Source organism: Juglans regia, chromosome 8, assembly GCF_001411555.2.
Source record: "Juglans regia cultivar Chandler chromosome 8, Walnut 2.0, whole genome shotgun sequence".
NCBI classification, from domain to species: domain Eukaryota; kingdom Viridiplantae; phylum Streptophyta; class Magnoliopsida; order Fagales; family Juglandaceae; genus Juglans; species Juglans regia.
Window position 1 is genome coordinate 17,695,195 of NC_049908.1, and position 72,089 is coordinate 17,767,283.

Consider the following 72,089-nt stretch of genomic DNA (forward strand, 5'->3'; position numbering starts at 1 on the left):
TATATTTGTGTAAATCATTTCATGGTTTTGATTGCTTTGTGTGTTATCTCTTGGTTGTTTGTTTTAATATGTTAATGTGATCTTGAGTAACTCTAAGGAAGGAATTATATGTTTCGAATTTGTGATGAAAATACCATGAAATATGCCTATGAGTTTCGGTTTTCACTTGTTTGAGGTTGATGGTTTATGCAACATGAAGTTTCGGTTTGATCATGCTTTGGAGGTTTTGGACTTAGTCAAAAACCTATGATTTCATGTCTTAGTTTACAATGTTTTGATTTCTATAATATATGCTTGAGGTTTGGAACATGTTTAAGTGATGAATCTTCATGTTTTGTACCTATGAGTTTCGGCCTAAGCAAGTTCTTATGGTTCCATATATATGTTTTGATATCTCTTATGGTTTATGTTATCATGTTATGAAATGAACATGTTATGTTTGGCTATTTCATGCATGGCATTTCACATTGTCAAGAATAAGTAAGTATGTCATAAATCTCATGTCATATGCATTTGGGAAAAAGTGTTTTCAAAGAAGTGTTTTCACAAGTGTTTTTCAAGAAAATGTTTTCAAAGAAAAAGTTTAAAAGTTTTATCACGACTCCAAGTGCTAGGGCGGGAGAATGTCCTAATGGAGCTCCTATGTCCACTCTGGAGTGTTTAAGAATGGAGTGGTAACCCCTAGGTCGACAAAGTACCGTCAACGAGTCTCGAATGGATTCTTCTCAAAGGATGTCGGAGCAAGGAAGCGTCTAACGCTAGTGGGTGCATAAGGCATGTAACCCGACAAAGCAAGGTCGAGTTAATATAAATCTCTGTTTATGACGTATTCATCATGGTGTACGGACCATTGATGGTACAGTAACTAGCAGGAACACACGATGCTAAATGGAACCGTGTTGTATCCACCATCTGAATAAGAATATGAGCATAAGTGCTAAGGATCACTCGATGCAAGTCTTGTGATATGTTTTGATAAGGCAAGTTCTGAATAAGTTCACATGAATAAGAAAAAGTTAAAAAGTTTATATGAAAAGCTCAAGTCTCTGTTACAAGTCTTTTGATAATAGTCAAGTGCATAAGTCAAGTTCTGGTCAAAGGCATAAGTCCAGTACATGTTCATGCATGAATTTCATGATATAACTTTTGTATGCTTGTGTTAAATGTGGTATGTTGTGTGATTACTTGCTGAGATTTCTTGAAATCTCATTGTGATAGTTTCCACTACCATTCCCCAACCTGAATGGTAGAAGTTGTAACAGGTTTAGTAAACGATGACCATGACCAATAGGAAGAGAACTGCATCTCCTCCTCCGGAGAGGATCGTGCCTAAGATGGCTGGGAATCGGCTCGAGCCCTCCATCCTGGAGCGACTCGAGGTTATTGACTGGGAGATTACTGGTATACTTGAATTCATTGCGGAGTTCAAGCAGCGTAACAACCGGGACAAGGATAAAGCTTTGGAAAAGTGTGTGAAGCCGAATCTTTATGAAGAGTACGAGAGTTTAAGTATTTTGAAAATAAAAAATAAAAATAAAAATAAAAAGAAGAAGAAGAAGGTAAACAATACTTATGGCCAACTTTTGTGGATCTATGTTATTTTTTGAGGAGATCTCATGTTTTGAGAGTTTTAAACTATGCTTTATGATTTTGGGATATTATGCCTTTATGGCTCATGTTTACATTTGGACAATGTTTTGGGTTATAATATTAGTATGGTGCCATGTGCTTTGCAATTGCTTATCGTGTTATTTAGATTTTATCCGACTTTTACTATTTTTTGCATATTGCTAGTGTACTTAGGTGCATAGCATATTATTTGTCATGTACGAGGGGTGTGTAGCCTTGTGTTACATGTCCCGGCATCTCAATTACGGTCCAATCCCAAGCGGGGGCTGGGGGCGCCACAATTACTACGCATATATGAGATTTGCTTAGAGGGTGCTTCATCACCATGCATATATACTTGAGATTTTCTCGGAGGGTGGTACTTTTCCATGACTAAAAATACATGTGCTTATATGCCATGAGAGAATTTCTCGCCATGCATAAATATATGTGTTCATAGCTTTATTTACGTGAAACAGTGCGTGCATATTCATTTTCATTGTCTCTCATTGATATAAGTATTGTCATGGATTTTAAACCTACTAGGATTTCTTAGAAGTTTCACTGTGATGGGTTTCGTTCACCGAAGTCATAGACTTTGATGCAGATTTAGCCTAGGAAGGTTTCATCCGAGGAGTAGTTACAAAGGCATGTCCCCGATTAGCAGTTATTTGTATTATAAAATGTTTATTTTAGTTAGGTGATAGACTATGTATGGTTCGTTATGTTTTGATATAAGGATGAACTAATAACAGTGTACAATATTATTTGGGAAGAAGTGATAATGACGTATGTATATTACTATTGAATGAGGATTTTCTTGGTACTTACATCTGGTACATTTTGGATTAGTCTCTGACTAATCCCTTGACATATACCGCTTCAATTTGTTACACTAAGCATGTGCTCAATTGCTTGAACGCATGCTTCCCCCCGTGTTAAGGATTGGGATGCTGCCAACTGGCTAGCATCCCTGGCACCACGAACCCTCACTACGTACGTTACCGAGGGCCTATGGTGTTGCACCAATCTATTTCATCGTAGGTTGGATCTTATGCTCGAGAGCCAAGGTCCCACGTGATCTAAAAACTTTATCAGTGGTCGAATCACCTACTCGGGAGCCGAGTTCCCCTGCATTTTCATCATGTGTAGGGTTTTTTTATATGCCACTGTCATGTAAGCATGTAAGAAAGCATATGTTTTTGTGGGTAATATTGCATGACTTTTTAACAATAAATGTCCCCAAAAAATCTTGATAAAATGGAATGAGAGCATTTGAGGTCGGATAATGATACATTTCCTACTATTCTACTATCTGTTTCCAACGACCTATATGGCGTGCTAATTTGTCCGTTTATATATAAAAATTGAGTAATGATATATGTACAACTCTTTATACAATTATATTTTAAAATGAGATTATTTTTGTAGAATGATATTACTTTCATAAATTATTTTATTAGAATACCCCTCATTTAAAATATGTTGATGGAAAGGGTTGTAAAAAAGGTTTATGTGTCAATCATCTATTACTATATTTAAAATGGGAGTCTAGCAATTCTAACGTGGCTTCTAATACGATGAATTGGACTAAAAAATACACATTCAATTTAAAAAACACCATTGTCTTTTATTTAATCAAGAATTGTCTCAACCAAACAATAGTTTGGGAAAAAAACATTCTCGATCTCCCAAAATCGAAGCTTGTTTCAGAAAAATCGCAAAAAACTGTTAGTTTCAACATAACTATTTCCTTGAAAAAATCTCAGAGAAAACACAAGAACCTCTATCTCTCATCCCCTTTCATACTAACTCTTTTTTTTGGTCTCTTGGAATTTTGACATTTGATTGTGTTGTGAAAATGAAACTAAAATAAGCAAGCACTACTTTGTCTGTCTCCCCTCTCATACTCACTCTTTGGGCAATCACCATTTTTTGATAACTTCAATCTTATTTTGACTTGGTGCCAATCAGTAAAAAAAATGAGGAGAAAACACAATATCGGATTTTAAATAAACAGGTACGGGACCCATATCCACAATCCAAATGATTTTTTTTTTGGGCAGTTTTTTTCATGCATTTTTTTAGTCGTTTTAATAATTAAAAAAAATTTACAATATTATTAAAAAATACTTACTTAATTATCAAGTGAAAAAAGAAAAAAAAAAGTGTCGGGATGTTTGTTGGGACTGCATTTTCCTTCAAACAATTATGCTTATATACAAAACGGGCGTTTTGGTGATCGTTTTACCAAAACGACGCGGTTTTGATAAAACTGATGATCGTTTTATCAGTTCAGTCTCCCCCCCAAGTCCCAACTAGCGCGCTCGCTCTCTCTCTCTCTCCCCGAAACCCTCTGCGATATCGAGCCTCCGCCACCGTTTCTCTCCCGCCGGACGTTTGGATCATCACCTTGACAGACACAGCCGACGGGCCTCTCGGTAAGTTTCTCTCTCTCCATCTTATCTCTTCTCGGCACAAAATCACGTAGATGTGTGCATCGTTAAGTCTTTTGTTCATGTTTTTCCTTATTTTGGTCTGTTATGCATATTTCAAGGAAGAATTTTATCAATTTCTTGGTATTTCAGGGTTGTGGTTAATAGGCTGTGATTCGTGAAATGGGTTTTGCATTTCTTCATCTTGTCGTAGTTGGATTTGCAAACACAAACCATTAGATGTTTTGTTTTTGGTAGTTGTAACACACCCCAGATGTTTGATAAAAATACTCAAAGACCTACTCACTTCGAGGAGAGCACCTCCGGTAGGAAAAGAGATAAGATAAAAAAGAGAAATAAAGTTTTTCATTCAGATTTTGCATGCCCTTACAAAAGTCTCATTTGTCTATTTATAGAGACCCAATCATTAACTAACTAGTGGGCCAAAGGCCAGTAAAATTAAGATAAAAGGAAATAACATAAGCATAATAGGCCTAATAAAGTAAGAGCTGGGCCATAGCTCCACCCTGCTCACCCATGCATTAACACTCAAAACCATGGGCCAAGTCCAGCAACTACCCAAGCCAACTATAGCTTCAGGCCCTACTGTCATTGTAATTACAAGTGTGACAGTAGTTTTTTTTTTATCACCAATTGTTAAAAACCCAACCATTAATCCAAAAGCCTTAGAACTGTTGGATACTAATTTGGTTTAGCACTCTGGATCATAACAGTTGTCTGGCATCACTGTTACGAATAAAGGGATTTTTCTTTGTAAAAATAAATGAATGTGATATGTGACCATTCGAGGAGTCACTGACCTCCAGCAATACTTAGGAATTTTTGGATCTAAACTGATAACTTCATTGAACACTTGCAGAATATAAATAGACCCTTACAGGATACCACTAATTGACATGATTACAATAGCCCAAAGGGCTTGCTCACGTTCTACCAGAATGTAACCCACCTAAACTAACTGGCCCACTAACTAAGACTCAATCAACACACTTAATGGAAAACAAATAAAGCAAAGTACTTAAATAACACCAACTAAATACAAATGGACATTTAAGACGTAACCCTAAGACAAACACTCGAATAAATTGGACTCTAGGGGTGGCAATATGTGATACGGCCTGTTAACCCAACACAAACACGATACGAAATTAACGGGTTTGGGTTTGATGTTAACGGGTTCGGGTCAAAACTGGTTGACCCCGTTAAGACACGATTCACTAACAAGTCACTAATGGGTCAACCCGCTTAACCCGTTAGTAACCCGTTTAAATCCATTAATTTTTTACTTAAAATTACATTTATATCCTTTTTAATCTAAAAGCAAAAATACCCTAACCCTATTTCGTATTTCCTAACTCTCTCTCAGTTCTCAGTTGAATCAGTTCTCATGGGTCATGATCACCTCCCACACTTCCTCTAGATTGTAATTTTGGTGTTTTTATTGTTTGGATTGTAATTTTGGACTTATGTAGTTTGTTTTATATTTTTGGGAGATATTGTGATTTTAACTTTTATGTGAAATTATGTTAATCAGGTCAAATGGATTATTTGGGTCAATTCAACTCATTTACATAAACGGGTTGAAACAGATCGAAACAAGTCGTGTCGTGTTGATATATTTTTAATTAATTCATAACGGGTCAAAACGTGTCGTATCGTGCCAACCCATTATTTTAATGAGTCGTGTTAGGGTTTGGAAATCTGGCCCGTTAAGCTTAACAGGTCATGTTCGGATTGACCCATATCGTATAATATACACGACTTGACATGACCCCGTTAACACGATTTGCCACCCCTAGGACTCCCTTCAGATTAGGACTTCAACTGTCACACATAACAATCACTTAGTAATGAATTAAACCTGTGGAAGAAGTCAAATAGTTCATGGGTAAGAGAGATTTTGATATGTGTTTTGTTGGGATTTCTTCCAAGTTGCTTCTTGAAAGAGTCGATTTCTAATAATTTTTGTAGTAAAGACGGAGGTACTTGGTAAGTCAACCTTTTTAGCGAACAATATAAACTAAGTTGCAAATTTGTTCAAAATGATATTTGTTAATAACCTCAAGGGGTTGGCCCAAGTGGTGAAGGTCTTGGTCTTGGGGAATCACTCCCTTCAAGGTCCAAGGTTCAACACTTCATGGGTGCAAACAATCATTTGGGGCCATACCTCCTGGTGAACAGCCAACGATTTAACCAGTTCCGTGAAGGGAAACTTCCGAGGGTGCAGTGCACGGGACCAGAGTTTACTCTGCAGAGATGGGTCCGAAGTGCCCTGCTTTGGAGAGGTTCCTCAACATAAAAAAAAACAATGATATTTGTTAATATTCAAAATGGTGACTCTGCACTCTCTGCCTTGATTTCGGATTCTTAAGCCTTTTCACTACTGCTATGCTAATTTGCCTATTTGATGCATACCTTTTCCAATAGCCCATGAAAAACAGACTTGCGTTCGCTGTATATTGATGTGCGAATCAAATGCGTAAAGCCTGTTAAGCGGTTGACCAGACAATTCTGCTGATAGTTTTGTTAGTACTGCTAAGGAGCACAATTTTCAAATACTCGAGCAGTGGCACATCAACCTTATCAAGATAATATACACTTGAACCGCAGCAGATAACAACTCTGCTTTTTCTATATATAACAGTCATGCATACTGGTTTTACCATATTAAGAAAAGACAAACTCTTTCCTCTCATTTTGAAATGATCCTAAACTTTCCTGAGAAAAGTTCAAATGAACTTTGTTTATGAGTATCCAAGTTCTGAGCAAGTTGTTGATCATTTTAAGTGGTCCTGCTGATTATAACCAAATTTAAAATTTACCTTTCTGCTTAGAGTTTGAAAACCCGGATTCATCCGGGTACTGGCTCGGGTCATAACCCGGGTGGGTATCCGGCCTGTATTAAACACCTGGGTCTAGGTCCAAGTATATCCAGGTACCTGGACCCGGATGAACAGTGTTAAAAGCGACAGTTTGTTATTTTTTCAGTTCGACAAGAAAAAAAAAAAAGGAAAGGGATTCTTTTAGAGATAAAAAACAGTTTCTTAATATCATTCTCACTCTTGCATCTTTTTTTTTTTCCTCTCCTTCAATACCACACTCTTTCGTAAACATAACTCTATCTTTTCTCCTCCAAAAGAGAGGACACCTTCCTACAATATTTGTTGATGAGTTAGCATATCGATGTAAGCTTCATGGACCATGGTCCGTTCAATTGTGTAGGAAACGACCATATTACAAGAAAAAGAAAAAAAACTAGATGAAGGAACGAAATTCTTTGGGTTGTTACCAATGGCCGAGTTTCCTAACAAGTAACGGGCCATCTCCAAGGCTCGTATTGTTTTTCTTCAAATGGCATAATGAACAACTCGCAACTTTTCGTTCTCTCTCTTCGGTCTACTCAGTATGTTGCAGTTGGGTTACAAATAATTATATTACTTTTCTTTCTCATCTCTTCTTCTAAGTGATTTATCTTTCCTTTCCAAATCAACACACATAAATATAACCACTCTCTCTCCCTGATGCCAATTCTAGTATTTCCTTTTTTTTTTTTTTTTTTGTTGATTTTGCTGGGTTATAGTCTGCTAACGTGTGTCGTGGGCTGCATTTGCAATAACCAACCTTTCTTAATTTGTTGGGCATGGTCTGCGAATGTCGATCAGGTACAACTCTAATACGTGTTGAGCTGTTTGTCTTGGAGTTTCATATTTTGATAATCATCATATATTTGAAGTGCATACAAACTCATTTTATTTCTATTTTCCTTTTTGGGTAATGTTTTCAAACATTTTGAGCTGTTATAACTTACTATTATGCATTTACATAGATCTTCTTTGTGTTAATTTAAAGTCGTTTGAGATTGTTGAGAAGGTTCCTTGGTTGCTTGGTTTTGTTTTTTCATTTTTTTTACAAGTTTCTGTGAAGAAGGTTAATGAGAACAATGTTCAACTAATGTGCAATATATTACAAATTAGTTATGGATTTTGAGCAGTTGAATAGCATGCTCTAGATTGGTTAATCGTATTGGATGTATGGTCTATTTTGTTATGCAGCTCGGGAGGTCGAGCAATTTTTGTTGTTGGGTTGATCTAGAAATCTCCAAATATGGTATGAGAACAAAACATTGTACCTCATTCCAGCTCCAATGGCGTCGCTCATGACTATCCGGCGGGCCCGAGGCCGAATAGAACCCTCTTTCTTCAAGGTACGCCTGAGAAACCCTTCTCATTCTCGCAACAACAACAATCAAACCATAAGCACCTCAGCGATCCCAGATGACTATCAGAGGCCCTCCCCACCACTGCAACAGCAGCAGCAGAAAGCACCATTTAGGGGATTTCAGAACCAGGGACAGCCTGATCAGTGGGTCCCACAAAACCAGGGGTGGAATTCACAGGCGCAGAGCAAGAACTATCAGGATCATGGATACCCTAATCAGGGACACAACTTTCCCAACAGTGGCTACCCTGATCAAGCTCGGGGTTATTCTCAGCATGGAAACCGTAATCAGTGGACTCCTCAATATCAAAACCCTAATCAAGTAAACACTCAGACCCCAAGTTTTCAGCAACCCAGGGCCCCAAAACAGTGGCACAATATAAACCAAGGGTATCCAACGGTCCAAAATCCTAATCAGTGGAGCCAACAGGTCCAGAGCCCTAACCGAGACCAGGTTGTTGAGGACCAAACACCGGTTTCTTCTCCCCCTCCACCTTCGATTGAAGACCTTATTCAGTTTTGCGAAACAGGGAAGGTTAAGGAAGCTATTGAACTGCTAGAACAAGGGGTTAAAGCTGATTGGAACTGCTTCCGTAGGCTGTTTCACCATTGTGCCGAATCAAATTCTTATGAGAATGCAAAAAAGGTTCATGATTTATTGTTACAGTCGACTTGTCGGGGTGATCTTCCGTTGAACAATAAGGTGATTGAAATGTATGGGAAGTGTGGAGGCATGACCGATGCGCGGAGAGTGTTTGATCATATGCCAGATCGGGATATGCAGTCTTGGCATTTGATGATTAATGGGTATGCGGATAATGCTTTGGGTGATGAGGGGTTGCATTTGTTTGAGCAGATGAGGCAGCTTGGTTTGAAACCCACTGGGGAGACTTTTCTTGCAGTCTTTTCGGCTTGTGCCAGTGCGGATGCTGTGGAGGAAGCATTTATACATTTTAAGTCAATGAAGGATGAGTGTGGAATCAATCCAGGGTTTGAGCATTATATGGGGCTTCTAGGTGTACTTGGGATGTGTGGGCATCTTAATGAAGCAGAGGAGCTGATAGAGAGACTCCCATTTGAGCCAATGGCAGAGGTTTGGGAGACTTTGAGGAATTATGCTCGGATTCATGGAGATGTTGATCTTGAAGACCGGACTGAGGAGTTGATGGTTGCTCTTGATTCGTCAAAAGCTGTTGCTAATAAGATCCCTACCCCTCCACCCAAAAGGCGCACTGCAATCAGCATGCTTGATGGGAAGAATAGAATCAGTGAATATCGAAACCCAACTCTCTACAAGGATGATGAAAAGCTGAAGGCCTCCATTGGGATGAAAGAAGCAGGTTATGTGCCGGATACGAGATATGTTCTTCATGACATCGATCAAGAGGCCAAGGAGCAGGCCTTGCTCTATCATAGTGAGCGTTTGGCAATTGCATATGGTCTGATCAGTACTCCAGCAAGGACGCCTCTTAGGATCATCAAGAACCTCCGTATCTGCGGTGACTGCCATAATGCCATCAAGATCATGTCCAAGATCGTTGGGAGGGAACTAATTGTTAGGGACAATAAACGGTTTCATCATTTCAAAGATGGCAAATGTTCCTGTGGGGATTACTGGTGATGTCCGTGAAACATTGAACTTTTAGGACAGACGTCCTCCGAGATTTTGTTGTGCAGAGTGCTAAAATTGCCAAGCTGTGTAGTGTGGACAGTTGGTTTAGTCGGTTTTTTTCTTTCAGATGCCTCATAATCTGTTGGTTGTACAATTGCTTGCAACTACATGAATCGTTGGAGTTTTGTTTTTGCTGTAAACAAACACATCGTGATTGATTTTCTTAAGCTGCCAAGTGCAAATGCCAGATTGAGATGCCAAACTTGACATCCAGCATAAATAATGCCTATTAATATAAGGGGTAGTAATTCTTTTTAAATACGATGATATTTTGGAAAGCAAATGGGAAAATAATGGCGGTATGTGGCTCATGGTGGTAACATCTTTCACTCGAAAGATTAAAGCTGGGAAAGCTGCAGCGGCAATAGCTTGCCAGCTATGACCAATCCCAACAATAAAAAATAGAACCAACCAAAACTAAGCAGCACCTTCTTAAAGAATACATTTCAAATAAAAACTAAAAACACCACAGGGTCAATTGATAAACTACATATATATATATATATATATATATAAATATATTCTAATCAAGCATATTATAAATATATAAAAAGTATATAAGTTCAAGGTGAATCATTTCCACTATCAATATACAAAAGCACCTAGGAATATTATCTATAGGTAGGCTTTCAAAAACATGATTGGTAGATGTCCATTGCACCACTAAGTATGCACATCGATTTTGAGATCGATGAATTTTAGTAAATTTCCAGTCTTGATGATGTCGAAAGTTAAGAAGAATGTCCCCAATGATGGTTGAGATGTTTCAAAAAGGAGTGGAATCTGGATTCTCTATAGATGTGAATATAGATTGAGCATCCCCTTCTATAATTACTAGATTCTGATTAGAAGCCATGTTGGATGCTAGTTGTGCTGCCAATGCTTCTGCCACTAGAGGGATAATTGTTTGTACCTTATTTGTTATTATCCCCAAAATATCTCCCCTGTGATTTCTTTGTATTACTGAGACAATTGAATACTGGTCTTGTACTGCTGCATCAAATGAGAAGCTTAGATAATTTAGAGGAGGAGGTTTCCATTCTTCTTCTTTGCTGTGTTGACTCTGTTTTTCTTTTCATGCATCTTTATAATCTTAATAGATGTGTTTCAACTGGATATTTGTTTCTTCCAGTGACAAAGAGGTGTGATTGTGGACTATGTCATTTTTTTTTCTCCAAATATAATCTAGCATTATAACCGCAAATAGCTGTAAATGATGATTTTCTTCTAATCTGAGTCCCAACTCTTTTTCTGGGTAGATGATCATTCTGATCTAGTCTGCAATAGAGTTAATAGGCAAGCTTGCAAGATTTAGGGGCCAACTGCTCTGTTGCCACAAAATTCTGATGACAGGACAATCTATAAAAAGATGCATTAGAGTCTCTTTTTCTTGATTGCAAAGTGGACATTCTTCTGATTCTTGATGGAAAATGAAATCACCAATTCGTGATTTAGTAGGAAGAATATTCCAAAGTAGTTTCCAGATCAGTAATTTATGGCGATCATGGATTTTTAGACTCCACATTGGCTTGAAGAGTGATATTAAGTTGTCATGTTGATCCGAAACATGACTACTCAATGTTGCTTGGTAAGCTGTCTTAACAGAGTATTTTCCATTGTGGTTTAGTGTCCAAACAACTTTGTCTTGTTCAACTGATCTTGCTAAGAGGGGTATTTTTTGTATTTCCAAGATACTTGCTTGATCAAAGAGAGTTTGCATTTTTGGAACATCCCAACTCCTAAGATTATTGATAATAAGATCTGAAATAGTAATAAATGGGTAATCTAGGGTCATACCTTGTATTTGTTGTGGTTTGAAGTTATTCAGTGAAGAAACCAATGGATCTGACCAGATGTTTACTGATTCTCCACTTTGGATTTGAAAACAACGACCTTTATTGAGCAAATCCTTTGTTTTGAGTATTCCCTTCCACATGCATGAATCGGTTGTCTTCTGTTCTGTCTCCTAAAAAGTAGTGTTCTTTAGGTATTTGGCAGTTAGAATTGAGTGTCACAAACCATTTCTCGACTCAACGAATTCCATCATTTTCTACTAACATTGCTTAATTTATCTTTTCCATTAATCTGATACCCAGGCCACCTTCTTTTTTCGGTAAGCAGATAGACTTACAAGATTTTAATGGCATATTATGAATTTTGTCTTTTGAGAATCCCCACCGTAACGGCCCGTCTCCAAGGGTCCGGAGAGTTAACTCATATAACCTGATAATCAACTCTAACAAGGCTAGAGTACTTCCAAATTCAAGAATATATATTTTCCCAAACCTCAAATCAAACGTAAATACTTCAATTAAATAAACCATATAAACTCATCTATCCAATTTTCAATCCAGCAATTCCAATAAAATCAACTCTTCATCATGTCTCAAATAACAAACTAGAAATAATGAAACATTAACATAAGTCTCCATATACCGTCTAAATCCATTGAAGCAAACTTAAGAAATATAAATAACTTCCAACATCAACACTAATACCACGAGATACCCAACAACCATTCACTGCTAATCTTCTCCATAAACTCTAATACTGATCCTCAGCTGAACCATCAATGTCATCTGAAATATTATGGAGATAAGGGGATGAGTTATCAACAATTCACTAAGCAGAGAGCATACACTAGCATGTAAACATGAGCATTTATAACATTTGATAAGCAGAACAAAACATTTACTTTCAGAATGCAGAAACAAAACTTTGTACAAAAGCATTAGAGCGAAATTTCTAGAAAAATAAACTTATTCCAAAAAGAAAATTCATCGGCATTTCCAAACTGAAACATTATAATTAAATCATCTCTTAGCATCACATCGGGACAATACCATGTTTAACCCCCGTGGTAGGGTTATAAACCACCATTATACCCGTGGTTGGGCCATATTCCATGTTTCACCCCGTGGTAGGGTTATAAACCACCATTATACCCGTGGCTGGGCCATATTCTATGTTTCACCCCCGTGGTAGGGTTATAAACCACCATTATACCCGTGGCTGGGCCATATTCCATGTTTCACCTCCGTGGTAGGGTTATAAACCATCATTATACCCGTGGCTGGGCCTTAACAGAAACAGAACAGATTTCATCGAAAATCTGATTACAATCATATACAGAATCAGAACTTCATGCCAAGGTTTTCGGATGACACATCATATCAAAACAAAACACTGAAAAGTTTCAGATTATTTCACATGTTCGAGATAAACATAAACAAAATATTCTCATTTATTCATAACAAAACTTTTAGAATTCCTTATTCGCTCTTTTACATAGTTTAGAAACAAAGTGTACAAAACTAGCTCATGTCTACACCAGTCATGACAGAAAACACTTTCTCTTATATTAAATTTATGCATATGCAGAATAAACATCTGAGGTTGTTTTCAGATCATTTCTTTTCAAAAACAAACACGTTTATTTTCAAAATCAACCTCATTTTATTTCTTTTATGCAAAACTAGTATATGAACCCCGCTTACCTGGACTTCTTAGCTTTTTAGAATTTTCCTCAAAAATTTCGAGTTGACTATAAATCGCCATCTATAAAAATAATCACACAATTTCCATAAGTTTTCAATCAATCACGGATTTTTATATTTAAGCCTAAGCTTCTAAAATAATCTATCTTAATTTCTCAAAACTTAAAACCCTCATAATCCCAAAATACATCACTACTTCCTAAAAAAATCACCAATATCCACCATGACCAACGTCAAACTCAAAACACCAATATTTAAATCCGAAACAGCCAACAAATTTCATAGCATAAACCAATCACACAAGCAACTCCATCATCCAATCCAATCGACCCCCTTACTCCTCGAACTCAGTCCGGCACAACCAACTAATTCACAGTAAATATGAGTTAGCACGAAAATACATTTAAATCTCAAAAGTTCTTCGAGAAAAATACTTACGATGCTATAATATAATTTTTGAAAGATCACGAAAGTGCTAGAAACGGCAACGCAGTAACAAAACAGTGTGAAATGCACTGTGGCCGTGGGTCTCAGAAACCCACTTTTGAACGGTTGTAAACGAAGACCCGAGATTGATAGGGTAGGGCCTAGGGATGTCGGTGAAGCTAGTGGTGGTGGTGGTTGGCCCTGGATGGCGGCGTGGGCAGCGGTTTAAGGCCAAAAATGCTCAAATCGGAGATGGAGATAGATGGGGCTTCACCGGTGACAGATCGGAGCCAAGGATGGGTGCACTAGGTTGCTAGGTTGCTAGGAGGTCGAGGATGAAGTGGTGAAAAGATGGTGGCCGATGGTGGCGCGACGGCGGCGCACGAGCACAAGGAACGCCGCGGCATAGTGTTGCGCGTGGGGGCAAACGGCGACGCGAGAGGAGCTGAGATTGGAGGGAGGTGGTCGTCGGAGGGTGGGGAAGGCCGTGGACTGGGCGGTGTCGCCGGACGGAGGCGCATGGCGGCGGGTTGGGGGAGAGAAGGATCGGATGGAGTGAGAGAGAGGGGCTGGATCGCGCGCGGGAGAGAGCATTTCCGGAAAAGGAAAAGAAAAAAAAAAGAAAGAAGAAAAAAGAGAAAAGAGAAAAAAAAAAGTGGAAAAAGAAAAATGAAGGAAAATAAATGAGGTCTAAATCTCACAACTTGGGTCACAAAATTCCTACGAAAATTATTTCAACACAACAGTTTTAAATAAAATAAATTTAAACACAGTGACTAAGTAAAATAAAATAATTAAATCCAACAATACAATAATTTTAAAACCCACAAACTAATTTAAATTAAGAGAAATTTAAATGCATAACAATTATTAATATTAAGGAAACATGTCAAATTTAATTTTCACAAATTAAAAATCATAAAAAAAAACCCAATAAAATCTGAAAATTTAAAACAAGATAATCAAATTTTAAATTAATAACAAATAATCATTCGATTAAAAAAATACACTAAAAAAAAATACAGCTTACTACATATTTGATTAACATGGTTCTGCCAGCCTGGGCCAATAGCTTTGATTTCCAATCTTCCAATTTTTTCCCCACTTTGATCAGTATGTCACTGTAATTTTCTATTTTCCTTCTGTTGAAGGAAGTTGGTAAGCCCAGATATTTCATTCTTACTAATGCTGTTTTATAAAGTAGCCAATGGGAAATAGAAGTTTTTGTTGTTTGGCTTGTATTCCTTGTAATAAACATTGAAGATTTGCTCAAATTTATCCTCTGTCCAAACCAACTTTAATATTTTTCAAGACATTTTGAAATGCGTTGTGCATTTTTTTCTATTGCCTTTGAAAAGATTATTGTATCATCAGCAAATGGTAAATGTGACACTGTTAGACTATTTCTACTGATTTGTACCCCTTCCAATTTCTGTTGAGCTTCAGCCTTTAATAAAATTCTAAATAGTGCTTCAGTGACCAATATAAATAGAAAAGGTGAAATTGGATCACCTTGCCTGATATCTCTTTGAGACTTGAAGAAACCTCTTGGTGAGCCATTGATGAGGATGGAAAATGACACTATTGCTATGCACTCCTTTATCAAGTTTATCCATTTTTTATTGAAATCCAAATTCTTCATCACTACGAAGAGAAATTCCCATTCCACTTGGTCGAAAGTCTTTTCCTTGTCTAGTTTAATTGCCATCAAACCTTTGTTCCCAGTTTTCCTTTTGAGATGATGAAATAATTCATGAGCTATGATTGTATTTTTCTTGATGTTTCTACTTGGAACAATGTCTGTTTGGAGAGGAGAGATAATTTTAGGGAGCAGACATTTGAGACGATTGGCCATGATTTTGGTTATAATCTTGTAGCTGACATTTGTGAGGCTAATGGGTCGATATTGGCTTGGAGTATTTGGACTAGACGTCTTTGGGATAAGAGCAATGTTGGTACGATTGATCTATAGAAGATGACCACTGGTAAAGAAATTATGCACAGCTAGTATGACTTATTTCTTAACAATATTCTAGTAGTGCTTATTAAAAATGGTCGTTATTCCATTGGGCCCAACTTCAAAAATTTCCTTTTCTTCTGGTATAACAGTTAGAGATTCATTCTCTATATCCGAGATTTGCTTATCGAAGAGATTATCCAGTAATTTCGGAATGATCGGATTTGAAGAGGAATATAAAGATCTGAAATTATTAATAAAAGCATATTCTATCTCAAGAGGGTCCATGGACCAAATACCTGGTCCCAGTTTGATTGACTCAATAACATTCTTTTTTCTTCGGATAGTTGTTGTCAAGTGATAAAATTTGGTGTTGAGATCCGTTGAAATTAGCCAAGTGAGTCTGGATTTTTGCTTCCATAAGATTTCTTCATATTCTCTTTGCTTGTGAAGTCTATTTTGCATAAATCTTTCTTTTTCTTGGTTAGAAGGAGTCATGAGATTTACTTGTACCTCAAGAAGCTCACTTTCAATCTGATGTATATTATAATTGATTTGCCCAAAGTGACCTTTGTTCCAAAGTTTGAGTGCTTCTTTGGTGGACTTGATTTTCTTACATATGATGTAAGACGGGTTATCCAAATGAGACTTACTCCATGCTTCATTTATTATTTGGTGGCTCAATGGCTTGCGAGTCCAGAATTCTTCAAATTTGAAAGAGGGGGCTGAGCGAATACTAGCCATGGTATGCAATAAGATTGGACGATGTTCCGATGCTGATGAAGCTAAATGCTGTAGTGTTGCATCTGAAAAGAGAAGTCTCAATTCTTGATTTACGATGGTACGATCTAATCTTTCTCTTATAAGTGCATTACCCTGTCTGTTATTAGTCCATGTAAACTTTGGGCCCATATAACCAATGTCAATTAGTCCATTTTTGTCCATGAGTGCTTTCAAACCCTTGTTCGGGTTATAGGAAACAGGCCTCCCACCATATTTTTCAGACTGATTAATGAGATCATTGAAGTCTCCCATACAAACTCAAGACCCCAGAAAAGCTTGATATAAAGAATCTAAGTGGCTCCAGAAATTAGCTTTGTTGTTCCAATGGGCTGGTGCATATACATAAGTAAGTAATCATGGTTGATGTGAAGGATCAGAGTAGACTAAAACTGAAATTACATTACTATTAATATGTACATGTTCTATTTCTACACCCGGACCCACAAAAATAGAAGACCCCCTTTTTTACATACAGCAGGTCTCTAAACAAAAAGATGGAAACCTAAACTATTTACAATATAAATTGTGTGATCATCCGACACCATTGTTTCTGACAAAAAGATAAAATCCGGATTATATTTCCTAATATTAACCCTTAAGTTTCTGATTGTTTTAGGGCGGGCTAGTCCCCTGCAATTCCAAGCCATTGTCTTCACTTGGCTTGTGGAGACATTTTAAGCTTGCCTCGTTAGCTGATTTGGATTTTCCTTGGGAATGAGATAGAGGTTGGTTGTAGGGATTGAGTTTGGCTTTCCCTTTTAATTTTCTCTCCTTGTCCGAAGATCCTGAGTGCATTTCCAATAAAGCTAGGGCCATTGAAGAATCATCTGCTTGACACTCAATAGGATCTTTTTTCTCAACTTTAAAGAGACGTTGAGATTTCCTTTTGGGAGATTCAGGAAGTTCAACAGTCTGATGCCTTTTAGAGGAAAGAATTACTGGAGGAGGATGATCTTGTGTTATGATAGCAGTGGTAATCTCTCTGGGACTAATTTCATTATCAATGAATTTCTTAGAATCTTTCGTTCCCATTCCCATCTGCAGAGAGCTCATTTCACATTGGGACTTTAATTCTTCCACATACTGAATATCCATTGGAGTTTGAGATTGTTCCTCAATAATATCAAAAGCCAGATTCGGAACTAAATTCATAGAAGAATTTCCTTGGTCTTGAATTGTTGAAGAAGCCGGACTCGAAACATAATTCATAGCAGAATTACCTTGGCCTTGAGTTGCTGATGGGTTGCATGGCTTAATGATTAAAGAGATGTAGCTAGCAGTAGGCATCATGGGCTGACTTAGCCTTTGTGCTATTTTAGATGAAGATAAAACCGCTGCATTTGAGTTGTCGCAGATAACATCTTGAGGGCCCATGAATAAGGGCCTTGTTTCAATATGAGATTGTTCAGCCAAAGGAGCCTTTTGAAGACCAAGCCTGATTCCATGCCCAGGCCCATCAAATTTTTGCTGGGACTTATAACTCTTCATTGCTAAAGATATCTTTTTCCATTGACTTTTCCATGGTGTTTGTTGTGTTGCCAACTCAACAGGTGAATTAAAGCTTGAATTAATATCTTCCACTACCAGTGCCTCTTTTGCCGAAGACAAGATGGATATTTTGCTGAGTTCTGAATTAAAGATGCAAGGTTCTGCAGGTGGCTCAATAGTGAAAACATTTACTTTTGTTGGTGAGAAAATTAATGGCCTTTGATCACTGTAGCAGAACAGTGTTTGAGAGGCTATTGGCGGCGTTCTCTTCGGGTGTTCATCATGTTTATGGAAACTTGATGGAGATGGAAGAAATTGCCTCAATTTTGGTTTTTTTGCTACGATTTTCTCCAGGTAACCACTAGTAAATGTATTATGTCCACCCAATGTGATTTCATAATTTTTTTTTTCCATAAATTGCTTGCTTTCCTTTTTCATAGCTATTTGTGGATGATTTCGTAGAATTAAACTTGTCGAGGTTTTTTGTTGCTTCATGTTGCCCATTTTCTGTTTGATTAAAGCCTGAATATTGTCTAGAACATTACTAAATTCAGCTCTAATCCAAGGGCTATAAGAAAGCCTTGTTGGTGGTGAACTTAGAAATCCACATGAAATTTGGGAATGACCAAGTCTTCCACATGCATAGCAGATGTCAGATAATTTTTCATACTTGAAAGTAACCCATACTTCATGGTTTCCAAGTCTTGGCATCATGAACCCTTGCAGAAAAGGTTTTGTAATGTCTAATTCCATAGAAAGGGTTGACTTCCACTTTAATCAGTGCTTTCCTGATTTCAATAGCATTGTCGAGAGTAATATGGTCTAGAGGTAAACCATGGATTTGCACATTAAAAGTAGCATAATTTAAATTGATTTCATGGAGTGTTGCACCCAGTGGCTAAGGTTTCAGAATAAGCAAATGCCTTTTAAAATTCCAAGGGGCTTGATTAAGGACTCTAATCTTATCTTGAATGGATCTAAAGTTGAAGATAAATTTGTTTATATCCATATCTTCAATGATAAAATTTTTGATGAAGTTCCATGAGGCCTTAATACTAGAATAGATTGCATATTTGTTCAGAGGTCCTATCTGCAATTGACCTTCCTATCAGGATTTTATCTGAGTTGGCTTTTGCTGTTTTTGGAGCAAGTTGAAGATTCAGATCACTCCATGACAGTGCTTTCGTTTGTGAAATTAATGATTCTATGTCCATCAGAAAAAGAAGATGATAGTGTAGATGGTTGAAGAAGTAGATGGTTAGAAGACTGAATGAACATGGATGATAGTTTATACGATTAGAGATTGCTTCTGTGTAGAAGGGAAATAAAAAGCTAAGTTAAGCAACAATAAGTGCAAAAGAATTTTCCACCTCCTAGATAGAGAAGCTCTGACTTCTCTATAGCCAGCATCGACATCCTTAATTGATAAACTATATATAAACATGATAACATTTTAGAAGCCTCACTTTTGGTTTTAGAGAAATGTTTATATATTTAGTTTTTAGAATTGGTGCCTCAAAGACATTTTAGACATAAGAGTTATGTCGATCGTAAGCTGGTATCTAAACACACTACTTTTTTGCCCCATAGACCTCGGCTTTCACATTGGACAACGGTTATAATAAAAATACATGCAAATACAACGTGAAGTGCTTTCACAGCAGCAATGTGCTTGGTTTTGCCATTAGTGAATTTGCAAATAGATTTTTTATATTCCATAAATGATATTTAGTTGGTGGACCCATCAATATCGGTGATGCCATAATCTACTTTGGAAGTTACTCCAGGTCATGTAAAACGCAGCCAATAGCAGCTCGAAGAAAGTTTCTGCAGCACTGAGTTCTGGTACATTCAAAATCCACAAACACGTGGAATTGTTGGGAGTAGCTTATTCCACATATTATGTTTGGGGGGTGGGATGAGAATTTTGAATTTTGTTTGAAATTTTAAAATATTATGTTTTATATTATTATTATTTTGGAATTTGAAAAAGTTGAATTTAGATTTGAAAAAGTTGAATTGTTTATTATATTTTGTAAGGAGATTTGAAAAATGTGTAATGATGATATGAGATAAGAATTTTGTGTTTTGTCTCACCCCCGAAACCTGTCGTATGGCGATAAGGGAACAGAACTAAGACTTTCAGAAGGAAACTAAAGTAAATTTTCAAAAAATTAGGGAAGATATAGGAAGACTTTAAGTTCTAAGTACTCATCTAGAGAATTCGTTAACTAGTGTGCACGCGTCATCTTTACTTTTGGCATCCCCTTCTTCATCTGACGCTTCTTTCCTCTGAATAGACTATGCATTAAGCTTTGCCTGGGGTTCCTCCATCATCCTTTTTCTCTCCGCCTTCATTTTCTGCAAGGCCTCTTGAGCCACTACAATGGATGGCATTTTTTGGGACGGACCCAAAAGATGCCATTTTGGTTCCAAAAACTTTTTGGAGATGAAGAATTTTTGTCTCTAAAAACTACTATTAGGGACAAAATGTGACCAACCGTTCGAAGGCATTCAAACAAATTTTTTATTGGGGACGAAAATGTTTCTTCCCAAAATACTGTTCGAATTGAATAATTAAGTTCAAACTAATGGATAACTGTTCGAACGAGTTGATAATTTAATTCGAATGACATGAATTTGTTTGCTCCTGTTTGAATGAATAAAGTGTTCTCAGGTGCAAACAGGAGCAAACAAAGTGTTCTCAGCCATTGCATGCCCAAAACCACGTCACAGCCTCCCAAGGGTAACAAGAAAAAATCAATAACAAACTAGTTTCCTTACACCTTGAGATTCACCTTCTCCATCACTCCTTTACTTCTCATTCTATCTCCATTAGCCACTCTAACTTCAATATGCTACTCCTTACCAGTTTCTAGCCCTGCCTTCTTAGCTATCATAGGATTCAGGAAATTGTGGGTACTTCCTTTATTGACCAGGATCACAAATGAACAAAAGGGTCTGCCCAGTTAATCTCATAGTCCTCGGACTTAAGGATGCAGCAATTGCATGTAAAGAAATTTCTAGAGTCTCACCTCCTCCACTACTACAATTTTCAGTCCCTTCTACTTCTTCAAAAATTTCCTCCTCATCATACTCACTATTAAAAACTAGATCCATTCCCTCCATGACAAAAATTCTAGCTTTTTTACAATGATGATTAGGATTCCATTTCTCATTGCAATAGTAACATAAACCATTCTCTCTTCTCTCCTTCATTTCTATAGGACTGACTCTCTAAATAGAAAGTGAATTCTTGAAATTATTACCTCGTTATCCTGGGACAACATCTTTTTTGTTGACATTAGCAGATGAGTTAGAACCTCCTGCTGACAACGGAACAAATGGAATATGACCCCCTTACTCTGCTACTGCCACAAAGACTTGTGACATATTATTCTTGCATTTTTGCCAACCCAAATGATGAATTCAAACTGTTGGGAAGCAACATATGAATAGGAAGTTTGATTTCAACTTTTGAGCCCACTGAGGAAACAACTCAGTTTATAACTCTCAAATAAACCTCTTAACCTGTTTGATAAAACCTCGAAAAAAACTAGAATAAACGAAGTTTTTCGAAAAAACCTGCTAGTGGAGAAAGATCTCCTAAGGATAAGAGACATAAGGCGAAAGAGAGAGCCAAAAAAAGATCTTTTATCATCCTAAGATCTTTTTTTTTTTTTTTTTGAACTTTTATCATCACTCCTTCTATATGTGATCCTTTAGAAGTGTTTGATAATAATTTTACTGCTAAAATGTGGGCTAATTGATATTAAATATGATATTTTGTTTTATTTTTATAACAGGAGGCTCATGTGTTTGTAAATCATTGGAAGTGTAGTAAATTCTAATAATAAATCTAATGAATTTCCATCATTTCATAAAAAACATAAAGATTGGGTCATGGACTCCTCATATATCTGAACTTCTTGTTGCCCTCTTTCAAAGGATTAAAAATTTTTTCTAACTCCTAAAAAATAATTCTATTTGAAAGCTTTTACATCTTACATCAGCAACGTGACATAATTTGATTTGTAAGATAAATTTTAAGAAAGTTAAACTGAAAAAATCCGAAAAAAAAATGTTAGAAAACAAAAGGGAGACGTGTTTGCTTAATAATTTGATATCTTTGTATTCAACTTTTTTACAAATAAATAGATGCACACGAGTCTAAGTTTAGAAAGTTATACATAAGGTAAGTAGACTAATTTGATTGAGTCCTAAAATTAAGGTAATCCCTGATTTTGTGCAGGCTAAATATTTTCTGTCAATACTCCCCCTTAAGTTGGCGCATGGAGATCTGTAATGCCCAACTTGCATGAGAAGTGATAAAAAAGTTCTTGTCCTAAGGCTTTAATGAAGATATCAGCGACTTGCTCATGTGAAGAAGTATGAACGGCTTTGAGGAGGCCCGAGCGAATTTTATTGCGAATAATATGGAAATCAATCTCAATGTGTTTGGTACGCTCATGAAACACAGGATTGTATGCAATATAGAGTGCAGATTGATTATCGCAATGAAGAGTGAAAGGCTTAGGATGAGAGATGCCAAGATCAGTGAGAAGCTGCTTCAACCATGTGAGTTCGCAGGTGGTAGCAGCCATAGCTCGATATTTGGCTTCGGCAGAAGATTGAGCAACGATAGTCTGTTTCTTGGTACACCATGAGATCAGACTAATGTCTAATTGAATGAAGTAGCTAATGGTAGAGTGGAGTGTGGTGGGGCAGCTTGCCCAATCAGAATCAATATAAGTTGTAACTTGAAGACTGCTAGAGGAGGAGAAGAAAATGCCTTGGCCGAGACTCCCTTTGAGGTAACGAAGAACACGAGTAGTGGCAGTCATGTGAGGGACACGAGGAGTGTGCATGAACTGACTGAGAATGTTGACTGCATAGACAATGTCAGGTCAAGTGATGGTCAGGTAGATGAGGCGACCAACTAGGCAACGATAAAGACAAGGATCAGGGAGGAGAGTGTCATCTTAATTGTTGAGCTTCAAATGTTGTTCCATAGGAAAAGAGGCGGTTCGAGCATCAAGTTGGCCACTGTCAGAAAGTATGTCGAGAGCATATTTGCGCTGATTGAGAAAGATGTCTTTGTGAGAGTGAGCAACTTCGAGTCCAAGAAAATATTCTAGAGAGCCAAGATCTTTTGTTTTAAAACGGGTAGAGAGAATTCGCTTGAAAACTTCGATCTGAGAAATATAATTGATAGCAACCAAGATGTCATCAACATAAACAAGAACAAGAGTGGTGTTGGTGTGGGTAACAAGAGTGAATAATGAATGATAAAACTTATCTTATGACCTAATCTTAGGATCGGGTCGTTACAACTAACTACTGTGCTTCTTGATGCAGGTTTTCATCAATCTTGGGTAAATTCATCAATCTTATGGCCTAAGATTATATTGTTCATTTTAATAAGATTATTATCATTTTATTATTGGTATTTTATTATGACCCGATATTTTTTCAATAGCCACTAGAGTTTTGTTTTGAATTTAAACCATATTTCTTCCTATCTCGACCTATAAGTCTCATCCCTATCTCTTGATTTTATAATCCTAACCTCATACTCATAATTATTCCCTCATTGATAAATCCAAATCTTAATGGAAGACCAACTCTCAGCCTTACTATAAATCCTCTATTCCTCCTCACAATATTCCCGTCAACAAACCCACGATACTCCACGGCCAGAAGCTCCAATGGAATCAAATTTTTTCCCCACACTTCAAACCAGAGTTACATAGTAAAAACAGAGAAAACCACCTCTCGGAAAACATTGAGATCGCCAACCATCACTGCCCAGAACACGCTGGCGCCACCTCAAGGAAGACGGAACCACCCTCAGCCACAAAACACGCCGACAAGCACAACCCTGTCGCACCCACCCCATCCCGGTAAGCCACAACAGTCTGCCATTCTCTCTCTCTCTCTCTCTCTCATTTTCGGTAAACATATCTTCTCTCTCTCTAAACTCTCTCTCCCTCTCTCAACGTCGCACCACCATAGAGAAGCCTCCAATTGTGCCGCCTTCACTCCTAGCCACCCAGAGCCGCCATCCAGCCAATTTCCGTCGCATGCCCCCTCTCGGTGAGCCCTTTGTTTCTCTCACGCGGCCATGGTCCTTTGTCCCGAGTGTTTTGGCTTCTTAAAGGAACATTGATTCACAACGAGCCCTTGGGCCCTATGTATGCTGGGCTTATTAGATAAACTTGTGTTTTAAAAAGCAAATTGGGTTTAGTTTTAACTTGTTTGGTGTTTAAATTTGGTGGGCTAATTTCCTTGTGGGTTGAGCTTGGGGTTAATTAGACATATACCATTGTGATAGATTTGTATTTTAAATGGCTTGATTTTATTATGTTTCAATAATTGTTTTAGTGATTTTATTGGGCTTAATATTTCAAAGTTGAGTTTATTTTAATTAAATAAATATATTAGTCATAAGCTCATTTTTTATAAGAAAATGCTTAAAGAATTTGAAATGTATTTTAAAGTATACTATTGAGCCTATTCTTTTAGTTAATATCCCCCTTTGTCTATTTAGCCAAATTTTTAATAAAATTTTTAAGTTATATTTTAAATAGAAATTAAGAAATATGTTAAGAATATTTAAATGATATTAATATTTATTAGATTTCTTATAAGATTGAATAATTATGTTAAGAAAGAAAACCTATTTAAAAAATTGAAGTTTTTATGACTTATTTAAAATAGCCCAAGTATTCTACTAAATTATAATATGTTTAAAATATCAGGACTTATTATGGTGTTAAACAAAAGGTTTATTTGACTATCTTCTAGATTATGGATTTAATTAAATAGGATATTAGTACATGTTGTTCATAAACAGATTTAGTAATAGTTAATACTACGTATAGGTGACGGGCTACGAAGTGAGATTCAAGAAGAAGCGCAATGAGGTAAGTAATTTAATCACAAATTAGGATCGTCACAGTTCAACTTTTATATAAGTATTATTCAAACCAGTTCATTAAAAACCATTATTTATGCACCACTCATGCCATATGCAAACATGTCATCCAGCATAGCATACGATCATGTCATTCCGCATCATGTTCAAATTCAGAAATTATAATTATGTATGTATTTATATCATGCATCTCATGTGTATAAGACACGTAAGTTATCTTAAGTTCAAGTGCAAGATAAGATCAGATCAGTTAGTCAGATGGCCATTCAAATGCATGGTACCAATGCAGTTCAGTTTCAGGATGGATGTGCAAGCCACGAACTCAAGCGTGGTCCACCATAGTATGCCAGAATACTATTAGCGGCTCCCCTCGAGGCCGCGGGACGTGGTGCCAGTGCACAACCTCACACATAGGGTTAAGTGTGTTGGCCAGTCAGATCAGTTAGTTAATTTAGATAAATCAATCAGTTAATTCAGATAAATCAGTCAAATCAATCAGTTAATTCAAATAAATCAAGTCATGCATAGCATAAACATCAGTATAAACAGTTATGATTTTTAAGCTTTCAGCATGAAAACTTCTATGAAAATCTTATGTTTATTATGTTTACGTTGTGATGAATTTCTTGCTAAGTATTCGACTCATTTTAGTTTGTTTTCATGTTTTTAACCACCTAGGTGATGATGATGAAAACGAGCAGGCAGGCCATGATTAGAATGAGCAATTGATTTAGTTTCAAACTTTCTAAAATAAAATTGATTTTATGACATAAATTTATTCAGTTTATTCATTTAATATTTTTGGAAGACATTTTATTAAACATTTTTTTTACAAAATAAATTTTAATTTCATTTATTAAATATGAGATCTCTTGCCGGATTTATTTTATGAAAAACACGTGACACTCCTAGCCTACGACAATGGAGATGTTACATTAGTTTAAAAAACCAGTTGCGGGAGACTTGCTTGAGGCCATATAGGGATTTTTTGAGCCGACAGACACGGGTCTCCCCCTTAGTACAGTATTCGGGTGGTGGATTCATGTAGACTTCTTTATCAAGATTGCCATGCAAAAATACATTGTTGATATCGAGTTGATGAATAATCCAATTTTTTGCAGCAGTGACTGCCAATAAGTAGCGGATAGTGGTTATTTTGGCAATCAGTGTAAAGGTCTCATGATAGTCAAGGCCTTCAACCTGAGTGTAACCTTTGGAAACTAGTCGAGCTTTGTACCTCTCAATAGATCCATCGGCCTTTAGTTTGGTTTTGAAAACCCATTTACATCCAATGGGTTTCTTACCAGGGGGAAGAGGTTTAAGAGTCCATGTGGAATTATCCTCTAGGGCACGGATCTCAGCGGACATAGCCCGCGCCAATGGGAATGGCGAATGACATCAAAATAGCAAGAATGATCAATACAGGGGGTAAAAACAGTTAAATAAGTAATATGTGAAGAAGAAAAATGAGAATATGAGAGGAAAGCAGATAAAGGATGGGCAGTACCTGAAGCCGGTGTAACAGGTGAAGATGTTGTGGGTTTCATGTGTAAGGTGGGGCATATGTAGTCGTGGAGATAGGTAGGCCGAACAATGGTGCGGTGAGGATGCGGAACAAGAGAGTCAGATGGTGGAGAAGTCGGTGAGGGTAAGGAGGGAGGAGAGTCAGCGAGTGGAGAAGTAGGGACAACAAGTTCAGGAATGGGAAGAGGAATGATGGGAGAAGAGGAAGAGGAAGTATCTGGGAGATCCTGAAAAGGAAATTGTTATTCATGGACTGTAACGTCACGAGAATAGAAAATGGATTGGGTGTCAAGGTTGTAGAGTTTTTATGCTTTATGAATACTGGGATAGCCAAGAAATACACATTTAGTAGCACGAGGAGAAAATTTGCCACGATGAACACTAAAAGTTTGTGCATAACAGAGACACCCAAAAACACAAAGTTGTTCTCATAAGATATATCTAAGTTGTGCGATAAAAATCATCAACAATTGTGAGAAAATCATGAGCCCCACATAAAGAAGAAGTATGATATCCACCCCAAATACCACAAAAAATGCGATTAAAGCGATAAACACTTTTATTAGTGTGATTGGAAAAATGTAGCCTTATGTATTTAGAGCTAGCACGAACATCACAATTAGAAAGAATACATGGAGAATAAAATATATTGGGAATGATAAACCTAGAAGGGTGACGACCTAGACGTTGATGCCATAAGGTCTTATTAGCAGTGGATTGAGCAGCAAAAACCACAGGGGGATCGGGACGGTACACGTAGTGCTCATTGCATAAATCACTCGCTCCATTCAACTTCGTTTATTGTGGGTCCTGAAATAAACAAGTATTAGAAGAAAAAGTAATAACACAAGAATTGTGGAGGGCAATTTGGAAAACAGATAATAAATTAAAGGAGAAGACAGGAATAAAATAAACATTAGTTAAAATTAAAAAAGGGGAAAGGACACAAGTGCCTAGCCCTTCAGCTAGGACATCTTGGCCCGTGGGTAAGTGAACAGAGTGAGGAGAGGCTAGGGTTTGTAGATTGGTGAAAGCTTCTCTGTGATGGCAAATGTGGTTGCTCGCGCCACTATCTACCACCCAATGGAGGTGCCGATTGAAGGAGAAAGTAGATTGAGGGGAGAAGAGGTTACCAAGTTGGAAGAGGAAGCAATTGGAGAGGGCGACGGGCTGAGCAGATGAAGGAGCTTTTGGTACAACTCCAGTGATAACCCAGGGGCTGGACTGGAATCTGAAGGTTTGATGGTTGTTTGATTCACACTCGGTGGAGGTGGACCAAGAATGGAGGTCCGCAACTGGGAGCGAAAGTCACGACCAGGTGGTTAACCCACCACTATCCAGCATCGATCTCAGGTGTGGCCCTCATTCCCGCAAGCCGTGCACTTCAAAGGAACTTTCAAATGCCCACTGTTGCGGACAACCATGGCAAGTGTTTCTGATGAAGAGGTCTATATGTTGAGTAGCCTTTGTTGTTCTTCCTGAAACAAAATAGAGAAAACTTTGCTTATGGGGGGAAGGGGATCCATGGCCAAGATTTGGGTGCGAAGAGGGGCGAAGGAATCATTGAGGCTGAGTAGGAACGGGAGCACGTGCTCATTGTCAGCTTGTTGTTGTAAAGCTTTGAGGTCAGTGTTATTTTGTAGATGGCCAAGTTCATCCCAAATCTGTTTGATTTGGTTGTAATAGTCATGAACTGAATTTGTGGTTTGTTATAGGGAGGAAAGAGAATGTTTGAGTTGGTAGATACATGCATTATTGCCATGATAGAAACGGGAGGAGAGATCGACCCAAACATCACGAGGGTCGGTATGATACTTGAGGGAATTGGCAAGGGAATGACTGATAGAGTTAAGAATCTAGGTAAGAACCATGTCTTTGGTTTGGTTCCATTGTGTGTACTCGGGTGTGGTAGAATCAGAGGGCTTGAGGTTGCCATCAACAAAACTAAGTTTGTTTTTGGCATTGAAAGCTCTTGTCATGGCTTTTTGCCATTTTGGGTAGTTGTCGCTGGTGAGAAGACCATTGACAAGGATTAAGCTTAGTGAATCTGAAGGGTGAAGGAGGGAATAAGGGGGTTGGACGAGGTGGCTATGGGCAGCGTGTTGGAGGATCTGTATTAGGCTGATACCATGTTAGAAAACAAGAGAGAGACATGTTTGCTCAATAATTAGAGTCCTAAAATTAAGGTAATCCCTGATTTTGTGCAAGCTAAATATTTTCTGTCAATAAAAAATGAGTCTCCCCCAACTCTGAAAACTGAAGGACAGATAAGATTGCTCGGTTCCTTGCCAAAATTGGTAAGTTATCGAACACTTTCTTGTAAAATATGGTTGGTTTGATTTACTCTTCATTTTGACATAGTTGATTCACCGATGAGCCAGCTAATATGAGTAAAAAAGTCATATTACTAGAGCATATTTAGGGGTGTAAGTTTATTGGTCTGGACCGAAAAACTCTATTGGACCAGGCTAATAAGTATATTGGTCGGTTTTGGAACATATAACCTAAGAATTTTGATTTTTGATCCAGTCTAGGATGTGGTTTTTTTAGACCGGATCGACCGAAGTGTATACATAGTTTTTAAAAATATTTTTTATATATTATTTTATATAATAGTTGTAGAAGTTAATTATGTAATTTTCATCTAACCTATCACCATTGATCATATAAAATGTTAAATATCAAATTATTATTTAACGTCTACAAACAATGAAGTATTTATTATGTTTATTTTTCTTTTCCTTTTTTATTTTTTTATTCGAAGTTTGGATGATATTGCAATTTTCAATTTCATTTTCTCTATTTTTTGTTTTAAACTTTATTTTAATGATTACTAATTCTCATGGATGGATATGGATAATTTTGATAAAATTTTCTACTTTCTATTTTCAAGTACAAAATGTGTAAATAAAGTTAAATAGTTGATATTCAAAACTGTAAAAAATGTGGACTTTTTTGTATAATTGGGCTGAAAATACACATTAGAAGTGATTTTAGAGTTTTTGTACGTTTGGCCCATTTTAAAATGGCCTGATCGAATTGTACCAAATGGACCGACCAGATCGATAGTTAATGGTCCGGTTCGGTATATGAGGATAATCAATTTGGTCTGGATCTGAAAAAATGATGGATCAAAATTTTTAGTTTGGCCAAGAATTCTCCTATAGACCGACCAGACCACACCGATTACATGAACATATTTGCACCCATAAAGCAAGTTATAATAATTCTTTCTTTGCTCGTTCTTTGTACTCATTTTCATATAAAATAATTGTAAAAGTATGGTCTTTTTTTTTTTTTCACCTAAAATGTCTTCTATTTAAAACAAAATTATAAAAAAAAAATTGCGTCTTTATTATAACTCATGTTTTGTTGGCACTCTAGAGTGATATACAATAAATAAAGTTGTACATCACAAATATGCATAGAATATCACAAGAGAATTTAAGATCTCTTAAAGTTGCTACTGAACTTTAAAATCTAGAATGAGAAAAGATAAACTATAAAGTTGGTCTCATAACATTTGTAATTAAAATATTTAATAAATTTTGTAAGAATTAAAATATTTAATAAATTACTTTATGGATCTAAACTCGTGCAAAATAATTTGGGTATTAAAATATTTTCAGATATTCTCAAATATTCTGAGAATATATTATTATTATTTATTATTTTTTATCTACTTATTATTATTATTTAATATTTTATTATTATTATTCATAAAATACTTTAAAATGTTTCACTACCCAAACTCAAGTACCTAAGAGATCATGGTAATATTGTTGTAATAGTTTATTAAAAAAATGAAAGATCTTTTAGATAAATTTTAACTTTTATAAAAAGTTTTGTTTGAATATAAAGAAAGAGTGATACTACATATATTTACAGTTTTATTTATATTTTTACTTATAAGATTCATTTTATTAATTTTTTTTTAAATTTAAATTTTGAATTTCAAATTTTATAATTTTCAACATATCAATAATTAACATGTAAAGAAATAAATTTTTTGTAAATTTTTTTAAGTAAATTTAATATTTTTCAAAAAGAAAATTAGAAAAAAAATTGTATTTATGTTTTTGTACATTCTATTTAGTTAGTATGTAAATAAACATCGATGTAATTTAAATAATAAAATTTAATTTGTAAAATTTAAAATTTAAAATTAATTGTTTAAATTAAATTATAACACTTAAATATTTTAATATTTTTTATAAGTAAATATTTTATTAAGCATGCGTTACAACCGCAGTTCTCCGTGTTTACGAATACGAATAAATATCTTTCCCAAAGTCCCCCCCTCCCGATACGCGTCATTCCCTCTCTCTCCAATCGCAGGAACTCCGGACGCAGAGAGATTCACAGACTCACATCACCGCCGATCACACCTCGTCTTGGTTTATGAGGTAACTCTCTATTTCTCTATCCCTGACTTGGCATCTGATTTGTTTCTTGGTTTCTTCACAGATCTGATTTTCTAGGTTAACACTCGAACTTTAAACCATATTTTCTAGCCAATGCTTTTTTCCTTTTTCCCTGCCGATCTAATAAATCTATGCGATTTATTTGTGTTAAATTCTTCGTATTTTTGTTTATGATGTTCTTGGTTTGTTTGCTTGCTTTGGGTTCTTGGTGAATTGTTCGGTCTTGTAGGTTTTTCAATTTTCAGTCGAATTATTCGATCTTATAGGTTTTTAGTGTTTGCTATGGAGAAGAATTTTACAAGGATTTCCTTTATGTTATTATTTTCCATAATAAACGAAAAATGGAAGAAATTTTTGTTTGCCTTTTGGGTTTCTATTGGGTTTTCCCTTCCGATCCATATTTTGACAAAAGAAATAATCTTGGACGTAATTTATTGTTGAAAACTCAAGGGGTTTCTTTTCTGTATGGGGTATATTGCTTTCCAAGATATCCAGGGGGTGGGGTGGGGGGAATTTTGTAACAACTTAAGGAAAGCCCGAGCCATGTATGAACTGTACTAAAAAATAACCAGTCAATGCTATAATTGTAGACCTATGGAATTATTATAATTTTTTTTGATAAGTACCTATGGAATTATTATAAAGGGTGAGAACTTCTCCCTCCTAAGCAATTGGAGATCTATTCACCAGCTTTCGTGCTCGATTAAGGGAATTATAATCCCTCTCTTTTAAATCCTTGACGTCCTCTTCAGCCATTCCATCATAGGTGATGATGCTCAAGTTCCACACTTCTAGTTGGATTGGCTCCAATACCATTTGTAACAATCCAAGAAAAGCCCAAACCACACTTGAGCCTTTACTCCAAAAGACTAGTCAATGTAATGATTTGAGCCCCTTAGAATCATTATATAGTGTAAGAACCTCCTCCTCCCAAACTGTTTGGGATTCCATTCACCATCTTTAATCCTCAATTCGGGTACTACATTTTTTTCCTTTTGGATGCTTTGTTTTCTGGGAAATGATTTTTCTTGATACCTTTATCTGATTTCTATTGTGATTGGTTTGGAATGCCTGCTTTTGCTACATAAGTTATGATCTATTATTTATTGCAAAAGCCATTATTATTTTTCTTAATGTTATAGCTCAAAATTACTGATTGAGTCTTTTGGTTTCATTTCTGTAGCTCGAAGGAGAAGCCCACTCTTGGGTAAGATGTTTCTCTGTTTATACTTTAAATTAGCTGATTTGTTCATTGGATTTTGGGAATTTAGATAAATCTAATTGATGAAATATAGTGTTCCATGTTTTTCTTTCTGTAATTGTTGATGAAAATAATAAGAAAGGGTAACAATATTTCAAATCTTGATTTTATGCTGTCTTGGGTTGACAGAAGAAAAAATGGGATGGAGGAATACCCATGCCAAATTTTTACACTAGTCTCAATCATATGGGGATCTAAATTTACTCATAAAACAAATTATTGGGATGTACATTTCTTTGGCCCTATGGTTTTTTGGTTAATTTTTAAAATTTGGTCTGTTTCTTGCATAGCATCGTGTTGAATGATCCATTGTTAGATAGCTACGCTGAAGTTATCACATGCTACTTTGATGCTTCATTGCATGTACTTCGTTATTTTTTTACAACTTCTTTGTTGTGCTTTTGTTTTGGTTTTTCTTTTACTTGAAGAAAATGATTGAACTTAGCATCTGGGTTGTGAAAATCTACTTTAGAACATTGTATCCAGTGCTTAGTATGTTCTTTTGTGCTATAAGAGTTGGGTACGATTGGGAAAGGCCTCCAATTGTTTCATTCATAAAGATTACTGATAAAAAAATGTTTCATTTATAAAGACTACTTGTATAATTTCCCCATTGGGAATATTGTGTTTTTGTTTGGGGTCCCCACCCACGCATATTTATCCTTAATTTTATTTGATTGTGTTGAAGCTTATTATAAAAATAAAAGTCTTTCCCCATTGAGAATGGTACCAATCATCCCATTGTATTTTTGTTTTGGGAAGAAGTGATATCTGATCTTGTTTTTCTAGGATACATTTGTAAATTTTGTATTTACATTGTATCTTGCCTCCTATAAACATCATTACTAGCAATATTACTACGACCATTGCTGCTGCTGCTCCTACTAGTTTTTACTTCCAACCTTGTTCTTATTTGTTTATATTAATCCACATGTCCAGTGGTACGCGGATTAAGACCCGCAAACGGAACATCGCAGCGCCGCTGGACCCTGCAGCTTTTTCGGATGCAGTGGTCCAGATTTATTTGGATAATGCTGGTGATTTGGTAATTGTTACTTTTGCAATTGTATCTTATGAACTGTGAATGTGCACATCTGTTCTGTGCAACTACCTAACCTTATCTGCTACCTGCAGGAACTTGTCGCTAAGAGTATTGAATCTTCAGAGCTTAACTTCTCAAGATACGGTGACACCTTTTTTGAGGCAGGCTTCTTGCCCTTTAGATATTTTTTTTTATCTCCTTTAAAAAAAAAAAAAAGCAAAAAATAATTCTTTATCAGTTTCACTGGATGCTTATTATTATACCTAAAGAATGGTGATCCTGAGCTTTGACTCTAGTTAACATTTGATGCAGAAAATACATCCACAGCATCCATGTAGTAGGTGGTTTTTGGCTTGATGCTTCAATGATAGTGGATGATTCCTCAAATACTAAAGTTTACATTTATGATGCTTCAATGATAGATGATTATTGTTCAACTACTAAAGTTCACATCTGGATTAGGAGGGCAGTCATAAAAAAGAACCTGGTTCCTTTTGTGTATCGATATGTTTTTACCTACCATATTACCCATCAAAAAATATTTTTTACCTATTAAATGCATCTTTACTCCTGATTTTATCATTTCATATGGGATAAAAGTGTCTTAGGTGATAGTAAGTTTAACACACCTTTTATCTATTTCTTCAAGGAAAAAAATATATTGCGTTTTGTGTGTTCCTCTTACATATGGTTGGTTGCCAATTTAAGTTATATTTATTTACTTGTTCATTTTTAAAAGTTTGTATCACTTGATTATTTCCCACTTCTTAACAATGAAGTGTCAAAATAATCCAACTTGTTGGGAACTGCAGGTTGTTTTCATAGGGGGGCGCACACAGCCTGGAACTACCAAACCTGATGAGGGGGAGCGTCATCCTTACTCTATAATAGATTCTGAGCCTATACGTGAAGCCATCTTACCTTCTGTTATCTACATACAGAAAATTTTAAGGCGGAAGCCATTTCTCATAAAAAATCTTGAAAATGTCATGCGAAGATTTCTGCAGTCCTTGGAGCTTTTCGAGGAAAATGAGAGGAAGAAGCTGGCAATTTTCACGGCACTTGCTTTCTCTCAGAAGCTATCAGGTCTTCCTCCGGAGACTGTGTTCCAGCCACTGCTCAAGGATAACCTTGTGGCAAAAGGGCTAGTTCTTTCTTTTATAACTGACTTCTTTAAGGAATACCTGATTGATAACAATCTCGATGATTTGATATCCATACTGAAGAGGGGTAAAGTGGAAGACAATCTTCTGGACTTTTTGCCATCTGCAAAACGATCTCCCGAGGGTTTCTCGGAGCATTTCACGTGAGTTTTTGCTATTTTCTTGTGGAAATGTTGTTACATATGGTTTTTAAGATACTGTTCCCTCTCTCCTAACTCCAGACCCACCATTATATTGTTTCTTGCATGGATCTCGCCAACATGAGTGGCTATTTTGGATGCTTTCTGTCCTCTGATATACAAAGTAGATGTTTTAGTTGCTAGAGGGAATATTTCTTTTATTTATTTCTTTGAGTTGGTATCACTTCGGTCCTCTTCTTATTTTTTTTTTCTTCCCCTTTTTCAGCACTCTTCTTGTCTGCTTAACGCGTAATTTGGAACTAATCTGTCTGTTATTGCCGACGTTTCAGCAAAGAAGGGCTGGTAGCCTTGGTCGAATACAATGATAAGAAAATATTTGAAGTGAAGCTTAAGGAAATGAAATCTGCTTTAACAACCCAGTTAACGGAGGAGGCTGATATATCTGAAGTCATCGAAACAGCGAAGCAGCGTGTTAAAGATGCTAAATTGCCAGACACTGATATTGTGAGGATTCTGTGGGATGTCATAATGGATGCCGTTCAGTGGTCTGGAAAGAACCAGCAACAAAATGCTAATTCAGCTCTACGCCAGGTATATTTATTTATTTTGGGTAATTGACTAGTTTTGCATGTTTTCCTTAACAGTTGCTATAAACTGACTTACATGTGTGAAATAAATACTTATAAAAAAAAAATGTGTGGAATAAAGAAATGTAGTGTGTGATTGGCAGGGAGGATGGGAAAGGGTCAAAGGAAAATGCAAGATCGATTGTTTCACACCTGCAAACCTAGCATTTCCTATTAAATCTAGAATTTTAATTTTTAGAAAGTATCTTTTTGATATAGGTGTCAACAGATTCATTGTGAATTGTTTGTTAATTTTAGCAAATTAGTAAAACTACTTTGTGATGGTAAAATAGAGGAAAATTAGTTTATAAATGGATTAAGGGCTGCCTAAAGAAATTATAAAGCAAATAGTTCTTTGGTGGATAAAACCAGATCTATTTAGGAGAGAACAAATCTGGTTGAGATAGATTTGAGCCACAAGTGTGATTCTTAGCTGTTTGGAGTCTTAAGAGTCCTACTTCTTAAAACGTTAAGAGTAATTAAATATCAGTTTTCATGCAATCATTTCCTCTCAAGTTTTCAGCTTTATGAAAGGGACACTAGGGCCTCAAAAACCAAATATAAGTACTACCAATAGTAGATAGCTTTAGCAGCAGCCCCCCTCCATGGGTTCCATAATAAAAGAAAAATAAATAAACAAATATGTTTTTTTCCAAACACCTTATAAACTCTCTATGTGATACCTCTTACTAAGTGAGTATTGGAAGATGGTGAATGGCATCCCACATTGCTTGGGAGGGAGAAACTCTTGCTTTTTATCATTATTCCAAGGAACTCTAAGGCCTGGTTTGGATAGTGAGTTGAGACGAAATGAGTTGAGATGATTTGTGAATAGTAGTGAGATATTTGAGTTGAGATGAGATGAGTTAGAAATGCTTTGAGTTAAAATGTTTTATGGGGTTTTGGGAAAGGAGAGAAAAAGTTAAATAAAAATATTATAAAGTTAAAATATTGTTAGAATATAATTTTTATAATTAGGTAAAAATTAGATGAAAAAGTTGAAGATTTGAAATTGAAAAAGTGTTTGTGTTTGTGTTTGTGGTGTTTGGATATTGAGATAAGATGTGATGGGATGAGATGAGATGAGATGAGATGGATGGGATGAGATGGAAGCATCTCTCTATCAAAACTAGGCCTAATTGTAACATTGACCAATCTTTTTGGAGTTTGGGCCTATTTGTGGTTTGAGACTTCCTTGGGTTGTTATAGATAGTGTCAAAGCTAATCTCAACTAGAAGTGTTGGTCTAAGACGTGCCGACTATGGTGGACTGGCCTAACCGTTATGGATTTAAGGGGAGAGATTGTGATACCCCGTATTGAGTGAGTATAGGGAGGTGGTGAATGAGATCTCACATTACTTAGGTTTAAGAAGTTCTTGCTCTCTATAATTATTCCAAAAGGCTCCAATTGTAAAATTTTCTACTCTTTTTGGATTATAGGTCCAGATGTGGCTTTGGCTTTCTTTGGGTCGTTACACACTATGAGATCTGTTGCTCCTATAACAACCTATTTTCTTCAAGCTTTAACCTAGAAGTCAAGCCAAGGTTCACAGAAGGTGCTGTCAGTCCTCTATTCTCAAATCCCAGGCCAAAAGAATTATGGAAAAATGATTGGAACTCACTTTCACAATTGTTGCACCATTGTGACAAGAAAATCCATTTGCTTTTCCACAGTTTTTTCTTCTAAACTCCCTCAGAAACAGATCTGCATGTTTTTTTAGTAATTATGTCCAGGTTTGAAGTCCTTGTTGCAAATCCTAAACTACACCCTTTCCCTCTTGCTATTGCTATAAGAGGTAGGAAAATTAGTGATTTTTATCAGCTTCTCTTCAATCCCTTTAAAAACAAACTGAGATTTCTGTCCCATTGAATCTGTCCAGGTCTATTGCTATTTCCATTGCGCTAAATCAAACCCTAAAAGAGAATACTAGAGACTGCAAATTACTGTGCAACCTCTAGTTTGTTTTATAAGTGTGCAACCTCTAGTTAAGTTAAGGTGAGTCTTTCTTCAAGATTCCATAAAAATTCAAGGTTCTGTTATGAATCTGGTTACTACTTAGTATTATGAATCTGATTACTACTTAATGTTCTATGTTTTGTGGAACCTAAAAAAGCCACGAGAGTGTGCTAGAACTTAATTCTTATGCATGTAATTCAAGTGGGCAGATTCTTTTACTTAGCTCTTCCCTTAGTGCATAGCTAAGTGTTGAAGTTTCGTGAAGCTAAGGAAGCAAGGATCATGCCCTTGATGTTCAAAGTTAAAATGCTGTTCTGAAATGAATTTCAAGTTATATGATATGATACTAGTCTTTTCCTGTAAGCCCCTTCTTATGATCTATTATGTGATATGTTATGAAAGCAAGGTTTTTGCAAATGCTTTAATGTGATGATCGTGCTATATTATAAGTATTGAATATCTTCATGCTATAAAATTTCAAAGAATGTTTGGGTTATAAAGGCCTAGGCAACCAGGCAACCATCAATGTATGGTCTGTGGAGATTGGCCTACTCAAGAGCACCACTATTTATCGATTAATTTCTATATCTCAAGTTTGACACAACTCATATTGCAGTGAGATGGAGTCTTGTAACATCCCAATAGAAGGTCCAAATCACATGACCTATACTCCAAAAGAACTAGTCAATGATACAATTAGAATCCCATTGGAATCTTATAAAGAGCAAGAACTTCTCATTCCCAAGCAATGTGGGATCTCATATACCACCTATCCTTATCCTTATCATATGGGGTGTCATAATCTCTCCCTCCTTAAATTCTCGACATCCTCGTTGGGCCAATCCATCGTAAGTGGCACGGCTTAAGTCCTACATTTCTGGTTGGGATAGGCTCTAATACCATTTGTAACGCCCCAATGGAAGACTCAAATCACATGGCCTATACTCCAAAAGGACTAGTCAATGATACCCATTGGAACTTTATAAAAAGTTCTTCCAAGCAATGTGGGATCCGATCTCATACACCACCTATCCTTATTCTTATCATATGGGGTGTCATAACTAGAAATTGTATCCGAGTTTATCCCAACCAGAAATGTGGGACTTGAGCAGTGCCACCTACGATGGATTGGCTCGACGAGGACGTAGGGAATTTAAGAGGGGAAAATTGTGACACCCCATATGATAAGGATAAGGATAGGTGGTGTATGAAATCCCACATTGTTTGGGAAGAAGAAGTTCATGCTTTTTATAAAGTTTCAATGAGGCTCCAATTGTATCATTGACTAGTCATTTTGGAGTATAAGCCACGTGGTTTGGGGCGTTACAAGTCTGGATCCTTATGGCCGCTAACTTTGCCATAGAGTGTAAATGTGTGCTGGCCAAAAGTTTCAAAGAAAAATGTTTTATGATTTTTCTAAAATGTTTTATTGATTCTTTTCAAAGACGCAAGATGTTAACAATTCTTTTTACTATATGATGTGCAATTTACTGCGTATTCAACTCAATTTTATTTTTATGTTATAAAATGTCCCAACGATGAGGATGAGTATGCAGGCCAGAGTCAGTAGAGGAGTCAATGACTTAGTGAAACTATCCTAGGCTATTAGGATTTTTGTTTGAATATGCTGCATTTTTGTTTATTTGTGTTGTCTTCAGTTAGATAGTAAAAATTAGTGAATTTCTTGTGAAGTTGCCCAAGTGGTTTACGGAATGTTATGGGTGTTTCTCGTGATGTGGATGAATTTTTTAATTATAAAGATAAGTAGCGAGGTCTCTAATCCTCTTTGGATTTTCAGCTTTTGTTCTGCCCCTTCCAAATCTGCCAACCTTGAGTTATGAAAACACAATTTGCAGTTTTTAAAAAGTGGTTGTGCTAGTTAAATTGTGAATCTTTATATGATCTTGGAATATGGGTTGCTTTTGATTTGCTTTGCCAGTATTATCATGTTCTTTCAACCTCATCTTTGTGACAATCTCACTGCTGTATTCATTGCGGATTCCCAGTGGATCAAGAAAAAGATTGTAAATATTGCTCCATTGAAGTGGTTGAGCAGATGGTTCCTTTGTTCTAGCGTTTAATCTGTCATCTTAATATCGTATGGAATAATTTTTTTTTTTATAACTAGTGTTGTATGGGATAGTTTTGAAAGTTGGTTGTTTCTGTAGATTTGGTGACTCTTAACAGGAAGCAGTTGCCTTCATTTATTTTTAAGGAGCAGGTTAGTTGAGAGATCCTTTCTCTAAGATGGTTAGAATGTGAGGAATGAAACAAAGAAATGCTACTGAGTTTGTGATTGGTGATGCCAGGGTTATGGAAGACCCCGCCCCTTCTTTGTGGTAATGTACAATTTGTTTTTGATTGGTAAACAAAATTGTATCTAGAATAAGAATAGGTAGGAGCCCAAGTATATGGGACATATATAAGAGTGTCGCCTATGCATGATATTCTAGTGATACAAGAAACTCATGAAAGTTCATTCCATTTAATTCAATGACAATCGAATGGAGCGAGGTATATTCAAAAAGAGAGTTCTAAGATGATCCATTGACCGCTCACAATCTTCAAAACTTCTTTCATTCCTCTCCCTCCAAAGACACCGCAATAGGCAGAATGGGACCGTCTTCCAGATTGCTGCAATATGTAATTACCCCGAACACCTCTCCGGTCTCCAAGATGCTAGGAGATTGATCAACCTTCTTGGCATTACCCAAGCTAGTCCCATAATTCACAACTGTTTTTTATAAGTTAATTCACAACTTTGATTAGAGAAAAAAGGAAGCTCAGCAAAAAAAAAGAAAAAAACTGTTGTAGGTCAGGGAGGGAGTATAGTGAGAATAAATATGGCAGAACCTTGGTTACAAGAGAATATGGGCTTTAGACTGTAAATGGTTAAATTGGATCTGTTTAGCCGACTCAGGTAGTGGATTGTGAAAAACTTCAACAACTTTTATACCACAACATGAATTAGAAGTGTTTCCATCCAGTGGTTAATCATCATTTTCTTTTCTGGAATTGCTTGCTGTCTGTCCCGGATTAGGCTGGAGGCTGATCATGGAAAAGCAATGGCCATGTTTGGTTTGCTGATTTTGTGAAAATTGCGCATTTTTGAGAAATATTGTTTATTGGGTTTTGTTAAGGGAGAGAAAATCTTGAATGAAAAGTTTGTTTGAAATATGTCTTGTATTGGGGTTTGTGAAAGTGGTGATAGATCATAGAGTTGAAAAGTTTGAATATAATTTTTTAAGAGTGGTTTTTGTTTTGATTTTTGTAAAAAGTTGTTTTGGTTTTTTTTAATGTGTAATGATTGGATGAAAAGTTGAAATAGTGTTTTTTTTAAGATTTGAACATGCTTGGTTTGATTTTGGATTTTCTTTTTTGTAAGAATTGGCATGCCAAACACGGGCAATGGTTTTTTTTTCTTCTGCTTTCATTACAGTGTACCTCATGCCTGTGCTCTCATATTAGGTTTTGGTTTATTGATTACAGTAAATCTCACCATTCGAAAGAGGGAAAAAGAAGAGGATCAATCAAACCTTTTTCCTAAAGTTGATTCTGCAAGTCACATCATATTACATCAGTGATTATTTTATACAAATTTAGCTGTCATTTGTTATATCATTTAAATGCATAACCATCTTGAGAGTGGTACTTTCCGCTAATGCAGATACCACTAATTGCATATGCAGTAAAATTGAATTGTATGGATATTGCAAAAGCTAACTGAATGAAGGTTTTTCAAGAAACCTTTTGAGAGTGCTTGTATGTGTGCTGTAAACAAATAGATTGTTAGGTTTCTTATCTCCTTTGAGGAAAATTATGGCTTTAAATAGATGGTGGAGGTGTGTCTTTTGTGGTACAGGTGAAAACATGGGCGAAACTGTTGAATACTTTCTGCATAAATGGGAAACTTGAGCTGGAACTCCTTTACAAAGTTCAGATGCAATGCTATGAGGATACTAAGCTCATGAAGCTGTTCCCTGAGATTGTGAGGTCTCTCTATGACCAGGATGTGCTTGCAGAAGACACCATTCTGCACTGGTTCCGTAAAGGAACAAACCCAAAGGGCAGGTATGCAAGTTATTTAATTTCCACTGTCAGGATATTTGAAATGCGGGACATTGAGTTTTTTCTAGTTAATGGTAGTTTGCCGGAGATTGGCTCCCCATTATGTCAACTCAAGATATATTTTTATTGTGGTCCCGGAGGTTTCGTTTGTTTTTCCAAATGAGATAAGTTGAGATTAAAGTTAAAAGTTGAATAAAATATTGTTAGAATATATTTTTTAATATTATTTTTGTTTTGAGATTTGAAAAAATAGAATTGTTTATTTTATTTTGTATGAGAATTTGAGAAAGTTGTAATAATTGGATGAAATGAGATGAGTTGAAAGGAGCTGTGAAAACAAACGAGGCTGCAGAATTTGATATAATGGGTCATTTCTAGTACGCCATGAAAACACATTTTTTGTTGGGACAATGTGCCGTTGGGTGTTTGATGTGCATTCTGATTCCTTCTGCATATATTTCATTTTTCTTGCAACTAACTTTGTGTTGGAAAATGCAACAGACAAACATTTGTGAAGGCCCTGGAACCCTTTGTGAATTGGCTGGAGGAGGCCGAAGAAGAGGAATAGGTGAAGCCACTGATGCTGCAAATGTGGGTGCTTTTATCCTACCATCTAATTTCTGAGATATGAACTCATAAATTATGTTTTTTTTCTATGTCATTGTACTTTGGTGTGCCGGTTGAAGATAATGGTTTACTACTCTTAATAAACAATTAAACTTGGTTCTAACTCGTCATAGTCCTATATTATGAGTATCTTAGATCAATAATAGTAAAATAGTTTGTGAAATAGTAGTGAAGTAGTCTGAGAATATCTGTGAACAGTTCAATTTTCAAAGACATGCTTTATTTTTTTACCAAGAGTGATATCTGAGAATATCGTTTTTTTATAAAATGATAAACAATAATATTTTAAAAAGAAGGATATTTTTGTAAAATATTTTATAAAATTAATATTATTTTATAAAAATATTCTTATTTTATAATATGTTGTGAAAAGTATTGTGAATTTATCACTACTCTTAAAAATGGTTGCCCCCCTTCAATTTGGTGCTTCTGCTTTGTTCCTAGCGCTCTTACCAACGCCGTTCCGTCCGCTTCTTGTTAAGGTATTGATAGAAGCTGTTAAAAAGAAAATTATAACGTTCTTTTTGTAAGACTTTTTTATTGAACAAGTATCTCTAAAAAATTGGCCAAGAATTGGCAACGTTTCGTTTTGAATTCCCTCTCCCACCATGTAAAAAATAAAATAAATTTGTAAAGTCTGCCTAAAAATTGAAGAAATACATACAAAATGAAAAAGTAAAAAGAATAAAATTAAAATATCATAAGAAATTAAATTAAAAAATAGAAGAATTTAAAAAAGAATAATAGAGAAAATTTTTTATTATTAGTAAATGTTTAAATTACATAATTAGTCGTAAAATTATTAGTAAATGTTCATTGTGGGGAGAAGATTCTCCATGTGGTTGTGGCTGTCACTTGTAGGTTCTTTAAAATAATTAGTCGTAAAATTATTTAAATTTTATGCCAATATGTCCTTTTGGCAGAATAGGTAGGTATTTTCGCCGCCTCGGCAATTCTAGTGGCATTCCTTTGCATGTTCACTTCCACGATCTCAGTCCTTTGCTAGGGCTCTAATGACCATAAAAGAGCCTAATAAGAGCACTGTTCAATGTTCAAGTAGAAGAGTGTCTTCAGAAGCTTGTAAACCTGGCCGCATACCACCCACTATTATGCTCCAAAATTCACTTTTTTGAGACAAAACTCGACCAATGTCTCTTTGTCGATAATTGCCAAGTCATTGGAGTCATATTAATTTCTCAAATGGGACAATGTGTAAAAGTAACAATACATCAACATAACAAAAAATATCGGTCCAATAAACTTAACTGATCATATCCTTGAAGGAAAAAACTACTTTGCCTTCCAAGTTATATACCACTCCACTTGACTGCTCGGTAAAAATTTTTATTTTTTTTTTATTTTTACTTAGTGATTAAGAAATTGATTTTAACTGTATTTGTGTATTTTTTTTTATATTTTTAAAAATATTTAAATATATTAAAAAAATATGAATAGAAAAAAAAAAAATTGAAAACTAACTAGCGGTCAAGTAAAGTGGGTTACTCTAGGCGGCAGAGTAGCCTGACTCATCCTTGAACAACCATAGTTTGTGTACAGATAAAATAGGACTAACCTCTCTAGAGACTAGAGTCTAGGGTCATTCTCAGCCGCGCCAAAATTTATTTAATTGATGGATATAGCTGGTATAGGCTCTTCTCCATCAAGAGGGTTCTGATCTATGGCATCGTCTCCGACATTAGGCACATGTTCTTACTCAACTAGAACCTACAACTATTTTATAATCAATTATTCTATTAAAAATAATTTTAATTTCGCCTCCGTTGAAATAGAGTTGTAAAAAAGTTGTTAGTTTATCATTTTTCAAAGTATAATGAATAAGTCCTGACCACCCACTACTACTCTTTGAGCTTGACTCGCTTAGAGCATTAGCATTGGTTTATGCATATGCATATACAAAATTACCTCTTTTGCATATCCACTTTACCATTTAAGCAAAATTTTTACATTGGCTTATGCATATTTGAGAAAAAATAATAATAAAATATTATTATTTTATTATTATTACTTTTTTGCTAAAATCCATTTTTTTATATATATTTTGCAATTAACATCCACTACATACATTTGACATTAATAATACAAATATAATAATAAAAAATATAATTTTTTAATAATAATATATTAAAAATATAATAAAATGAAAAAAAAAATATAATATATTATAATAATAAAATGAATGTGCAAGTGAATGTTTGTTTTGTTGTTGAATGAGTGAGAAAATGAAAGGATTGTGTGAGAGAGTGAGAGGAGAGAGAAATAATTATTTAAATATGATTTGTAGGGTGAATAGTAGTTATCCAAATTTGGATAAGTACTATTCATAGGTAGCTAAATATTTGGATATGCATAAGCCAATGTGGAAGATTTTAGGGTCATATTATGCAAATTTGACTTTGCATATGCATATGCATAGACCAATGTTAATGCTCTTACATCCCTACTTAAGACCGTAAGGGTGGCAGCTTGTTTTTCTGGGGAAGGGAAAGATGGCGAATGAGATCCATGCAAGCCAGAATCAGTGTGTATAAATTGCACGCATATCGTTTGAGGACGTGATTCAGGAGTTAAGAGGGCTGGATGGAGCCTGGAGTCGGTAACAGAGAGAAGGTGTGGGGCAGGAAATCAACTTCCCCAATTCCCTCATGTCAACTTGATATGGATACCCAGCCGGGAAAGACCAATAATCCAAGAAGAAAGAACAATTAGAATGTGGTAGGGAATTCAGGTTTTTCGGCCACAGTAGATTACGTAGAAATGTTAGGCCAACCAACCTCACGGCCTCCTACTGCCACCAGCCTTTCATGTCTTACGATTTGCTCTTTCCTGCCACTCATTTAAACCCCACCCACAACTGTCACATTAGTATGATTGGTTCTTTCCATCTGTTTTGTGTATCAAATTTGCACTTGAAAAGTGTCTTTTTGGCCGACTGATTCAAGGCACAAACAAAGAAAGAAAGAAAATATCTTTCCCAGCAAATGCATCGAGTAAAACAACATGGCATTGGCATGAGCTATGCTGCATGTCTACATCAGAACATGATCCAAGAAGGCATCTCGAACAGCAGACCACTCAAGTCGCACTAAAAAGAGGATGCCACAGAATTATTATCAACATTACAATCACAAACAAATCATTGTATTGTTATAAAAAAAAAAATTGAAAGAAAAATGGCGTATAGATGGATTTTTAACAAAATTCCAATTCCACCCAAAAGAGACGGATGAAACTTTAACCAGACGCGCTAATATAGCCGGGCCCACCTCTCCGGATGTAACATCAATGACCCTACAAATCTTTTTACCTTTCTGTAGAAAATTAAAAACTAAACAATAACAAGGAAAAAAGGTCACCATCTTCAAAGACAAAGGTAGTCATCTTCCTTCTCTTCCTTTCCTGGCACAAACCTAGGCAGATTCGATAACGTGTTTTACACAAGACACTCCCAGAGCAGACCACTCTTTTCCAGCGCCTATATGTATTTCTTCCTCCTTTAGGCTTTTAAGGCCTTTTCATTGCATCCTTTTCCAGAGTTTCATTGCCAGTTTGGATTGTTCCTATACAGTCCGAAGTTGTTGGGTTGGAGAGCTCCTCTTTCTCACTGCAAGCCTCAGCCTGATCCACAAAAGTAAGCTGCTCTTTCAACTTGGTATTAGAAGCAGCAGACGTCCTGTTTGTGTCGAGGAAGAGGCAAACTACAGCACAGTCATCGATTTTAGAAGTTGGATACCTATATCTCCAAGCTCGAATTGCTGACTCAACAAGGAACTGAGCCGCAGAGGAACGTGCTGGGGCCGATGCAACAATGTCTACCACTTCTTTGTTCGATAGCACATCCCAAATCTGCAGCAAAAATGTAAAGCAAAAATAGTTTTGTTCACAACTACAGAATGAGTAATATCACACAGAAAAAGAAACAATATGGTTTTGTTATCTGCCTTTGGTTGGCTATCCTTACCCCATCTGTAGCCAAGACGATAAATTCATCCTTCTCGGTGATGTGCCTATGAGATATATCGGGCACAGAGATCAGACCAAAATCTTTTAGGCAGAAATCTCCAAATGCACGAGCCATGGCAAGGCCAGGGGAGTTATTATTTGGCAGCCAGACACGAGCAACCTCAGGTTCATTCTGAAGAGCAAAAACACGCCCTCTGCACTTCCGGATTCTATCAGCTTCCTCTGTAAAGGAAAATAAAAACAGAAAGACTTTAGCAAGAAGTTGACAAAAAAGAAAAAGTGGATAAACAAATGTGATAGTAAAAAGAAGCAACCAAGCAAGACTACAATGGATTGCAAGCGAGTTTCTTTTGTATTTCCAATTCATGAATAAAGGTAAATGGAAACACTTAATCTATACATCAAGGAAGTCTGCTACCTAGAAAACCAATGAGTTTGCTTAATTCATTGACACTATGTCATCATCCAAGCCCAATGCCGGCTGTTTTTCTCTTGCCAAACAACCACACAATACCACTGCACCAATCCAACTAGCTAATATATCTTACTAATTAAAGGAATTTTGGATTTTCTGCCACCTGCTCCGAGCCCAAGCTTTAGGCCACTCACTGGTCTGATTCACACATTTAAGATTTTACGCCATTAGGTCCATTACATACATCACTAGTGTAGTCAACACGAGGAATAATGCTAAATTTTCTCTTTGCCTTCTATAGAATAGATCTTTGCCATGTGCATCAACATCCTTCACTACTCCTAACAAATTCTACTTCGCCTACTATTTCCTTCATCTGTTATGACAGGCCTAATATAAGTACTTCATTGCCCTTGCCAATTGCACCAAACATGTACTGCTAGAAAATGACAGATGTGAACAATGTCATTTAAGAATTATGTGTAAACATGGCAACAAGGTTTAGGAATATGTCAACTGAGCAAGTGTGTAAACATTTTAATAATTTATTCTTCCATAACATGCCGGGATACTTCCTGTTACTAAAGCATAACCTTATTTTAATTCCACGCAAACTCCAAATTCCATAACCTTATTTTATAGAAAATGTACTTGACTATTCGGAATTACTCTCAGACCCAGAGAAGAGAAGTCAAGTTTTTAAAATGATAAACATTCAATTAAGGCCTAGTCCATAGCTAAACCTAACTGTCCTATGGTACGTATTGGAGACTCTGAAATATTGCAGTGAGAAAGGAAGGAAATATGTTAGGTAGAGCTTTGTCAATGAGACCCTATGTGTAAATATAATATAGGAGAAATGTCATTCTGCACCTCCAAAGTACCACCCGTTTTTCTAATCGTACTCCAGACTACCAAGAGCATCAATGCTGTACCCTAAACTACCATTTGTTTTTCAATTTACACCCCACCATCCAATTGATTGAAATATAATGGAACCTAATGGGTTTTCTAAAGCACGCTCAAAAAATTCAATCAAACTACCCTTCATTTATGAAAAAAATAAAATAAAAATTCAATTAATTAAGATTAGTTAAAACCTAAATCTTAGAAAAAGATCAGGCCAACATCTTTCCCACAATAAAATATTGTTTCAAAATAAAAAAGAAAACAAAAATAAAGGCTAAAGAATTTAAGTCCGCTCTCTCCCCATCCAAAAGAATGAAAGCCCCTTGGCAGCTGCAATTGCTTTAGCTCAATATCACTACAATATCTAGGAGAGTAAGGGGTTGTTTGGGAGATGGGGTGGTTTTTAATCTCATCCCATCTCATCTCGTCTCATTTCCTTCCCAAATATCATTCAAACACAAACACACAAAAAATTCAGCTTTTTCAAATTCCAAAACAAAATTAATATTAAAAAGTTATATTCTAATAATATTTTAACTTTATAATATTTTTATTCAAATTTCTCTCGCATTTCCCAAAACCCCATAAAACATCATAATTCAAACCATTTAACTACTATTCATAGATTTCTCATCTTATCTCATTCCCCAAGCATCCCCTAACCCACAATGCACCCTTAATAGAGATAAACTTTTGGTCTATGCCTAAGAGATACATTCCTTGTGTCTAGGTATTCAACATTGATTAAAAGTAGTAGAGAAGAACTTATTGCAGAGAGAGAGAGAGAGAGAGACCTGGAAGACTTGGTTTGAGATCCACAGTCAACTGAACTGCAACTAGAGAATGATCTTTGTCTCTCATACCCAATACTGCTCTGGAGTCCCCAACATTTCCAATGACAAGATCCTGACCCTAAAATAGCAGCCAATGGATATTCGAGCATTAAGAATATATCACAAAATACAGATTTAATTTAAATATTTTAACTGCTATGAGAGAATAACCTGCTTAACCAGAGTCACCGCTGTTGTCCCGCTACAGAAGCAATCAATATGTGGGTGCATTCTCAGTTCCCTGTCCATGGCTCTGAAAGCTTTCAGAAATGAATCCTTGAGAATCTGAAAGATCTCAGGATGCTTTTCTGCTTCTTGAAGATCAACAGAGACCCTAGAGTCTTCACCACCAGATATGAAGTGAGTATCTTCTGAGTTCATGCTTCCAGCAGTATTAAGGCTGATCTCTTTGAGAACATCTTCACCAGTCATGTTCACTTCCAAGTTGGCACTTAGTTTCAGAGGTAGTGAATCTCTCACTCTCTTTGCAACAATGTGACCATACCGACCATGGCCATCAAAAACACCACAAAAAAATGTGTCTATTCTGGAACCATAATTCTGAAAATTGCAGTCTAAAAAAAGTTGGTGAATGAAAATCTAGCAAGCAAACAAAGATATTAATACTGCTACCAATTTTGGATACAAAAGGAAGATGAATGATTTCATATAACGTAGCTAAGTATTTTTTCTGATCAGTTACTTAAAAAAAAATTATTTTTTCTGATCAGTGATCTTTTCGTATCCAATTTTATGGAGCTATTATTTTCCATGATGTTTGTTCAAAAGTAAACACATTTTAGTGCATATTTACTGAACTCAATATATTATGTTACTGCATATGTAAGAAAAAAAATCTAGATGAGTTGAAACATCTGCTTTCCTTTTCATTCATTGCTTCCTTTTTGTTCCTTCTATATTGTTCTCTGGTCCTTTGATTATATTATTATCCTACAATTAAGATCATCTTATGCAATTAGCTCATTAAATTATATTCTTTGTAAGGAATATAAAAATTGACAGAGTAGCTCCCTTTAATAAGTAATAAAAATTTCCATTACGGCAACCTTCAATTTTTTGAAATGAAGTTGAGTCAAATCTCTTATTCCTCACCTCATACACGGCGGACCCATGATGAGAAACATCAAACAAAAGAAGATTTCAATTTTCCAGCATAGAAGTGTGATATGGTGAGGAAACTGAAAGACGGGATAATATCCTGGAAAAAAGAAAATTACAGGATATGCAGACAGTTCATAGGAGAGTACTTTTCAAGAACCAGGGGAGAATTTCCTCTAGCTGAATGTATCTGAGGTGAAGGCAAATTAACAGATAAGATGAGAGTTGAAGAATTGAAGAAGTAGATTATGCATCTTGAAATGAGATTAATAAATTAGCACCAAAGATACAGATATTTATACTAAAGTTCCATTTGCTAGAGAAAGCAGAGAAAGCAATTGTAAATGGAACAAAATAAATATTATTCTTCAATTAAAAAAAAGTTGTTAATAGTTTTCTTGCTATGCCACTAAAAAACAATATTGACCAAAAAGAATTTATAGCATGTGAAGATGAGGAAGAGCTCACCTCCCAAACAATCATGGCATCCTGGTTGGTCCCTTTCTTGCCTTGTTTAGTAAACAAAGACGCCACTTCACTAGACCCATTTAAGAACATCCTCCCTGGAATTCTATGCAACGGTTCATCCCTCCGATGCTCAAAGGAAGATTTCCGAGAGCCTGGCCTTTTGTTTAAGATCTTTCGCTTCCTGACTCCTGCAGGGGATAATGGCGAATCAGGGAGTGGGCTCCCGCTTTCGGCAGACAAGCAGGACCCCATTCGGAGGGCTCTGACTATATTTAAGATGCATTCCAGAGGAGCTGAAGAATCACAACCCCTATTCTCAATTGACGGAGCCGTCAGAAACATTTAGTGGAATCCTACAAACCTTTCTAATTTGTAGATAAAAATCCACTGATTCAACTTTTAACCTCTCGAATTCAGCAAATCGAATAGAACCCTTGTGAATTCACAGCCTAATTATCAGATTAAGGCGTCAATTCGCCCTTTATTCTCTTGGATCACAATCTACCAGAAAATTGGCGCAGACCCTTTTGAACTCAAGGCCCCCTGAAGTAAAGCTTCTGAGGTCTGCCCCCAATCCCAGGAAAAAAAAAAAACAGAAATCAGCGAGAACCAAAATCGCCATAATTGCTCAGATACCAATAGAAGGTACTTCTTGTAATCGACTCGGGGCTGGAGCACCAAAAATAAATAAATAAATTCGACCTTTTTACTATTATTTGACCACAAAGATACCGGAAAGCTAAAAAGAGCATATAGCCCAAAAGAAAGCCAAGTAGTAAGATTTATTGCAGATATAACTTTTTTCCGTATCCAATGGACCAATATGCAACAAATACCTCTTCCAACACAACCCCTCAGTCTTCACATACCCATAGATAGGGCTGTGCAAAAAACGTTAAAACCCGGCCCGTACGCGCGACCCGACCCGACCCGACCAAAAAGCGGGTTGAAGTAAGTTGCGGGTCGAACCCGCTAAAACCGAGATTATCAGAAATCTTAGAATAAACTCGAGTCATTTGACCATTTGAACCCATAGAACTCTCCAGAAACATTTTCTCACCCTTTCCTATCTGCCAAACAACCATCTATTCCCATGGCCTTACTTCAGATCTTCTCTTCTTTCAAGTACTCCGACAGCCTCACCATCGTGGCCATTTCGTTATGCACTGTCATAGTATGTGAGGCTATCTCCTGGCCCCTCATCTATTGCATAAACTCCTACAAGTCGAGGTCCTCAATTGACAAGGCTGCCAAGAAGCTGGAGACGATGAAAACCGAGAGTCTCAAGGAGTCAAGCCGTGACCTCTCCCTTTTCAAGTTCAAGTCCGGCGTCGTTGTCGCCCTTGTCCTCTTCGTCTTCTTTGGTCTTAGGGTTTTCACCACCAAGCAGCGCCAGCTCCGGCCTCTTCCCCATGCCAGATCCCAAAACCAATTGATCTGGTTCACTGCTACTCTTCCTTTAAATTCACATTATGATTGTTATGTTCTAGATCATAGGAGTAAGGTTTTGCTCAAATTGTATAGGGATAGTGGGATTTGTAATTTTTGCCTGATTTTGCATTTATCCATGGATTTTTGAGAAAATGGGCTCTGTTTGTATTGGATGATGCTGGGTTTTGATCGGATTGTATAGAGATAGTGAAATTTGTAAGGTGTTTTTTTGGATCTGTTTGTACACGATTTGGGTTCCCATTATCGGCTTCCAATCTCAGATCGGGTCGGCCCATATCGGTTTCGTTTGTTCTTGAGGCGGGTCGGGTCGGGTCGGGGCCATTTATGAGACGGGTTTGTCGGGTTGCAGCCCTACCCATAGATCCAAAATGAATCACCAAGCCGTCTAACATAATCTCACAACTTTAACCAATATGAAACCAAGCACTTCAACCAATGATTTTCAATCAGATCAAACTCAAGATAACATAAATGAAAGCCAAAACCAATCAGAATCGGCACAAACCAAGGTAGTCGCCGCACATAATGCCAACTTTTAGGAGAGAGCAAGCGTAGAGAATACTCTCAGGACCCACAAACTCACTCAAATCTCTACTCATAACTATTCACAAATATTTTCAACACTTTTAGATATTTTCACTATCCAAACGCTGCGTTTTGGACATTAGCTCAGTTTAGTTGAGCTTATTTATGAATAGTGATGAGTGAAATAGTGGAGGGAGTTATGTTAACTCATGTAAACTAAATTTAAAATGTGTTTGAATATTAAGATGAATTTAGTATTTTTTATGAAAATTTGAAAAATGATGTAGGTCCTACTTGTAAGGAAGTGTTGAGTTAAGATAAATTTAATAATTTGAGAATTAGATGTTTGAATATTAGATTCAATTTAAAATTAGATTGAAATAGAATTAAATGAACAAGGAGACGGTAAAATGAACGTTTCAATTGTAGAAAAATCACAACCACTGAGGCGTGAGATCTTTCATAACAAGATAGAGACTTTATTATTTGTCAAAATCCTCAAAATGAAAAATCTGTCAAAATCTGGTGGTCTTCCTTTTGCTCAATCCTCAAAATCCAAAGATCTCAAACTCTTCATAGAAAATCTTGGTTTTGTTGATTTAGGCTTTTCGGGTCCTAAATACACATGGACCAATAATAGATCTGGTCCTCACCTGATTAAGGAGAGACTAAATAGAGGTATTGCTAATACCTCTTGGATTGACATGTTTCCCCCACGCCATCCTTACTATCCTCGCCAAGGTCACATCAAATCATGCTCTCATTCTTTTGGACACTGCAAAAAGAAATACCTCTCCCAAATCCTTTAAATTTAAAGAATTCTGGCTTCGTGATCATTCTATATTCAAAATTATTAAAGAAGCCTGGAATTCTCACTTTATGGGAACCCTCTCTTTCATTTTATCAAGGAAATTAAAAAAACACTAAGAAAGCAAAGTTCGGAATCAAACAACTTTTGGTCATATCCAGACTAATCTAAAAGCCTTGATGTCTAATCTCTTATCCCTGCAAGATCAAAATGCTCATCCCTCTTCTAGCTCTTCAGAAGCCGAAACTAAAGAAAAAATTAATGAGTTGCTTCTCAGGGAGGAATGGAGACAAAAATCCAGAATAACTTGGCTGACAACCACTGATCTAAATAGAAAATTCTTCCATGCTTCAACCTCTATCAGACAGAGAATGAATAGTATTGATTGTCTCAAGTTAGGAAGAAACAATTGGACGGCGGATCATAACATAATCTCATCCAAGCTTCAAGAACACTTCCAAGCTATTTTCTCTTCCACTTACTCTACATCCCCAGTAGACATGGATTCTCTTTTTCCAAGGAAAATTTCTGATCAAGAAAATGATCTGATTTGCAAAATTCCAACTGAGGATGAAATTGCTTCCATTGTTAAAAATCTTCCTTCTACCAAGGCTCTCAGCCCGGATGGTTTCACAGATCTCTTTTACAAAACCTTTGGGGAAGTCATTAAATTGGATCTGATTGCCGCCGTTAGGAGTTTTTTGGTCCATGAGAAATTGTTAAAGGAACTCAATCTATCAACTTAGTTCTGATTCCAAAAGTTGGCAATCCAAATGATATCAATCAATTCAGACCCATAAGCCTATCCAATGTTTACTATAAAATTATAGTAAAAACTCTTGCAAATAAGCTTAAATCCATACTCCCCAACATCATCTCTCCGTGCCAATCTGCCTTCTTACCTAGGCGTCTTATCCAAGATAATACTATTTTAACCCAAGAGATATTCCATTGTATGAAAAAAAAAAAAAGAAGGGGAAGAATAGGTCAAATGGCCATTAAAATCGATATGGCTAAGGCTTTTGATTCCATGGAATGTTCCTTTCTCCTAGATATCCTAAAACATGCAAGTTTTAGACAATAATGGATCAATTGGATTAAGGAAGGTATCACCACAGTGACATATTCAATCATCATCATTGGCTCCCAACAAGGCTTCTTTCATCCTTCTAGACGTCTCCGACAAGGGGACCCGCTATCGCCATTTCTCTTCATTCTTGGTACCGAGGTCCTGTCTAGACTCATTACACAAAAAGAACAATCTAGTGGCCTCAAGGGTATTAAGCTCTCAACTGGCGGTCCTAGCATTACGCATCTTCTTTTTGCTGATGATTTGTTTATGTTTGGGTCAACATCTGCTAATAATGCTAAAAAATTCTCTGATTGCCTAAAGACTTACAAACAATGGTCTGGTCAAAGCATCAATGTAACCAAATCATTTCTCCATTTTAGCAAAAATGTCTCCCTTGGATCCATCAATGATGTTAAAACCTTCTTCAATTTTAGAATCTCCCTCCCTAATTCCAGATATCTTGGGCTACCCCTCTCCAATGGAGCTGATAGGAAAAAGTTTTTTGAGGATTTAATGGAGAAAGTTCAAAACAGGCTCTAGGGTTGGAAATCTAAGATTCTTTCTCAAGCTGCAAAAACAGTTCTCATAAGTGCAGTTGCAAGCTCCATTCCTTCGTATGTGATGTCTTCCACTTTGGTCCCCAAAGCAATAACAAAGAATCTTGATTCCCTTTTCCGAAGATTCTGGTGGGGATTTGAAGATAGAGAGAAGAATAAATTCACCCTTAAATCCTGGAGTTCTATATGCATTCCTAAATCACTAGGAGGTCTTGGAATTAGACTTATGTCTCCTTTCAATTCTGCCCTGGTTTCAAAAAATATTTGGTCTCTTCTTAGTGGACCAAATAGTCTTTGGAAAGAGGCCATCTCAAAAAAATATCTTGGTTTAAAAAATTTCTTGGAAGTTTCTCCTAAAGCTTCTGACTCCTAGTTCTGAAAAAATTTGCTTAAAATGAGAGAATTCCTGAGATCTAGCATTTGCTATCAAATCAATAATGGGAGTTCTATCAAGGTTTGGACTGATCCCTGGATCCCTACCATTCATAACTTTATCCCTGATCCAAACCCTGACAACAATCTTGAGCCTGACCTTAATATGCATGTTTCAGAACTCATACTAGAGGAACCAAGACGTTGGAATGTTCTTCTCCTCAATATTCTCTTCTCAAGATATTCTTCTAGAGAAATCCAAAAAGTCCCACTGGCCAATCATAATTTTCAGAATGTTCAAGATAAGATCAATTGGACTCATCACTCTTCTGGAAAATTCTCTGTTAAATCAGCTTACGCTGCCCTTGCCAAGGAAAATAACCCTCCCAATTCCAACAATCAGACCCTCAATTGGAAGATTTTATGGAAAATGAAAGTGCAGGATAGATTGAAATTATTTTTCTAGAAAACAAGCCATGATATCCTTCCTACCAAAATAAAGATCAACAATGTCTTGCACCTCACTGAAGATCAAATTCTCTGTCTGTTACGCAACACCGAACCAGAAGATACCTCCCACCTCTTCCTAAATTGCTTTTACTCAAGAATTTTGTGGAGGCATTCTAAATGGCCAATTGATATTTTTTTCTTTCTCAAGACAGCCAATTCTGACTTGGCTAAAAAACATTCTCAATCGTTCAGACGTCCTTAAAATCCCTAAGGAAGAATGTCACTCATTTCAAATTTTTGCTCTCACAGCTATGGATATTATATGGTTTATTAGAAATAAGAAAATCCATAATCAGGTTCCCTCCTCTCCACCACCTTTTTCCTTCATAGAGTATGTTTTCTCCATTTTCAATCAACACTTAGCTGCTTGGGTTATTATTAAAGATCAATCACCAAAAATGGAACTAAGGCATCATCCAGTAGGCTATTTCCTTACCAGATTTGATGTTGCAGTTCGGGTCCAAGGCTCTATCATAACAGCTATTTGCTGGAATGATTCAGGAGAAGCTATCTTTGCAATTACTGATTTCATATGCAGTGTGAGTCCAAATTTAGGAGAAGCCAAGGCAGCCTTGATGGCAGTTACTGAAGCAAAAAGATTGGGTCTGCAAAAAATACTATTGGAAGGGGATTCAAGCACCACCATCGAGGCAATATCCAATCCTATTGTTGTACAAGTCTAGACTATGATTCCAATCACGGGCGACATCAAACATCATCTCACTTTTTTCAAAGAATGGAAAGCTAGGAAAATACATCGTTCATTAAATTTATGTGTGCACGACTTGGCGCAATGGGCAGCGACGACGCAAGCCTACAACAACATCCCTTTAATCCAAATTTCCCCTTCTCTGCTGTCTTTTCATAGTGGAAAAGATCCACCTCTGTATAATTAAGTTTCTGTCAGACAACTTATGATATACTAGTTTTCTGTCTTCATCTATAAAAGAGTAGTCTTCTTGCGAAAAAAAAAAAAGATAGACTTTTTGTCTTGTTTCTTCCTTGGAGAGATAGAGAGAGAGTTTACCAAGAAAGGAGGAAGGGCTTAGACCCTGCACTCACTTTCAGAAATAACAGACAAGCAAGAAGTATAACTAATAACGCCAAACATGTTTGGGCGGAAAAGTGAAAAATTGTTGCGATAAAAGAATTGTACGAATAACATACCATTTTCAAAAAAATTTATAATTTTTTTTAAAATATTCATTAAATATAAAATATTTTTTAATTTTTAATTTTTAATTTTTTCATATAATCATTACTTAATCATTATTTAAACATAAAATTTAATACAACTTTTCTAAATTTACACAGCACAATACAAATTTTTTAAATTTTAAAATAAAAATTATATTCAAATAATTTCTTAAACAATATTTTTATTGAATTTTTTTTTCTCATTTTTGAAAATCCAATAAAACAACTTACTTAGACCATTTCACTATTATTCTCAAACTATTTAACTATTATTTTCATAATTCTATATGAACATGCTTTCACATAAATGACTTATGTTTTGCATTTATATGTTCATGAATATAATTACGTTCACTTGTTTTAAATGTGTATTGATACGAGAGTGCTATCATAACATTTGTTGAACTGTGAATTGTACCATAAAAGAAATACATGCACGTGATTCTCAACCAGACATGCAGTCAAAAATGATTTTTCATGAATTAAATTCTTGAAAATGACGAGCCAGGAGTCCAAGAAAAAGTTTCATGAAATCAAAATCAACAACACCAAACAATCGGACATGAAATTGCTCTAGTATCAATTAATGCACGAAATTTGAGCATCAATCATACGCAACGAAGTGAGAAAATAGTTGTTGATGTCGTGTTTCGCGGGCCTGGGCAACTCCTCACCCCCGGTACACAAGCTTGATCTTGCACAGTAAAAAACGGAGAGGGGACCTCGAGGTCCGTTAATCCTCCGAAGCTTGAGTCAGTACTTGGAGAGGTAAGGCTCGAGAGAGAGAATAAAATTATGAACAAAGAGAGAAAGAGAGAGAGAGTATGTCTTTCATTACCCCTTTCGTTGTTGGGTTGCCCCTTATCCATAGTTACCATTTAGGATCCCCTGTGGTTGGATTTCATGTCGCGCAAGAAAATTTGTCCCGCGGGCTGTGTTATCAGGCAGCTTACGCGTTATTTCCTTACTGAGCAATGATTACGCCCAGCCTTCTCTGTGCACTGTTCTAGTCTTGGGCCACATTCAATGCCGCGCACCCCGTGCTCTGGGAGGCATTAAATGCGACGTGGCCCCTGTTCTGGGCCGCTTTAAATGCGACGTGGCCTTTGTTCTGAGCCAGGTTAAATACGATGTGGCCTCTGTTCGGTGTCCCATCCTTCCGGCGACGTCAGCCACAACCCTCCTTTCTTCTTTCCCTAGTCTTCCCTTGAATACCCAGCCCGACCCGGATCCCCTGCCTTGGTGTTGGTTTAGGCCTTGTCTGGGCTTTGGTGACCGGGTTGGGCCCTATGGCCAGCCCAACCCCTGCAACAAGCCCTTTCTGCTTTCTTGGGCCTAAGGTAATGATTTTCTTCCCATCACAATAGTATACGAACTTTAGTCATATTTATCCAAGTAAGATTTTGAAAGGAATCTTCTAATCTATCCATTCTCATCATTCCTCATGGTTGGCTACGAACCCTCTCCATAGATCTATTTATAATGGTGTCAGCGACCGTCCATTAAGGAATATAAACACTTGGTGTATCATAAAAAATTACAACCTTTCATGGTTTATCTATATATTAGACAAACATCTCATTGAACTGCATTAAGTAACTTAGTATAAAAGGTTATTTAAGTATGAAGCGGCCTGGGGATCTGATGAAGAATGCAAGAAGCTTGTACGTACAAGAGGAATGGATGAAAGGAGAGGCAATGGATGTAAGTGACATTAAAGGATATCCATATGTGTCTTCAACATTGCAGTTGAGCCTTATCAGTATGGAATTAGAAAAGTTGTTCTGATATTGGAAAGGAAATCAAAGAAAAAGCTGAAGCTTTAAAACTAATCAAGCAAGATGATGAAGGGCAACATAATATTGAGGATATTAAGAAGTTGCAAAGGGAGCTAGGGATTTTACTTAAAATGGAGAATGCAAGGTGGAGGCAAAGGGCAAAGGTACACTGGTATAAGTAAGGTGACAGGAATACTCGATTCTTTCATGCATGTGCTACACAAAGAAGGAAGCAGAGTATGATATATACACGTACAAGATAAGGGATTCTAAGGATATTATGAGAGATGATGAGTCAGAAATTGCACAAGCATTTAAAAATCATTTTTTGAGTATCTATTCATCATCAAGACTAAGCGAAGCTGAATTGGAAGCCTGTCTTCAATTTGTAGACATAAGGGTGAAAGAGAATATGAACTCAGAGCTAGTGGCACCTTTCACTTCTACAGTGGTTTATGAAGCTCTTAAATAGATGAGTCCTTTTGAATCTCATGGTCCAGATGGCTTTGGAGTTGGATTCTATCAGGAGCATTGGAGTACTGTGGGGTCCAAGGTATGCATGGTTGTGCTTAATTTTTTAAATGGGGGTATATGCCTTGTACTTTATAAATCACACAAATATTGCTCTGGTTCCTAAGACAAGTACTCCTTTGTCAGTACATGATTATAGGCCAATTTCCTTATGTAATGTTTTATATAAGCTTATAGCAAGACATTGGCAAATAGGCTTAAGAAAGTTTTATCTCCCATTATATCTAGCCCTCAGAGTGCTTCTGTCTCAGGGAGATCCATTACAGATAATGTAATGGCAGCTTTTGAATTATTGCACTCAATGAAGACAAGGCAAAGGGGCAGTGTTGGTAGTTTGGCATTGAAGTTGGATATGTCAAAGGCCTATGACAAAATAGAATGAGAATACTTAGGAAATATAATGATAAGGTCGGGGTTTGCTAAGAACTAGATCAAGATAGTGATGAAGTGTGTGGCATCTGTTTCATATTCTCCAGTTGTGAATGGTAGGCCCGGTGAGAGTTTTAGACCAACAAGAGAGCTAAGACAAGGTGGTCTATTGTCACCTTACCTGTTCATACTATGTGAAGAAAGATTGAGCTTCTGATGGGAACCAAAGTGGGCCTAGTCTTAAAGATCCTTTGCAAGTTCCAGATGAGCCAATCACAAAACAAGAGCAGAAGATCAAGTAAGCAATGCAAGGCTTGGTGCAATCCATTTGAGATGAAGCTAGCAAGAGCCCAAACACTCAAGTTGGGCTTGAAAGAATGAGAATTAGTTTTGATCCACTTGATACAAGCTGTGGAAGACAAGACTTAGAGTTTTTGTTTGGCCCTATTGTTATTGAAGACATTCAAATTGTTAAAAGATTTATTTTATTAGTTTAGAATAAGTGGGTTTGAGGATGCTTGGCCCACATGCCTTGTAGTTTGGTCAATGGCTTATTTGGAAAGTTACTTTTTTATGAACTAGGGTTTCAAGAAGTTACTATAGCTACGTCACTATTCATCCAGGGGCATTTTGGGTAAAAGTGGCCTTGTTTTGGCCTAGGATTTTAATTAGGTTTTTGTTTAAATACTTTTTGTAACCTCATTTTAAGTTTTTAGACAATATTGAATTTTATTTGTGAGTTGAGTTTACTACTCTTGTTCTTGATTGAACTTTTGAACTTATCAAAGGTAAATCACAACTTTTGTGGCGTTCCTCCTTGTAATTTGGGTTCTTGAGACAGGTTTTTCAATGGGTCTAGATTTTAATATAATAGAGGTTCTTGAAACGAGTTCTCATTGGGTCTAGATTCTCCATCCATTGACTTGATTTAGGCTTTTTTTGGTGAGTTTTCAAATTGATTGTGGGTTTAAGGGATTCCATTCCTACGGATTCATATCATTTGGTATTTTGAGCAAGGTTTACAATCAGGTCTGACTCTATCTTTTATTTCTTGCATATTTAATTCTAGGGCTTCATTGTTCTAGAATTCCAAAAAAAAAAGGTGGCCGTCGAATTTCTTCACTATTCTTAGGGCTGCCAAATTTCATTATTCTAGGGTTTATGTTGGCTGAAATCTCTTATTCTAGGGGTTGTTGTATATCACACTTACCCTAGGGTTTTTGAGTTATTGTTAGAGCTTTGTCAATTGCTAATTCTTTTGATTGTGATCAAATCAGTAGGTGAAAAGAAAAAAAAAATCGTCCAAAAAAAAATTTGAAATTTTTTCTTGAGCCTTATCATCAAAGGGCTGCTTTCATCATTCTAGTTGGTATCTTTTCGTATAGTTATTACTCTTTCATTCGTATAATTTTCTTGTTTCTCGTGTCGTTTTTTATTCCTTTCGTGTTTCTTTTGTTCTTGTTTCTTGAACCTAATTACTAGTTAGGATAAAACAAGGTTGAATTGTCTTGATTGAGTTCAATTAGTTCTTAAAGAACTTGAGTGGGAAAACTCTTGAGGTAAAAGGCAAGAGAGTGTGAGACTATTATTGGATAAAAAGCCAATTAAGAATGAAACACGAGTGGAGTGACATTACTTGAGTGTAAACACGTAAGGGAGTGTGTGAGGTTTTTTTTTTTTTTTTTTACCACTAACATTCTTTTGTGCAGCACCTTACAATGTCTCATCGGAGTGGTTCATCACCAAGGGGGAGGGCAGATAACTCATCCTTTGTGTTGCAAGCCATGCAACAATAGTTTGAGCGGTTGAACTTTGTGTTGGTGAAGTGAGGGATATAATGGATCATCAAGAAGCAGCGATTACAAATTTGCAAGGTGTGAGAGATAGGAGGTGACGTGTGCCTAGAGTTGAAAATGAGTATGAGAATGAAGGAGATGATGAGGATGAGTAAGACTTAGTATCTGAAGTTGGGTCGGATAGACATAGAAGCGTTAGGCATGAAAGAGGACTTGAGGGGAACCTAGGGGGTCGGGATGGTGTAGATAGAAACCTTGGGAGCATCAAAACGAAAATTTCATCTTTCCAAAGTAGAACTGACCCTGAGGTTTATTTAGAGTGAGAGAAAAAAATAGAGTTGGTGTTTGATTGTCATAATTACTATGAGGAGAAGAAAGTGAAGTTGGCAGTAATTGAGTTCACTGATTATGCTATTATTTGGTGAGATCAATTAGTGACCAATAGGAGGAGGAATTATGAGAGGCCTATAGAGACGTGGGAAGAGTTGAAAGCTCTCATGAGGTGGAGATTTTTACCTAGCCACTGCTATAGGGACCTTTACCAAAAGCTCCAAAATCTTACACAGGGGTGTAGGAGTGTGGAGGATTACCATAAGGAGATGGAGGTGGCGATGATTCAGGCTAATGTAGAGGAGGACTGGGAGGCCACCATGGCTAGATTTTTTAGTGGTTTGAATAGGGACATAGCCAATGTAATTGAATTGCAGCATTATGTGAAGATAGAGGACATCGTGCACATGGCTATGAAGGTGGAGAGGCAGTTAAAGAGAAAAGGGACAGCAAGATACACTTCGGTTTCTAGCACTACTTAGAAATCAAAGTGGGATATGAATGATCCAGCAAAGTAAAGAGAAAGACCGAACCATCTAAGGGAAAAGATGTGGGAACTAGCAACAAACCCAATGTAGAGTCTCAACCTTCACGGAATAGAGATATTAAATGCTTTAAGTGTTTGGGTTCAGGGCACATCGTTTCCCAATGTCCAAATAGGTGAGTGATGCTTATGCGTGACAATGGGGAGGTGATGACTAAGAGTGAAGATAATAATGATGAGGTGCCCGAGTTGGATGATGTTAGTGATGATGATGGAGTGGTATACCCCGTGACAGGTGAGTCTCTTGTTGCTAGGCGTGCTCTCAATACACACATTAAGGTGGATGATGCAGAACAACAGAGAGAGAACATTTTCCATACTAGATGCCGCGTCAACTAAGGTATGTAGTGTGTTCATTGATGAGGGGAGTTGTATTAATGTGGCTAGCACTACTTTAGTTGAGAAATTGAATTTACCAACATTAAAACACTCTAGACCATACAAATTGTAGTGGATGAATGATTGTGGAGAGGTTAGGGTGGATAGATAAGTGTTAGTTATTTTTTCAATTGGGAAGTATCAGGATGAAGTGCTTTGTGATGTTGTGCCTATGCATGCTGGCCATATTTTGTTGGGGAGGTCGTGGTAGTATGATGGAGGGTGACACATGATGGGTTCAAAAACATGTACAGCTTTGTAAAGGAGGGAAAAACAATCAAGCTTCCTCTTTTAACTCCAAGCCAGGTTTACGAGGACCAATTGAAACTGAAAAGTGATGTTGCTCAAAAAAGAAAGAGTGAAAATGAGAATGATAAAAAAAAAGAGAGAAAATGTGAGTGATAAAAAAAGAAAGAGTGAAAAAGAGATTGAGCAAAAAAGAAAGAGTGAAAAAGAAAGTAGAGAGGTGGCTGAGAGTAAAGAAAAATAAGTGGTGCCACGAGAGAAAAAAGAAAGAGAGTCTGTAGAGAGAAAAGAAAAGACAAAAGTGAGTTTCTATGCAAGAGAGAGTGAGGTTAAGAGGGCTTTCTTAGCAGATCGCCCTATGATTTTTCTTGTCTATAAAGAGTCTTATCTTAATCTTGATGAAACTAACCAGTCTCTTCCTAGTTTGGTTGCTTCTTTGTTGCTGGAGTTTGAGGATGTATTCCCATACGAGATGCCTAATGAGTTGCCACCCATTAGAGGCATTGAGCACCAGATTGATTTTGTGCCCGGAGCTGCTATTCCAAACCGACCAGCCTATAGGAGTAATCCAAAGGAGACAAAAGAGCTTTAGAGGCAAGTTGAGGATTTGATGAGCAAGGGGTACGTGAGGGAGAGCATGAGCCCATGTGCAGTACCAGTGCTACTAGTGCCAAAGAAGGATGGGACGTGGATGATGTGCGTTGATTGCAGGGCGGTCAACAATATCACGGTAAAGTATCGCCATCCCATTCCTGGATTAGATGATATGCTTGATGAATTGCATGGCTCATGTATTTTCAGTAAAACTGATCTTAAAAGTGGGTACCAACAAATTAGAATGAAAGAGGGTGATGAATGGAAAATTGCTTTTAAGACTAAGTTTGGGCTTATGAATGGTTGGTTATGTCATTTGGATTTACAAATGCGCCCAATACTTTTATGAGATTAATGAACCATTTCCTACGTGTTCATAGGCAAGTTTGTGGTTGTGTACTTTGATGATATCCTAGTGTACAACAAAGACTTAAATGAACATATTGAGCATTTGAGATATGTGTTTGATGTGTTGAGATGTGAAAAGTTGTATGCTAATTTCAAGAAATGTACATTTTGCATGGAAAAAGTTATTTTTCTTGGTTATGTTGTTAGTACAAAAGGTATTGAGGTGGATGAAGAGAAAGTCAAGGTCATCAAGGAGTGGCCACCGCCAAAAAGCATCATTGACGTAAGAAGCTTTCATGTCTTAGTTAGCTTTTATCGGCGTTTTGTTAAAAACTTTAGCACCATTGCTACACCACTCACTTAGGTAATTAAAAAAAAATGTTGGGTTTCATTGGGTGGCTGATCAAGAGAATGTTTTTGCCACTATTAAAGAAAAATTGTGTTATGCACTTGTGTTAGCATTATCTGATTTTAACAAATTTTTTGAGATTGAATGTGATGCCTTAGGAATAGGGATTGGAGCCGTTTTGATGCAGGATAGGCGGCCCATAGCCTTCTTCAGTGAGAAGCTAAGTGGGGCATCCCTGAAGTACCTTACTTATGACAAAGCTTTTTATACTCTTATTTGTGCATTAGAGACTTGACAGCACTACCTGTGGCTTAGGGAATTTGTGATCCACACCGATCATGAATCATTGAAGCATCTCAAGGGTCAAGATAAGTTCAATAAAAGGCATGCTAGATGGATGAAATATATTGAAACCTTTCCATATGTCATTCGTTACAAGCAAGGTAAGGAGAACATTGTTGTTGATACTCTATCCCGGAGGTATGTACTTCTTACTTCTATGAGTGCTAAAATGCTAGGGTTTGAATATGTGAGAGACATGTATGCCGATGACGTTGATTTTTTTTTTTATGTGTATATGGCATGTGATAAGGCGGCATTTGGTAAGTTTTACAAGCATGATGGTTATTTGTTTAAAAAAAGCAATCTTTATATGTCAAGTTGTTCTATGCACGAGTTATTGGTGCGTGAGGCACATGGTGAGAGATTAATGGGACACTTTGGTGTCAAGAAAACTTTAGACATTTTGCATGAACATTTCTTTTGGCCTAAGATGAAGAGAGATGTCAATCGCATTTTTGGCAGGTGCATTACATGTAGAAAGGCCAAATATAAGGTTTTGCCACATGGGTTGTATATACCTTTACTCGTTCTTAGTGAGCCATGGGTAGACATATCTATGAACTTTGTTTTAAGGCTGCCTAGGAAAAAAAGGGGTAGAGATTCTATTTTTGTGGTTATGGATAGATTTAGTAAGATGACACATTTCATTCCATGCCATAAAACAGATGATGCCACAAATATAGCTGACTTGTTTTTCAAGGAGATAGTGCGACTCCATGGTGTACCTAGGAGTATTGTTTCTGATAGGGATGTTAAATTCCTTAGCTACTTTTAGAAGGTGTTGTAGGGAAAATTAGATACTAAACTCTTATTTTCTACTTGTCATCCGCAGATTGATGGTTAGACTGAAGTAGTTAATAGGACTTTAACTCAGTTTTTACGCACCGTTGTTCATAAGAATTTAAAAACTTGGGAGGATTGTTTGTCATTTATAGAGTTTGCATATAATAGGACCATGCATACTACTATTTCATATTCTCCTTTTAAAATTGTTTATGGTTTTAATCCACTTACTCTTTTAGATTTGATGTCTTTACCTGTTGATGGCAAGAGTCGCTTGAATGGACAAAAGAAGACAGAGTTGGTGAAGTCACTTCATGAGAGGGTACGACTTCAAATTGTCCAAAAGAATGAAAGAGTTGCTTCCCAAGCCAATAAAGGGTGAAGGCGTGTCATCTTTGAAACAGGAGATTGGGTTTGGGTTCACATGCGCAAAGAAAGATTCCCAGCCCATAGAAGAACTAAGTTGCATACTCGAGTAGATGGACCTTTCCAAATTCTTGAGAAAATTAATGACAATGAATATAAAGTGGACCTTCCAAGTGAGTATAATGTTTCTGCTACTTTCAATATTTCTAATCATTCTCCTTTTGATGTAAGTGAAGATTCGAGGTCAAATCCTTTGAGGAGAGGGGGAATGATGGGAACTAAAGTGGACCTAGTCTTAAAGATCGTTTGCAAGTTCTAGATGGACCAATCACAACATCAAGAGCCAAGAAGATCATGGAAACAATGCAAGGCTTGGTGCAATCCACTTGGGATGAAGCTAGCAAGAGCCTAACACTCAAGATGAGCTTGAAAGAATGAGAACTAGTTTTGATCCACTTGATACAAGCTGTGGAAGACATGACTTAGAGTTATTGTTTGGGCCTATTGTTATTGAAGACTTTCAAATTGTTAAAAGATTTATTTTATTAGTTTAGAATAAGGGGGCTTGAGGATGCTTGGCCCACATATGTCTTATTGCTTATTTGGAAAATTATTTTTTTATGAACTAGGGTTTTATTACTGTAGCGTTACTGTAGATGCGCACTATTCATCCAAGGGCATTTTGGATAAAAGGGGCCTTGTTTTGGCCTAAGATTTTGATTAAGTTTTGGTTTAAATACAATTTGTAGCCTCATTTTAAGTTTTTAGACAATATTGAGTTTTATTTGTGAGTTGAGTTTACTCATCTTGTTCTTGATTGAATTTTTGAACATATCAAAAGTAAATCACAGCATTTGTGGCGTTCCTCCTTGTAATCTGGGTTCTTGAGAAGGGTTCTTCAACGGGTCTAAATTTTAATATAATCTAGGTTCTTAAAACAAGTTCTCATCGGGTCTAGATTCTCCATACATTGACTTGATTTTGACTTTCTTGAGTGAGTTTTCAAATTGATTGTGGGTTCAAGGGATTCCGTTTCTACGGGTTCACATCAGCTTCTTATTGAATAGAGTTGAACAAAGGGGCATGATGAATGGAGTGGCAGTAGTAAATGGTGGAATAATGTAATATTCAGTAAAGCGAGGAAGGAAGATTGGAAGACAATTCAAGATGTTTTGTAGTTGTATGAGAAGGCTTCTGGTCAAGTTCTCATTCGACAGAAAACATCAATTATGTTTAGTTCTAACATAGGAAGAATCCATCCAAAATGCAATATTACAAGAAACAAGAGTAGTGTTGTTTGGAGACTATGGAAAGTATCTAGGATTACCAACAATGATTGGTAGATCAAAGTACCAATTTTCAAGGGTATTAAAGAGAGGATATGGAAGAAGATACACAGCTGGAAAAACTCATTTTTATCTACTGCTGGAAAGGAGGTCATGATAAAGGCAGTGTTACAATCTGTTCCAACATATGCAATGAATGTTTTTATACTTCCAAAAAGGTTATGTCAGGAGAAAAATGCTTTACTTTCAAACTTTTGGTGGAACAACAAGCAAGAAGGAAGAGGCATATGTTGGAAGAGATAGGAAAAAAATAAAATGAAAGGTGGAATGGGATTTCGGGACATAGCGATTTTCAATAGAGCTATGCTAGCAAAGCAGTGCTCGAGATTGCAGTAGGATACTCACACTCTAGTTGCAAAAATATTTTAAGGAAAAATACTATAGAAGCTCTCACTTTATGGAGGCAAAGCTTGGTTTTAAACCTTCTTTTATGTGGAGAAACTTGGTTGCAACACCCAGTCTCTTAAAGGAAGGAATGGTATGGAGGGTTGGCAATGGTCACAATATTTCTATTTGGAATCAGAAGTGGTTGCCTCAATCTCTTTCTTTTAAAGTAAGGTCACCTGTGAAAGTCTTGGATGAAAACTCAAAAGTAAGGGAGTTGATAATTGAGGATCTTCACTGATGGAATGAGAAATTGATATTCGATATCTTTGAGAAAAATGAAGCCATTCAAATATGCCAACATACCTTTGAGTAGAAGAGAGGTTGAAGACAAGGCAATATGGGTCTACACAAAGGATGACAAGTTTACAGTGAAGAGTGCCTACTAAAAATTATTTCAGAAGAAGGTTGTGGAAGATCATTTATGTCCCATATGCTGCAGGGAAGAGGAGACCATTCAGCACGTGCTTTGGAGTCGGAAGTGATGTGTGGGCTGAGAGACAAAGTGCATCGGAAGTGATGTGTGGGCTGAGAGACAAAGTGCATTGCAAAAGTGGAGTTGTGAGAATGTGGATTTTTTTCCAGCTATGGGGCATGTTGCAGCAGAGTTTTAACCAGGAAAAACTAGAAGAAATATTTGTAATTTTTGCAGGTATTTGGTCCAGAAGAAATAAAGCAGTGTTTGAGGAGAATTTTGATAACCCAAGTAAGGTTATGCAAACTGCCTTATTTAATCTTAAAGTCTTTCAAGAATCGAATGATGATAAAGGAGAGCAACAAAATCAAGTTAGTAGGAGGAGAATGGAAACGAAATGGTTGCCACCCACTGAAGATGTTACAAAAATTAACTTTGACGCAGCAATGAACAAGGCAGAGCATAAAATGGGAATATGAGTGATAGCAAGAGACTATAGAAGGGAGATCATGTTCTCTTTGTGTGCTGCTAAGAATTTTGTTGGAAGTACTAAGCTAGCTGAAGCATGTGCTTTGTGGAGGGCTATGGAGATATGTAGTGATCTGAATTTACAGAAAGTATCTTTTGAAGGGGATGCCCAAAAAGTTATCAATGATATTAACAAGAAAGAGGCTACAAGTGCATGGATGGGGCAACAAGTGGAAGAAATCAAATTCATTCTCCATCATAGATCTGATTGGGAAGTCAAGTTCAATAGAGAAGGAAATAATGTGGCACATGAACTAGCGAAGAGAAATGGATGGAGAGTTTGGATTGAAGAAGGTCCGGTCCATATGAAATTATGCCTATTGTTGAAAAAGAAAGGCCATGTATTGATTAATTTTCATTTCAATAATGGATGAGAAGAAGTTTTTTTATGATTAAAAAAAAGTATAAGAGATTAGTTTAAATTAACTCAATAGATTTCAAACGTCATAATTACTTTACAATTCTTGTCAACATGCATGAGAAAAAAAAATCTTCATCCTCTTTTCAACATCTTTATGAAAATTAGAGATAAAATCAGCTGTCTCTACTAGGTCTACTACGTGCCGTATGCGGGTGGGAAACTGGCCCCCTGCTCCCCGCTTGTTGGACTCGCCCCTCAGTCTCTCTTGTTTTACATGGGTGGGTGGTCCTGCCCGACTACCGGGTGGGCAGATAAGCCTATGGGCTGTTCACCCATATGTGCTCCACCTAATTGCCAACAGATGCCGGTCGTTACCAGAATGTGCTCCACCCAATCGTTAATAGATGCCAGCATGGTGTCCTTCAAAAGAACCCAATCGTCATCAAAGCCAAGCTCAATGGCCTTAAGCGGTGTACTCGACGTGTCCTTGAGGACCTCAAAAGAAGAAGATGACAACGACATAGAGAGGAAGACGACAGTAGATGGAGATGAAAAAGAAAAAAGAATAAGATGAAGAAAAAGAAGGCAAAGAAGAAGAAAAATAAAGGAGGAAGACGATAGGAGAAAGAGGTTGGGAGAAGAAGAAAAAGAAGAGGGGTGAGATGCGACGGGAGGCTGGGAGAAGAAGAAGAGAGTGGTGAGATGCGGAAGTGTATGTAGATTAGGATTAAAAATTATGATTTTATTTATTTATTTATAGATGGGGAGGGCGGCGGGTGGATATCCTTCTTGCCCGTTAAATCGGTCAATTGTTCACCCAGTATCGTATGAGCAGGGTGGGATGCATAGATGGCCTCCTGTTGTGAAACTAACGATGACAAACAAAGTAAAAATAAACACAAGCAAACGATCACACAACAAAAATTAACATGATTCAGCAACGTGCCTACATCCACAGAGCTACAGAGAATTTTTATTATGCTAGAGAATCACAAAACACACTTTGGGGCGAAATCTCACTATTCAGAACTCTTAGAACCCTCATTAAGTACATATTTATAGTATCACACGGCGAAAACCCTAATTTTCACTTTTTCACGTTATTCGCTCAAGCAGAGCGTCGAGCGTGCGTCGACTAAACTCTCTGTATGAGCTTTTGAGTGAGTGTTGAGTGAACTTTCGGGCTGGAGCTATTTCTGATCGCAAACAGTGCTAAAAAGTTTTATGCGCTCCATAGCACAAGCCTCATTGAAAATTCACCAAACAACCATAACGCATCCTTATGGGTCATCAAATTAGACCAACACACCGACAAAACCAGGCTCCACAAATCTAACAATCTCCCACTTGAAGATTGGTTGCAACCAACACATCACCATTGCCTCCCAAACATGTAGTCCTCCACCTCTGCGACTCACAGCCCTTGCTTCAAGTTAGAAGACTAATTGAAGTTGCACACAACCTCAGTTGTTTATGTACAATGCCCTATTCAACACATTTGCAGGGCAAATCTCAACTCCTGCTGCATTGGGAATATCTAGTCTCGTACTAACTCTAGCACACATCAGAGAACTTGTAGTTGAGACCCCCATCTCTGATCTGGGTGACTAATCCCACCTCTAATCTGGGTGACTGATCCCACCTCCTACTGCTAGCCTATTCTTTCTTCAGTCAACGTGCCCCTCTCTAGTGAAGTTTTTGCTTCCTCCCTGGAAGTCCAGTCAATTGCCTCTCAACTAACTCTCACTTGCTCAATCTCTCGTCTATAAGATTTTACGTTTGTACCGTGGTTCACTGCCTTCAATCAACAGGATATAATTCAAGGTAGGTGATCACTGTGGAGGTCTGGTCGTCCTAGTAGCTATTGAGTACCAACTGTAGGTGTAGATATCCCTGAAACAACAAATGCTTTGTCCCCCCCATCTCTCACACCTCTACTACGCACCGTGGTATTGGGAGATTTCCCCAGGCTTACATGATCTTTTGCACCCTTGTATTTTCTTGCACATCACTAGACCCTAATGTCAAGTACAAAGTGTTAGATATCTTACCACGTGCGAAGACCAACGCACCATTTGTGACCTTCACGCTCCTCTAGAAACTCTACTATATGACTGATATCGTCGAGCTGTCCCACAGAGATCAGGCTTTTCTTTAGATCTAGAATGTGTTTGACTTGTTGCAAAGTCCACACACTCCTGTTTAGAAGTACGATGCGCACATCGCCCACTCCCACTACATTTAGTGCATCTCCATCAGCCGTGTACATCTTCCCAAAATCACCAACAACATAGTCTGCATGACCTCTCGATGTGAGATGCTATGGAACGAAGCCACTGAATCCAACACCCAATCTTCAACTAAACTGTGCACTTCAGAGCGTCCTGTATTTCTTCAGCCACCACGTTCACAGCATCATCCTCTGTTTACTTCTGATTCCGACAGTCTCTTTTGATGTGGCTTGGCTTGCCTCAATTTTAGCAAGTGATCTACTGTCCAGATTTGGACTTGCTCTTGCCCCTGTTCCTGGAACTTGACTTGTCCTATTCCTGCCCCAATAGTCAATGTTAAAGGCCAAACGCAAACCCTAACTTAAACCCGAGATCTTACCAGAATCTCTTCTACGCACCTCCCTTAGCAAGGATCATATCTTAGATGTCGTCATATTTCAACTTCATCTTCCCATCAAGTTTACTTAGCTATTCTCATGGTCTTCCAACTATTTGGCAATGATGTCAACATGATCAATGCCCTAATCTCATCATCAAACTCAATTTCTACAGATGACAATTGGTTTCTGATAGTATTAAACTCATTCAGGTGTTGGGCAACAGACGTACCTTCTGCCATCTTCAGGTTGAACAATTTCTTCATTAAGTGCACCTTGTTATTTGCCAACGGCTTTTCATACATACTAGACTAAGCCATCATGAGATCCGTTGTGGTCCTCTCCTTAATAAAATGTTGTGTGCAATCGATCTTGAGAGTGTCAGCCGAATAACCCCCCATAACATGTCTATCTAATAGGTTCCAATTAGCATCATCCATACTCTCCGACTTCTTTTCCAACAGTAGAAGATTGAGTCTATTTCCATAGAGGGAAGTACTCTATATGCATCCTTCAGTATCCGAAGTCAGTACCGTCAAACTTCCTGACACACCAACAAAACCAGGCTCCACAAACCCAATACCCTGGTGCCCATCTAGTAGCTAGTCCCTATTTGTATATTCTTTTTTGTCCAAATTTCTTTTTCTTTTTTTTTATAGGTAACTGAAAGTCTGTTTGTTTGATTTCTTTTTTTATTCAACTAATTGTTTGAATGGCTGTCATCTAAAGGCCATTGTTAAAAGAGCAATGCGTTTGTATGTAGAACACCCATGTCGCCCAATTAATCCCCACACCCCAAACGAAACCAGTGGCTTTAGTTAAATACACACGTGGTCCCCACCTTATCTACGATTGAGAGGGTTAGAGAAGAAAGAAATTTAAAAAAATCTCAAAAGGTGTAGGCTCTCTATTCCACTCATGAAGATGGTTGTTGTATCATCAGAATGAAGAAAGATGAGTGCTTTGCTTTCTTCTGCTCTGGCCACCGCCTCCGCTTCCACTGCCCTCCGCCACAGTAATAAATGCATTTTCAATTCCAAGCCTTTTGCCTCGTCCTCTTATTACCTCCACCCTTTTCTACTTAGAGGTGTTTCTTCTTCATCTTCTTTAATATCTTGTCTTCTTCATTACAAGATGCTGCTTTCATGGCTTCTTTGCATAATAACCATGTCATTAAGAATTTCGAAAGAAAATTCAATACATTTCGACAACTTTTGATTTTTTTTCTCTGCCTCACTCAAGTTTGGATTAGAAAATATAAGGAGAAGATAATTCATAATCAATTTATTGGGTTTAGAGTACTAGAAGCAGTCAATGTCCTGAGACCTCTGAACTTGGCAAAAGCAAGAAACAAAAAGACGTTTCTTATTCTTTCAGCCGCCATTCCCTCTGTGCCTTTTCTATTTTTGATTGGTTAAACGAAAACTCAGGTCCAGCCTCTATCTCCCCTTTAACTCGTTTCAACTTGCTGCAATTTGAAGGCAGTTTTCAGCATAATCTATTTGTGTGGATGCAGCAGAAAGTTTTCTGCGATTAGAGCAGCAAAAACCACTGTAACTTGCGTTCAGATATTCGCTATCTCTCTCTCTCTCTCTCTCTCG

At 36.9% G+C, this 72,089-nt stretch overlaps 3 protein-coding genes and 2 pseudogenes across 3 annotated transcripts in view; 4 read left to right on the forward strand and 1 right to left on the reverse strand.

The window, feature by feature from the left end:
• Nucleotides 1-3,857: 3,857 nt before the first annotated feature.
• On the forward strand, nucleotides 3,858-10,141 carry LOC108987225 (pentatricopeptide repeat-containing protein At2g15690, mitochondrial-like). The gene is made up of 2 exons (XM_018960103.2): nucleotides 3,858-4,049; nucleotides 8,117-10,141. Exon 2 carries the CDS (start codon nucleotides 8,209-8,211, stop codon nucleotides 9,901-9,903), a length of 1,695 nt encoding a protein of 564 aa, XP_018815648.1. The 5' UTR covers nucleotides 3,858-4,049; nucleotides 8,117-8,208; the 3' UTR covers nucleotides 9,904-10,141.
• Nucleotides 10,142-30,808: 20,667 nt separating this feature from the next.
• LOC108987215 (basic leucine zipper and W2 domain-containing protein 2-like) lies at nucleotides 30,809-41,979 on the forward strand. Its single transcript, XM_018960090.2, has 8 exons — nucleotides 30,809-30,972; nucleotides 32,174-32,197; nucleotides 33,191-33,296; nucleotides 33,386-33,454; nucleotides 34,106-34,599; nucleotides 34,926-35,187; nucleotides 41,042-41,250; nucleotides 41,749-41,979. The coding sequence occupies exons 1-8, from the start codon at nucleotides 30,968-30,970 to the stop codon at nucleotides 41,813-41,815; spliced, it is 1,236 nt and encodes a 411-aa protein (XP_018815635.1). The 5' UTR covers nucleotides 30,809-30,967; the 3' UTR covers nucleotides 41,816-41,979.
• A 2,939-nt stretch (nucleotides 41,980-44,918) lies between these two features.
• LOC108987223 lies at nucleotides 44,919-50,374 on the reverse strand (annotated as a pseudogene).
• A 274-nt stretch (nucleotides 50,375-50,648) lies between these two features.
• On the forward strand, nucleotides 50,649-51,238 carry LOC108987224 (annotated as a pseudogene).
• Nucleotides 51,239-71,383: 20,145 nt separating this feature from the next.
• Nucleotides 71,384-72,089, forward strand: part of LOC108987221 — a 2,350-nt gene continuing 1,644 nt past the window's right edge. The window contains exon 1 of the mRNA XM_018960101.2: nucleotides 71,384-71,575. Coding sequence (XP_018815646.1) covers nucleotides 71,443-71,575 — 133 coding nt within the window. The 5' untranslated portion in view covers nucleotides 71,384-71,442. The remainder of the gene's footprint in view (nucleotides 71,576-72,089) is intronic.

Bases quoted from the DNA above. Each gene is read 5' to 3' on its own strand.
- LOC108987215 (XM_018960090.2), top strand. The intron at 33,297-33,385 runs GTAATTGTTACT...TGCTACCTGCAG, and splicing joins TGGATAATGCTGGTGATTTG to GAACTTGTCGCTAAGAGTAT. The intron at 34,600-34,925 runs GTGAGTTTTTGC...CCGACGTTTCAG, and splicing joins GGTTTCTCGGAGCATTTCAC to CAAAGAAGGGCTGGTAGCCT.
- LOC108987225 (XM_018960103.2), top strand. From the start codon at position 8,209: ATGGCGTCGCTCATGACTATCCGGCGGGCCCGAGGCCGAATAGAACCC.